Below are 72,089 nucleotides of genomic sequence, written 5' to 3' on the forward strand. Positions count from 1 at the left end.
GTGCGCCCCTTGTGGGCCGGCGCACCCCTCCGCTCCCGTGCGCCCCTAGTGGGCTGGCCCATGAGCAGGGCTGAACGCCTCAGTTTTTCTAATTTGTTTTTTACTATTTTTCTTTCCGTTTTTTAAACATAATTCACAATTTAAAAAAGTTCAAAATTTCAACAAAAAGTGAATTTTGTAAAAACATGTTCGTGATTTCAAAATAATGAACATTTTTTTAATTTTAATGAAATTTTCTTTATTTCGACAAACAAAATTATATGAGCATTTTCTTTAATAATGATGAACAGTTTTTTTATATTTGATGAACAAAATTTGAATATGATGAACATTTTTAAACTTGATGAACAAAATTTGTATTCAAGAATACTTTTTTCAAAAAAACGGAGGAACAAAATTTGAATTTGATGAATAAATTTTGACATCGACAAACAAATTTTCAATTTGGTGAACAATTTTTGAAACTAATGATGAACAAATTTTGAATTTGGTGAACAATTTTGAAATTGATGAACAAATTTTGAATTTGATGAACATTTTTGAACTAGATGAACAAATTTAGAATTTTCATGAACATTTTTTCAATCCGATGAACAAAAAAGGAATTTTATGAACATTTTTTGAACCTTTGGGCATTTTTACACACTGACGAACATTTTTTGAATTTGATAAAAAAAATGTTCACGAATTTGGAAAGAAAAAAAAGAAATTTTGAATTTGGTGAAGAAATTTTTAAAATGATGATCAACAATTTTCGAATTTGGTGAACAATTTTTTAAATTGATGGAAATTTTTTTGAACTTGATGAACATTTTTGAATTTGATGAAATTTTTTTGAATTTTGATGAATATTTTTCAATCCGATGAACAAAAAAGGAATTTTATGAATCGTTGAGCATTTTTACACATTGACGAACTTTTTTGAATTTGGTACAAAAAATGTTCATGAATATTGAAAGAAAAGAAAAAGAAAAAAAAAGAAAAAGAAAAAGAAAAAGGGAAACAAAAAAGAAAAAAAAGAAAAAGAAAAAGAAAAGGAGAACTAAAGAAAAAATGAAAAGAAAATAAACAGGATATGGACCGGCCCATAGGAACGCCCAGCGCACCAGGTCGCTCGGCGGCGCCCTATGCGCCATATAGGAACCCGGATGCTGGATGGGACAAATTTGGTGCTTTGTCATTTTTGAAACTTCAGCACGATCTAACCCCACATGTAAAAAAATTGGGAATTTGACCTTTTCTCTACCCCCGTAGTCCTTGGCGGTAGTGTATAACATGCTACCGCCAAAGTCTTCGATGGTAGCATTTAACTGCGCCGCCACGCCGCTGATATGCTACCGCCAAGGTTTTGGGGGGTAGGACATAATACCCTACTGCCAGAATCGTAGACGGTAGGTTCTTCACTGCGCCGCATAAACCGGAGTAGCCTACCTCCCTGCGTTGCACTGCCTCAGACATCGCAAAACATCAACCTAATCATGTGCCAGATTCCATGGCACAAATATATTATACTACCCATTTCTCATTATAGTCTTTCTCGTTCCTTTAGGTATCTTTCTCTGCTGCTCTAGGCCCATTGTCGTAGGCCTCTAGCTGGAACAGAGAGATAGAGCTAGCGCATGCAGCTAGCTGCAGAAGTAGGCGCATGGGGATGGGGGCATGGATCACTGTGGCAATTTTGGTCAGCAGGTTCAACATTGTATTCCTCCTGCTCATTATACCATGCATGTCTGCAGCCACAAAATTACAAAATACAAAGGGTGGCTACTGAATGAGCGGCGACGACGCGAGGAACGACAGGGGCTCTCCATTTAAGAATGGCGTTTCTTTGCTTCCAATGTGGGTGATATAGTTGTTCTGGTACTCGCAGGCAGGAGGAGCGAAACACGCACCCCTAAGTCGTGGGGTATATGGCGGATCCACTTTAGGCGGCTGCGGGGTGCAGACCTTGGCGCGGGGGGGGGCGAAGGATACTTTCTTGATCTATAGGGAGCGAAGGATTCTTTTTTTTAGAGTTTGGGGATTGGGGTTCGGTATGGATGGCCGAGAGACGAGTGAAACGATAGGTTTGTTGGGTCGGTGATCCAAAATATTCGTGCCCGGTTGTTCTCCTTCTCTCCTACATAACGGCCCATCAAGGGCCCAGCTCGCTTGCTTATCCTTCCCTAAAAAAAGTAAGCGTGTACGTGCAACTCGAGAGCGGACATCCTGGATGGGACAAATTTGGTGCTTTGATCATTTTTCGAAACTTCAACACGATCTAACCTCACATGTTAATTTTTTTGGGGACTTTAACCTTTTCTCTACCGCCGTAGTCCTTGGCGATAGGGTATAACATGCTACCGCCAAAGTTTTCGATTGTACCATTTAACTGTGCGCCACCCCGTTGTAACGCAAAAAATATGCTACCGCCAATAGGACATTATAACCTACCACCAGAATCGTAGCCAGTAGGTTCTGCACTGCGCCGCAGAAAACGGAGTAGCCTGCCTCCCTGCACTGCACTGCCTCAGACATCACAAAACATCAACCTAATCATGCGCCAGATTCCATGGCACAAATATACTGTACTACCCATTTCTCATTCTACTCTTTCTCATTCCTCTAGGTCTCTTTCTCTGCCGCTCTAGGCCCATTGTCGTAGGCCTCCAGCTGAGAGCTCGCGCATGCAGCTAGCTACAGAAGTAGGCGCATGGGGATGGGGGCATGGATCACTGTGGCAACTTTGGTTAGCAGGTTCAGCATTGTACTCCTCCTGCTCATTATACCATGCATGTCTGCGCCCACATAATTACAAATTACAAAGGGTGGCTATTGAATGAGCGGTGACGACACGACGAATGGCAGGGGATCTCCATTTAAGAATGGTGTTTATTTGCTCCCAATGTGGGTGCTATAGTTGTTGCGGTACTCGTAGGCAGGAGGAGCGAAGCACGCAACGCTGGGCTGTGGGGTATATGGCGGATCCACTGTAGGCGGCTGCGGGGTGCGAAATTGAAGCCATCATCATCACCAACGATCCTCTCATCGAGGGGGGGGGGGGGTCAATCTTCATCAACATCTTCACCAGCACAATCTCCTCTCAAACCCTAGTTCATCCCTTGTATTCAATCTTTGTCCCAGAACCTCAGATTGGTACCTGTGGGTTGCTAGTAGTGTTGATTACTCCTTGTAATTGATGCTAGTTGGTTTATTTGATGGAAGATCATATGTTCAGATCCTTAATAATATTTATTATCCATCTGATCTTGAACATGAACATGCTTTGTGAGTAGTTACGTTTGTTCCTGGGGACATGGGAGAAGTCTTGTTATAAGTAACTGATGTCTAATACACAACCTTGTTCGTGTAGATGTTGTAGGGCCTCCAAGTGCAGAGGTTTGTAGGACAGTAGCAAATTTCCCTCAAGTGGATGACCTAAGGTTTATCAATCCGTAGGAGGCGTAGGATGAAGATGGTCTCTCTCAAGCAACCATGCAACCAAATAACAAAGAGTCTCTTGTGTCCCCAACACACCAAATACAATGGTAAATTGTATAGATGCACTAGTTCGGGGAAGAGATGGTGATACAAGTGGTATATGGATAGTAGATAATAGTTTTTGTAATCTGAAATTATAAAAACAGCAAGATAACTAATGATAGAAGTGAGTGTAAACGGTATTGCAATGCGTTGAAACAAGGCCTAGGGTTCATACTTTCACCAGTGCAAGTCCTCTCAACAATAATAACATAATTGGATCACATGACTATCCCTCAATATGCAACAAAGAGTCACTCCAAAGTCACTAATAGCGGAGAACAAATGAAGAGATTATGGTAGGGTACGAAACCACCTCAAAGTTATTCTTTCCAACCAATCTGTTGGGCTATTCCTATAAGTGTCACAAACAGCCCTAGAGTTCGTACTAGAATAACACCTTAAGACACAAACCAACCAAAACCCTAATGTCACCTAGATACTCCAATGTCACCTCAAGTATCCGTGGGTATGATTATACGATATGCATCACACAATCTTAGATTCATCTATTCAACCAACACATAGAACCTCAAAGAGTGCCCCAAAGTTTCTACCGGAGAATCATGACAAAAACGTGTGCCAACCCCTATGCATAAGTTCATGGGGGAACCCACAAGTTGGTCACCAAAACACACATCAAGTGAATCACGTGATATCCCATTGTCACCACAGATACGCACGGCAAGACATACATCAAGTGTTCTCAAATCTTTAAAGACTCAATCTAATAAGATAACTTCAAAGGGGAAACTCAATCCATTACAAGAGAGTAGAGGGGGAGGAGAAACATAAGATCCAACTATAATAGCAAAGCTCGCGATACATCAAGATCGTGCCAAATCAAGAACACGAGAGAGAGAGAGAGAGATCAAACACATAGCTACTGGTACATACCCTCAGCCCTGAGGGTGAACTACTCCCTCCTCGTCATGGAGAGCGCCGGGATGATGAAGATGGCCACCGGAGAGGGATTCCCCCCTCCGACAGGGTGCCGGAACGGGTCTAGATTGGTTTTCGGTGGCTACGAAGGCTTCTGGCGGCGGAACTCCCGATATATTGTGCTCCCCGATCGTTTTAGGGTATATGGAGATATATAGGCGGAAGAAGTACGTCAGGGGAGCCACGAGGGGCCCACGAGGGTGGAGGGCGCCCCCCTACCTCGTGGCTTCCTCGAAGCTTCCTTGACGTGGAGTCCAAGTCTCCCGGGTTGCTTTCCTTCCAAAAATAAGTTCCGTGAAGTTTCAGGTCAATTGGACTCCGTTTGATTTTCCTTTTCTGCGATACTCTAAAACAAAGAAAAAACAGAAACTCGCACCGGCACTGGGCTCTGGGTTAATAGGTTAGTCCCAAAAATAATATAAAAGTGTATAATAAAGCCCATGAACATCCAAACAGAAGATAATATAGCATGAGCAATCAAAAATTATGATACGTTGGAGACGTATCAGCACCCCCAAGCTTAATTCCTGCTCGTCCTCGAGTAGGTAAATGATAAAAACAGAATTTTTGATGCGGAGTGCTACTTGGCATAATTTCAATGTAATTCTTCTTAATTGTGGCATGAATATTTAGATCTGAAAGATTCAAGATAAAAGTTCATATTGACATAAAAATAATAATACTTCAAGCATACTAACTAAGCAATCATGTCTTCTCAAAATAACATGGCTAAAGAAAGTTCATCCCTACAAAATCATATAGTTTAGTCATGCTCCATTTTCGTCACACAAGAATGCTCTCATCATGCACAACCCCGATGACTAGCCAAGCAATTGTTTCATACTTTAGTAATCTCAAACATATAAACTTTCACGCAATACATGAGCGCGAGCCATGGATATAGCACTATGGGTGGAACAGAATATGATGATGGGGGTTATGTGGAGAAGACAAAAAGGAGAAAGTCTCACATCAACAAGGCTAATCAATGAGCTATGGAGATGCCCATCGATTGATGTTAATGCGAGGAGTAGGGATTGCCATGCAACGGATGCACTAGAGCTATAAATGTATGAAAGCTCAACAAAAGAAACTAAGTGGGTGTGCATCCAACTTGCTTGGTCACGAAGACCTAGGGCACTTGAGGAGGCCCATTGTTGGAATATACAAGCCAAGTTCTATAATGAAAAAATTCCCACTAGTATATGAAAGTGACAAAACAAGAGACTCTCTATCATGAAGATTACGGTGCTACTTTGAAGCACAAGTGTGGCAAAGGATAGTAACATTGTCCCTTCTCTCTTTTTCTCTCATTTTTTGGGCCTTCTCTTTTTTATGGCCTTTCTCTCTTTTTTTATTCCTCACTTGGGACAATGCTCTAGAAAATGATGATTGAGGGAGTCCTGGATTAGGGGGTCTCCGGACAGCCGGACTATATCCTTTGGCTGGACTGTTAGACTATAAAGATACAAGATTGAAGACTTTGTCTCGTGTCCGGATGGGACTCTCCTTGGCGTGGAAGGAAAGCTTGGCAATATGGATATGTATATCTCCTCCTTTGTAACCGACCTTGTGTAACCCTAGCCCTTTCCGGTGTCTATATAAACCGGAGGGTTTTAGTCTGTAGGACAACATACACTCATACCATAGGTTAACTTCTAGGGTTTAGCCTCTCCGATCTCGTGGTAGATCAACTCTTGTAATACTCATATCATCAAGAATAAATCAAGCAGGACGTAGGGTTTTACCTCCATCAAGAGGGCCTGAACCTGGGTAAAACATCGTGTCCCCTGCCTCCTGTTACCATCGGCCTTAGACGCACAGTTCGGGACCCCCTACCCGAGATCCGCTGGTTTTGACACTGACATTGGTGCTTTCATTGAGAGTTCCTCTGTGTCGTCGCCGTTAGGCTTGATGGCTCCTACGATCATCAATAGCGATGCGGTCCAGGGTGAGACTTTTCTCCCCGGACAGATCTTTGTGTTCGGTGGCTTCGCACTGTGGGCTAACTCGCTTGGCCATCTGGAGAAGATCGAAAGTTACGCCCCTGGCCACCAGGTCAGGTTTGGAAGCTTAAACTACACGACCGACATCCGCGGAGACTTGATCTTCGATGGATTCGAGCCCCTGCCTTGTGCGCCGCGTGGTCACGATGAGTACGATTTAGCTCTATCATCGGACCGTATTCAGGAGATCGCACCGGCAACCGCTCCGAGCCTCAATTCGGAGCCAGTTGCGCCATCCATGGATGGGTGGATGGACCACGTCACAGAGGCCGTACCCTCAGCGGCGATCGAGCCGAATATCGACCTTACCCTTCATGAGAGCCGTGTTGCCAAACTGCCGGATCCTTCTCCGGCCACGGACTCCGAACCGCCTGCGCCCGTGCCTGTCGAATCCGACTGGGCGCCGATCATGGAGTTCACCTCTGCGGATATCTTTCAGCACTCGCCCTTCGGCGACATACTGAACTCATTAAGGTCTCTCTCCTTGTCAGGAGGATCCTGGCCAAACTACGTCTGACAGGATTGGGATGCGGATGACGAAGAAATGCGCCGCCCACCCACCACCCACTTAGTAGCCACTGTCGATGACTTAACCGACACGCTCGACTTCGACTCTGAAGACATCGACAGTATGGACAATGATGCAGGAGTCGAAGAGAAACCACTGCCCACAGGGCACTGGACGCCCACTTCATCACATGACATATACATGGTGGACACACCCAAAGAAAATAACGACGAGGAACGGAAGGACGTACCGACGGGTGGTTCCCTCGAGTAGCAGTCAAAGCGGCGGCGTAAACGCTGCCCCAAATCCCGCCCCGATAGAAATAATGATCACACAGACCCAGCGTTAGAGCAGGGTGAACCATTGCCCGACCAGGGTAACACGGAAAATCAAGCCGAACAACCCAACCCCGTCGAAGATAACAGTCCGGACGACATCACACCGGACAGCCGCCAGGAGCAACATAATGCCCACCAAAGGCTTGTTGCCACGGCGAGGAATCTGAAAAAATAGAAGCAAAGGCTCAAGGCTGCACAAGACACACTCAAAATAAAGTGGAGTGAAGTACTCAACACAGCAGCGAAGTACGGCAGTAATCGCCACACCAAGAGCTACCCGAAGCGGAAGTTGCTACTTGAATTCGATGAGGAGGCCTTAGATCCCCCGCAACCAAAAATTAAAATGGCCATCCGGCCAGATAGACGACCTCACGGCTAACATAAAGCGGCGAACAACGACGCACATAAGCCAATGCGCGACCCACGCGAGGGCTCACATCAAAAGGACCACGCAAGCGCGCTCCAGCATACGGTGCAATACAACAAACATCCGAACACCACGGTACACCCAGATACAGGGGTGCCGCACACCCCCTATGTTTCACCGATGAGGTGCTAGACCATGAATTTCCAGAGGGATTCAAACCGGTAAACATAGAGGCATACGACGGAACAACAGACCCTGGGGTCTGGATTGAGGACTATATCCTCCATGTCCATATGGCTCGAGGGGATTATCTCCACGGCATCAAGTACTTACCCCTCAAGCTCAAAGGGCCAGCTCGGCACTGGCTTAAAAGCCTCCCCGAAAGCTCCATTGGAAGCTGGGAAGAGCTCGAAGACGCCTTTCGGGCAAATTTTCAAGGGACATATGTCCGACCACTGGATGCAGACGATCTAAGTCATATAACTCAACAGCCCGGAGAGTCAGCCCGAAAGCTCTGGAACAGGTTTCTTACTAAAAAGAACCAAATAGTCGATTGTCTGAATGCCGAGGACTTGGCAGCCTTTAAACACAGCGTCCGAGACGAATGGCTTGCCAGACACCTCGGCCAAGAAAAGCCGAGAACAATGGCAGCATTAACAAGCCTCATGACCCGCTTTTGCGCGGGCGAGGACACCCGATGCAGCACTAGTGACCCAAGTACATCTGAAGTTAGAGATGGAAACGGGAAATCACGACGCAGCAAAAATAATAAGCGCCGAAATAAAGAAGACAACCCGAAGAGCACGGCGGTAAACGCCGGGTTTAGAAGCTCTCGGCCAGGTCAGCAAAAGCCGCCCTCTAAAGGCGCCAGAGATGAACTGTCCAGCTTAAACAAAATTCTGGACCAAATATGTCAGACCCATAGCACCCCCGATAAACCTGCAAATCATACCCAAAGAGAATGTTGGGTCTTCAAGCAGTCCGGCAAGGTCAACGCCGAACGTAAGGGGCAGGATACACCAAGCGAAGACGAGGATGAGCCTCGCAAGCAAAACACTAGGGAACAAAAGAAATTTCCACCAGAAGTCAAAACAGTAAACGTGTTACACGTGTATTGTTGTGTTTCGTAGTAATTTCAAAAAATTACCTACGCACACACAAGATCATGTGATGCATAGCAACGAGATGGGAGAGTGTTGTCTACGTACCCACGCAGACCGACTGCGGAAGCATTGACGCAACATAGAGGAAGTAGTCGTACATCTTCACGATCCAACCGATCAAGCACCGAAACTACGGCACCTCCGAGTTCGAGCACACGTTCAGCTCGATGACGATCCCCGGACTCCGATCCAGCAAAGTGTCGGGGAAGAGTTCCGTCAGCACGACGGCGTGGTGACGATCTTGGTGTACTACAGCAGCAGGGCTTCGCCTAAACTCCGCTACAGTATTATCGAGGACTATGGTGGCTGGGGGCACCGCACACGGCTAAGGAATAGATCACGTGGATCAACTTGTGTGTTCTAGGGTGCCTCTACCTCAGTATATAAAGGACCAAAGGGGGGAGGCTGGCCGGCCACAAGGGGTGCGCCAAGAGAGTCCTACTCCCTCTGGGAGTAGGATCCCCCCCCCCAATCCTAGTTGGAATAGGATTCGCGGAGGGGGAAAAGAGAGAGAGGGGGCCGGCCACCTCTCCTAGTCCTAATAGGACTAGGGGAAGGGGGAGGCACGCAGCCCATGTAGGGCCGCCTCTTCTCTTTTCCACTAAGGCCCATCATGGCCCATTTAGCTCCCGGGGGGTTCCGGTAACCGTCCCGATACTCCGGTAAAATCCCGATTTCACCCGGAACACTTCCAATATCCAAACATAGGCTTCCAATATATCAATCTTTATGTCTCGACCATTTCGAGACTCGTCGTCATGTCCGTGATCACATCCGGGACTCCGAACAACCTTCGATACATCAAAATGCATAAAGTCATAATATAACTATCATCGTAACCTTAAGCGTGCGGACCCTACGGGTTCGAGAACAATGTAGACATGACCGAGACATGTCTCCGGTCAATAACCAATAGCGGGACCTGGATGCCCATATTGGCTCCTACATATTCTATGAAGATCTTTATCGATCAGACCGCATAACAACATACGTTGTTCCCTTTGTCATCGGTATGTTACTTGCCCGAGATTCGATCGTCGGTATCCAATACCTAGTTCAATCTCGTTACCGGCAAGTCTCTTTACTCATTCTGTAATACATCATCCCGCAACTAACTCATTAGTTGCAATGCTTGCAAGGCTTATGTGATGTGCATTACTGAGAGGGCCCAGAGATACCTCTCCGACAATCGGAGTGACAAAACCTAATCTCGAAATACGCCAACCCAACATCTACCTTTGGAGACACCTGTAATGCTCCTTTATAATCACCCAGTTACATTGTGACGTTTGGTAGCACCCAAAGTGTTCCTCCGGCAAACGGGGGTTGCATAATCTCATAGTTATAGGAACATGTATAAGTTATGAAGAAAGCAATAACAACATACTAAACGATCGGGTGCTAAGCTAATGGAATGGGTCATGTCAATCAGATCATTCAACTAATGATGTGACCTCATTAATCAAATAACAACTCATTGTTCATGGTTAGGAAACATAACCATATTTGATTAACGAGCGAGTCAAGTAGAGGCATACTAGTGACACTTTGTTTGTCTATGTATTCACACATGTATTATGTTTCCGGTTAATACAATTCTAGCATGAATAATAAACATTTGTCATGATTATAAGGAAATAAATAATAACTTTATTATTGCCTCTAGGGCATATTTCCTTCAGTCTCCCACTTGCACTAGAGTCAATAATCTAGATTACACTATAATGATTCTAACACCCATGGAGCCTTGGTGCTGATCATGTTTTGCTCGTGGAAGAGGCTTAGTCAATGGGTCTGCAACATTCAGATCTGTATGTATCTTGCAAATCTCTATGTCTCCCACCTGGACTAGATCCCGGATGGAATTGAAGCGTCTCTTGATGTGCTTGGTTCTCTTGTGAAATCTGGATTCCTTTGCCAAGGCAATTGCACCAGTATTGTCACAAAAGATTTTCATTGGACCCGATGCACTAGGTATGACACCTAGATCGGATATGAACTCCTTCATCCAGACTCCTTCATTTGCTGCTTCCGAAGCAGCTATGTACTCCGCTTCACATGTAGATCCCACTACGACGCTTTGTTTAGAACTGCACCAACTGACAGCTCCACCGTTTAATGTAAACACGTATCCAGTTTGCGATTTAGAATCGTCCGGATCAGTGTCAAAGCTTGCATCAATGTAACCTTTTACGACGAGCTCTTTGTCACCTCCATATACGAGAAGCATATCCTTAGTTCTTTTCAGGTATTTCAGGATGTTCTTGACCGCTGTCCAGTGATCCACTCCTGGATCACTTTGGTACCTCCCTGCTAGACTTATAGCAAGGCACACATCAGGTCTGGTACACAGCATTGCATACATGATAGATCCTATTGCTGATGCATAGGGAACATCTTTCATATTCTCTCTATCTTCTGCAGTGGTCGGGCATTGAGTCTTACTCAATTTCACACCTTGTAACACAGGCAAGAATCCTTTCTTTGCTTGATCCATTTTGAACTTCTTCAAAATTTTGTCAAGGTATGTTGCTTGTGAAAGTCCAATTAAGCGTCTTGATCTATCTCTATAGATCTTTATGCCTAATATGTAAGCAGCTTCACCAAGGTCTTTCATTGAAAAACTCTTATTCAAGTATCCCTTTATGCTATCCAGAAATTCTATATTATTTCCAATTAACAATGTGTCATCCACATATAATATCAGAAATGCTAGAGAGCTCCCACTCACTTTCTTGTAAATACAGGCTTCTCCGAAAGTCTGTATAAAACCAAATACTTTGATCACACTATCAAAACGTTTATTCCAACTCCGAGAGGCTTGCACCAGTCCATAAATGGATCGCTGGAGCTTGCACACTTTGTTAGCTCCCTTTGGATCGACAAAACCTTCTGGTTGCATCATATACAACTCTTCTTCCAGAAATCCATTCAGGAATGCAGTTTTTACATCCATCTACCAAATTTCATAATCATAAAATGCGACAATTGCTAACATGATTCAGACAGACTTAAGCATCGCTACGGGTGAGAAGGTCTCATCGTAGTCAATCCCTTGAACTTGCCGAAAACCTTTTGCGACAAGTCGAGCTTTGTAGACAGTAACATTACCGTCAGCGTCAGTCTTCTTCTTGAAGATCCATTTATTCTCAATTGCTTGCCGATCATCGGGCAAGTCAACCAAAGTCCATACTTTGTTCTCATACATGGATCCCATCTCAGATTTCATGGCTTCAAGCCACTTTGCGGAATCTGGGATCACCATCGCTTCTTCATAGTTCGTAGGTTCATCATGATCTAATAACATGACTTCCAGAACAGGATTACCGTACCACTCTGGTGCGGATCTTACTCTGGTTGATCTACGAGGTTCAGTAGTATCTTGTTCTGAAGTTTCATGATCATCATCATTAGCTTCCTCACTGACTGGTGTAGGTGTCGCAGAAACAGTTTTCTGTAATGTACTACTTTCCAATAAGGGAGCAGGTACAGTTACCTCGTCAAGTTCTACTTTCCTCCCACTCACTTCTTTCGAGAGAAACTCCTTCTCTAGAAAGTTCCCGAATTTAGCAACAAAAGTCTTGCCTTCGGATCTGTGATAGAAGGTGTATCCAATAGTTTCCTTTGGATATCCTATGAAGACACATTTCTCCGATTTGGGTTCGAGCTTATCAGGTTGAAGTTTTTTCACATAAGCATCGCAGCCCCAAACTTTCAGAAATGACAACTTTGGTTTCTTGCCAAACCACAGTTCATAAGGCGTCGTCTCAACGGATTTTGATGGTGCCCTATTTAACGTGAATGTGGCCGTCTCTAGAGCGTATCCCCAAAACGATAGTGGTAAATCAGTAAGAGACATCATAGATCGCACCATATCTAGTAAAGTACGATTACGACGTTCGGACACACCATTACGCTGTGGTGTTCCGGGTGGCGTGAGTTGCGAAACTATTCCACAATTTTTCAAATGTACACCAAACTCGTAACTCAAATATTCTCCTCCATGATCAGATCGTAGAAACTTTATTTTCTTGTTACGATGATTTTCAACTTCACTCTAAAATTCCTTGAACCTTTCAAATGTTTTAGACTTATGTTTCATTAAGTAGATATACCCATATCTGCTTAAATCATCTGTGAAGGTGAGAAAATAACGATATCCGCCACGAGCCTCAATATTCATCGGACCACATACATCTGTATGTATGATTTCCAACAAATCTGTTGCTCTCTCCATAGTACCGGAGAACGGTGTTTTGGTCATCTTGCCCATGAGGCACGGTTCGCAAGTACCAAGTGATTCATAATCAAGTGGTTCCAAAAGTCCATCAGAATGGAGTTTCTTCATGCGCTTTACACCGATATGACCTAAACGGCGGTGCCACAAATAAGTTGCACTCTCATTATCAACTCTGCATCTTTTGGCTTCAACATTATGAATATGTGTGTTACTACTATCGAGATTCAACAAGAATAGACCACTCTTCAAGGGTGCATGACCATAAAAGATGTTACTCATATAAATAGAACAACCATTATTCTCTGATTTAAATGAATAACCGTCTTGCATCAAACAAGATCCATATATAATGTTCATGCTTAACGCTGGCACCAAATAACAATTATTTAGGTCTAATACTAATCCTGAAGGTAGATGTAGAGGTAGCGTGCCGACTGCGATCACATCGACTTTGGAACCGTTTCCCACGCGCATTGTCACCTCGTCCTTAACCAATCTTCGCTTGATCCGTAGTCCCTGTTTCGAGTTGCAAATATTAGCAATAGAACCAGTATCAAATACCCAGGTGCTACTGCGAGCTTTAGTAAGGTACACATCAATAACATGTATACCACATATACCTTTGTTCACCTTGCCTTCCTTCTTATCCGCCAAATACTTGGGGCAGTTCCGCTTCCAGTGACTAGTCTGCTTGCAATAGAAGCACTCAGTTTCAGGCTTAGGTCCAGGTTTGGGTTTCTTCTCTTGAGTAGCAACTTGTTTGCTGTTCTTCTTGAAGTTCCCCTTCTTCTTCCCTTTGCCCTTTTTCTTGAAACTAGTGGTCTTGCTGACCATCAACACTTGATGCTCCTTCTTGATTTCTACCTCCGCAGCTTTCAGCATCGCGAAGAGCTCGGGAATAGTCTTGTTCATCCCTTGCATATTATAGTTCATCACGAAGCTGTTGTAGCTTGGTGGCAGTGATTGAAGAATTCTGTCAATGACGCTATCATCTGGAAGATTAACTCCCAATTGAATCAAGTGATTATTATACCCAGACATTTTGAGTATATGCTCACTGACAGAACTGTTCTCCTCCATCTTGCAGCTATAGAACTTATTGGAGACTTCATATCTCTCAATCCGGGCATTTGCTTGAAATATTAACTTCAACTCCTGAAACATCTCATATGCTCCATGACGTTCAAAACATCGTTGAAGTCCCGATTCTAAGCCGTAAAGCATGGCACACTGAACTATCGAGTAGTCATCAGCTTTGCTCTGCGAGATGTTCATAACATCTGGCGTTGCTCCTGCAGCAGGCCTGGCACCCAGCGGTGCTTCTAGGACGTAATTCTTCTGTGCAGCAATGAGGATAATCCTCAAGTTACAGACCCAGTCCGTGTAATTGCTACCATCATCTTTCAACTTTGCTTTCTCAAGGAACGCATTAAAATTCAACGGAACAACAGCACGAGCCATCTATCTACAATCAAACATAAACAAGCAAGATACTAATCAGGTACTAAGTTTCATGATAAATTTAAGTTCAGTTAATCAAGTTTAAAGGACTCCCACTTAGATAGACATCCCTCTAATCCTCTAAGTGATTACGTGATCCAAATCAACTAAACCATAACCGATCATCACGTGAGATGGAGTAGTTTTCAATGGTGAACATCGCTATGTTGATCATATCTACTATATGATTCACGCTCGACCTTTCGGTCTCTGTGTTCCGAGGCCATATCTGTATATGCTTGGCTCGTCAAGTATAACCTGAGTATTCCGCGTGTGCAACTGTTTTGCACCCGTTGTATTTGAACGTAGAACCTATCACACCCGATCATCACGTGGTGTCTCAGCACGAAGAACTTTCGCAACGGTGCATACTCAGGGAGAACACTTCTTGATAATTTAGTGAGAGATCATCTTATAATGCTACCGTCAATCAAAGCAAGATAAGATGCATAAAAGGATAAACATCACATGCAATCAATATAAGTGATATGATATGGCCATCATCATCTTGTGCTTGTGATCTCCATCTCCGAAGCACCGTCGTGATCACCATCGTCACCGGCGTGACACCTTGACCTCCATCGTAGCATCGTTGTCGTCTTGCCAAGCTTATGCTTCCACGACTATCACTACCGCTTAGTAATAAAGTAAAGCATTACATCACGATTTCATTGCATACAATAAAGCGATAACCATATGGCTCCTGCCAGTTGCCGATAACTCGGTTACAAAACATGATCATCTCATACAATAAAATTCAGCATCATGTCTTGACCATATCACATCACAACATGCCCTGCAAAAACAAGTTAGACGTCCTCTACTTTGTTGTTGCAAGTTTTACGTGGCTGCTACGGGCTTAAGCAAGAACCAATCTCACCTACGCATCAAAACCACAACGATAGTTTGTCAAATAGACTCTGTTTTAACCTTCGCAAGGACCGGGCATAGCCATACTTGGTTCAACTAAAGTTGGAGAGACAGTCGCCCGCAAGCCACCTATGTGCAAAGCACGTCGGGGGAACCGGTCTCGCGTAAGCGTACGCGTAATGTTGGTCCAGGTCGTCTCGTCCAACAATGCCGCCAAACCAAAGTATGACATGCTGGTAGGCAGTATGACTTATATCGCCCACAACTCACTTGTGTTCTACTCGTGCATATAACATCAACATAAATAACCTAGGCTCGGATGCCACTGTTGGGTTTCGTAGTAATTTCAAAAAAATTCCTACGCACACGCAAGATCATGTGATGCATAGCAACGAGATGGGAGAGTGTTGTCTACGTACCCACGCAGACCGACTGCGGAAGCGTTGACGCAACGTAGAGGAAGTAGTCGTACGTCTTCACGATCCAACCGATCAAGCACCGAAACTACGGCACCTCCGAGTTCGAGCACACGTTCAGCTCGATGACGATCCCCGGACTCCGATCCAGCAAAGTGTCGGGGAAGAGTTCCGTCAGCACGACGGCGTGGTGACGATCTTGATGTACTACAGCAGCAGGGCTTCGCCTAAACTCCGCTACAGTATTATCGAGGACTATGGTGGCTGGGGGCACCGCACACGGCTAAGGAATAGATCACGTGGATCAACTTGTGTGTTCTAGGGTGCCTCTACCTCAGTATATAAAGGACCAAAGGGGGGAGGCTGGCCGGCCACAAGGGGTGCGCCAGGAGAGTCCTACTCCCTCTGGGAGTAGGATTCCCCCCCCCCCAATCCTAGTTGGAATAGGATTCACGGAGGGGGAAAAGAGAGAGAGGGGGCTGGCCACCTCTCCTAGTCCTAATAGGACTAGGGGAAGGGGGAGGCGCGCAACCCATGTAGGGCTGCCTCTTCTCTTTTCCACTAAGGCCCATCATGGCCCATTTAGCTCCCGGGGGGTTCCGGTAACCTTCCCGGTACTCCGGTAAAATCCCGATTTCACCCGGAACACTTCCGATATCCAAACATAGGCTTCCAATATATCAATCTTTATGTCTCGACCATTTCGAGACTCCTCGTCATGTCCGTGATCACATCCGGGACTCCGAACAACCTTCGGTACATCAAAATGCATAAACTCATAATATAACTGTCATCGTAACCTTAAGCGTGCGGACCCTACGGGTTCGAGAACAATGTAGACATGACCGAGACATGTCTCCGGTCAATAACCAATAGCGGGACCTGGATGCCCATATTGGCTCCTACATATTCTACAAAGATCTTTATCGGTCAGACCGCATAACAACATACGTTGTTCCCTTTGTCATCGGTATGTTACATGCCCGAGATTCGATCGTCGGTATCCAATACCTAGTTCAATCTCGTTACCGGCAAGTCTCTTTACTCGTTCTGTAATACATCATCCCGCAACTAACTCATTAGTTGCAATGCTTGCAAGGCTTATGTGATGTGCATTACCGAGAGGGCCCAGAGATACCTCTCCGACAATCGGAGTGACAAAACCTAATCTCGAAATACGCCAACCCAACATCTACCTTTGGAGACACCTGTAATGCTCCTCTATAATCACCCAGTTACGTTGTGACGTTTGGTAGCACCCAAAGTGTTCCTCCGGCAAACGGGGGTTGCATAATCTCATAGTTATAGGAACATGTATAAGTTATGAAGAAAGCAATAGCAACATACTAAACGATCGGGTGCTAAGCTAATGGAATGGGTCATGTCAATCAGATCATTCAACTAATGATGTGACCTCGTTAATCAAATAACAACTCATTGTTCATGGTTAGGAAACATAACCATCTTTGTTTAACGAGCTAGTCAAGTAGAGGCATACTAGTGACACTTTGTTTGTCTATGTATTCACACATGTATTATGTTTCCGGTTAATACAATTCTAGCATGAATAATAAACATTTATCATGATTATAAGGAAATAAATAATAACTTTATTATTGCCTCTAGGGCATATTTCCTTCATGTATAACGCCCTCGATGCGGCTATAGCTCCCATGTGTCGAGGCACGACTTAGAGACATAACCGCATTGAAAGCAATGTCGCAAGTTAGGCAATCATTACAACATCCCATGTAATATATGATAAAAGGGGGAGATACATAGTTGGCTTACACTCGCCACGTCACATCAAAGTACATAAATAAGATCCATCATACAAACACTCATGGCCCGACTATGGCGCCAAAATAGAAGAAAACCCAACATGCGACAAGGCCCCGAATCAAACCCCAACTAGGCACCACTACTGATCATCAGGAAAAGACACGTAGTAACGCTGAGAGTCCTCGTCGAACTCCCACTTGAGCTCGTACTCGTCACCTGGAGCAGAATCACCTGGACCTGCATCTAGAGTTATAGTATCTGTGAGCCACAGGGACTCAGCAATCTCGCACCCTCGCGATCAAGACTATTTAAGCTTATAGGAAGGATAAGGCACATGTATGTGGAGCTGTGGCAAGCGACTAACATTTATGGTGGCTAACTTATACGCAAAAGAGAGCGAGAAGAGGAGGCAAAGCACGAGCGAGAATCTAAAGGAACAACCTGCGCAAGCATTACTCCAACACCGTGTCCACTTCCCGGACTCCGCCGAGAAGAGGCCATCACGGTAACACACTTGGTTGATTCATTTTAATTTAATTAAGGTTCAAGTTATCTACAACCGGACATTAACAAATTCCCATCTGCCCATAACCGTGGGCACGGCTTTCGAAAGTTCAATCCCTGCAGGGGAGTCCCAACTTAGCCCATGACAAGCCCTCACGGTCAACGAAGGAATAGACCTCCTCCCAAGACGTTCCGATCAGACTCGGTATCTCGGTAACTCAAGACACTTCGACAGGTTAAAACAAGACCAGCAACACCGCCCGACTATGCCGACAAATCCCGATAGGAGCTGCACATATCTCTTTCTCAGGGCACACTCAGATGAGACTAGCTACGAGTAAAACCAACCCTCAAGTTTCCCCGAGGTGGCCCCGCAGGCAGCTCAGTTCGGACCAACACTCAGAGGGAGCACTGGCCCATGGGGGGCTAAAATAAGATGACCCTTGAGTCTGCAGAACCCAAGGGAAAGAAAAGGCTAGGTGGCAAATGGTAAAACCAAGGTTGGGCATTGCTGGACAAGCTTTAATCAAGGCGAAATATCAAGGGGTTCCCATTATAACCCAACCGCGTAAGGAACGCAAAATCCGGGAACATAACACCGATATGACGGAAACTAGGGCGGCAAGAGTGGAACAAAACACTAGGCGAGAGGCCGAGCCTTCCACCCTTTACCAAGTATATAGATGCACTAAGATAACATAGCAATATAATGATATCCCAACAAGTAAATAAAAGATGTTCCAACAAGGAACAGCCTCCAATCTTCACCTGCAACTAGCAACGCTATAAGAGGGGCTGAGCAAAGCGGTAACATAGCCAATCAACGGTTTGCTAGGACATGGTTGGTTAGATGTTGACATGGCAATTTGGGAGGCTGACAAGCAAAAGGTAGGCATCATAGCATTGGCATAGCAAGAGCGAGCAAACTAGCATAGCAAAGATAGTAGTGATTTCGAGGGTATGATCATCTTGCCTGCACAGTTGTCAGAGTTGACTGGATCCTCACAAGCAAACTCAACGGGCTCCTCGGTAGCAAACTCGTCTCCCGGCTCTACCCAAACAAGACAAACAAGCAACAAGGATACAATCAACCACGTGCAAGAATCAAGCGACATGATGAAATGATGATATGATATGCGGGATGCGATGCGGGATGCAAAATGCAAGATATGACAGGAGATGCATGAACCTGGCCTCAACTTGGAATTCCAAGGGTGCCACTGGAAAGATGAGATGAAATCGCTTGAAAACGATATAAAGATCATCGGAATCGGAGCTATGGTTTGGAAATGGCAAGCGTTTTAAGAATGACACGGGTCTGCGATTTACAGCAAGTAGGCATCTAAATGCAATGAAATGAACATGCTACAGCCACCAAACATGACAACAAAACACATGGCAGGGATGCACACAAGATGCTTAACAAAAGACTAGCACTGAGCTACGGCCAATTCATCCATTATGAGGTTCAAACAAGCATGGCAAAAACGCAAATGCAAAACATATTCCAGACTTAGTGAAATTAACACTTGTCTGAAATTTCAGATCACGAAGCCCTCTTCGGAGCAGCAAAACAACATGATACATGACCTGATTAAGACAAGTAAGAACATGGCATGGAGCTACTCAACAAGCTTAACAAAAGACCCAAAATGACCTGAGGCCAAAAGGGTTCACAAAATATACTAACGGGCACACGAACATAGCGTGAAAACTGAGACATGTTAAAATATAACTCACGAGGGCATGTAAACGAGCTCGATGCACTCACCACGGTGCAAGTCATGGCAATACAAGCATACATCCATAAAGAAGGCACAAAATGCTAGCTAGACATGGCAAGAACAATGGCATAGCATGCACGGATCAACTACAATAGCATCGGCAAAATCGCAAACGAGTTGACGATCTGCCCAGATTCACCACGAAGCAAAAGTAGAGCTCGATTGACTCAAGCTAGGGTGCTCCATAATTGCAAACAAAGACATGGATGGATAGAGCATAACATGATTAACAAAAACTCCTTTACTGATCATCCTCAAAAGAGGCACGGATCACTAGGAAACAAACTGAACATATGGCATCCTGAACTAAATAATCCCAGACTTAGTGAAAATAACTAAGTCTCTGAAAACAGATCTCCCGGGTGCCTCACTTTGCAAGCTTGCACAAGTCACGACACACATCCTAAAAATGCATGGGTTGCACCTCTGGAAAGAAGACAAAATCCTTAACAAAACATATGAAGGACTCACAGGCATATCATGCACACATAAATCATGGAAAAAATGACAAAAGTCTAAGATGAACTAGCAGATCTGACAATTAACTCAAGAAGCCTCCTTCTAACAGCATTTTGGGCATCAAGATGAACTCAAATGAAAATGACGCAATGGAATGAATTGATGTACTCGTCGAGAAAAACATTTCGATATACTATATGTCCAAATCGGAGCTACGGATGCAAAGTTACGGGGCCTCGAACAGGAGCATATGAAGTGAAATTCCTGGGACTTAGCAAAAAAAAATTCAACCTCTCGGATCAGATCTAGGGTTTCGCACGGAAACCGAGGCGCGGCGGCACTGTAGCTGCTCGAGGTTCGCCGGAAGAAAAAAAAGGGCGTGGCGGCCGGAGCTCTCGCTGGAGAGGCCGCCGGCGACGAGGAGGCGGGGCGGCGGCCGCGGGGCGCGGGGCGGCGCGCGGTGGCGATGGGCGGCGCGGGAGGCGGCGGGCGGCGCGTGGCGAGGCGGCGGCGGCCGGCCGGTGCGGCGGGATGCGGCGAGCGGCGGCTGGAGGCGGCGGGCGGCGCGCGGTGGCGCTGGGCGGCACGGGAGGCGGCAGCTGCGGGCCGGGGAGGCAGGCGGCGGCGGAGGCCTTCGGGCCGCGGGGGCCTTCCCCGGGCCGTGCGGGCTTCGGCGGTGGGAGGCGGCGCCTGCCACGTGGCAGCTCGGGAGAGGGCGGCGGCGGTGTCCGGCCGGGTCGGACAATGTCCGGCGCGGCGCGGGGCGATTTTAGGGTTTCATGGGGGAGGAGAGATCCGAAATTCGGGGGGGGGGGGTCTATTTATAGGCATAAGTGGAGCTAGGAGAGTCCAAATGAGGTGCGATTTTCGGCCACGCGATCGTGATCAAATGCTCTAGGACATGGAGCAGAGTTTGGTGGGTTTTGGGACAAATTGGAGGGGTGTTGGGCTGCAACACACACGAGGCCTTTTCGGTCCCTCGGTTAACCATTGGAGTATCAAACGAAGTCCAAATGATACGAAACTTGACAGGCGGTCTACCGGTAGTAAACCAAGGCCGCTTGGCAAGTCTCGGTCCAATCCGGAAATGTTTAATTCCCACACACGAAAGAAAGCTAGAAATGACCACCGGAGGAGAACGAAGCGCCGGAATGCAAAACGGACAACGGGGAAAATGCTCGAATGCATGAGACGAACATGTATGCAAATGCAATGCACATGATGACATGATATGAGATGCATGAAAACGAAACAACACACGGAGACAAAGACCCGAACCCGAGAAATAAATATAACTTAACGCCGGAAATGGCAAGAGTTGGAGTACAAATTGGGAAAGTTACATCCGGGGTGTTACAATGTGATAAATGGGAGAACCAAAGCGGCACTCCCAGTCAAACATGCCCAAGGGCCTATCACCGCGGAGTTCTGCCACTGGCCGTCTCAACCGATCACCTTCGACCATCAGGATTACTCAGCAAGTATCCGGAACGCAGGGTGGGCTGCCTTGGTATTAGATCCAATAATTGATGGATACCACTTCCCACGAGTCCTGATGGACGGCGGCAACAGCTTAAACCTGATATATCAGGACACAATCCGCAAAATGGGGATAGACCCAACGAAAATTTGCCACAATAATACTACCTTTAGAGGAATAACGCCAGGCCCAGGGGCTCATTGCATGGGCTCCCTGCTACTAGAGGTTATATTCGGCTTCCCTGATAACTTACGTAGCAAAAATTTAACCTTCCACATTGCTCCGTTCCAAAGTGGCTATCAAGCACTACTTGGAGGCGAAGCTTTCACTCGCTTTAATGCAATACCGCATTACGCTTCCCTCACACTTAAGATGCCCGGTCCACGTGGCATCATTACAGTAAATGGAAATATTGAGCGATCCCTGCGTGCCGAAGAGAGTGCGGCTGCCTTGGCAGCCGCACACTAAAACGGCCTCACCAACTAAAGCATTCGATAGGCCATCAAGACCACGGACACGGTTAGACGAGTCTGGCACAGCTATATGAAATTCATACAGGTTTGATGGCCACACCCCTATTACAAACACAAGGGGCTCAATGCACGCAGACAAGTGGCAATTTTTACTCATCTTGAACTGTAGATGGTTTCTTTAAACCCACCTTTTTGCACGACAACTTTTCACCTAAGTTCCTCTCTTTTACAGATGACAATCGTGCTACACCCGTCCAGGATACGGCACAACGGAGACACAGGCGCAGACGTGCAGCGGGGACCCGTTCCAAGGATTCTCTTTAGATTAAGACCCTGCGTCAACCTTTTTTAATGTCTCTTGTTGATACACATCCCTCGGATTCTCAGTACAATTGAGAAGGATGCTGACGTCTTGGCATGTGGCCACGTCAGAACAATGCACGTACCTGGACACTAGGGGCTTCTTACAAAGGGCACTATTTAGGCCCGGTTTACACCATAAAGACCGAATACCTTAGGGAGTGTTCGGCGTCGCGAGTTTGGCCTTATATGCATCAACTCTGAATCATGTCTTGGGTCAAATGTTGGGTTTGCCCGGCTCCTGTGTTTTGCTGCCTTACATTCCGCTCTATCGGCTAAGGCGGCACCAGGAGAACTACTGCGATTGTGCCCTAGTTCATCCGGACGAGCACCTCAGTAGAGAAAGCCGAAAACTGACTGCCATAATATAGCGCGAGACTGGTCAACCACTCGATGACCTATCGGAATCCTAGAATTCCTCCGCCTTAACGAAGGGCCATTTCTCGGCCGGGCATGTACGCACCCCGAACTCGGGTGAGTGCGGCACCATCAGGGGCTATATAGTAGCCCCACTGTCAAACTCCTATGGCTAAGTGAAAGTGTTAAAGCATTATAGTCTGGTTGTCTAGTTCACTACGCTCTCACCTCCTTAGTAGGACCAAGACGTTGGATTAAGTGTGAATACACGTCTTCTGCGAACACCCCCACATTATATGCATGGGGGCTGAAGCCGACGACTGCAATCTTTCAGGTTATATACATGTATACATAAAACGGTCACACAGGAGACATCACAATACTTTCGGGCAAAAGTATAAATACAGCCTTGATAAAACTAATAAAACATTGTTTCCCCAAGTCTTCCCAAAGGTTCTACTTGGCACAAACACTAATTAAAAGCATAAAACCATATCTAAACAGAGTCTAGACGAATTATTTATTACTAAACAGGAACAAAAAGTAAGGAACAAAAATAAAATTGGGTTGCCTCCCAACAAGCGCTATCGTTTAACGCCCCTAGCTAGGCATGATGATTTCAATGATGCTCACATAAAGGATAAGAATTGAAACATAAAGAGAGCATCAAGAAGAATATTACTAGCACATTTAAGTCTAACCCACTTCCTATGCATAGGGATTTTGTGAGCAAACAACTTGTCAGAACAAGAATCAACTTGCATAGGAAGGTAAAGCAAACATAACTTCATAACTTTAAGCACATAGAGAGGAAACTTAATATTATTGCAATTCCTACAAGCATATATTCCTCCCTCATAATAATTTTCAGTAGCATCATGAATGAATTCAACAATATAACCAGCACCTAAAGCATTATTTTCATGATCTACAAGCATAGAAAATTTACTACTCTCCACATAAGCAAGATTCTTCTCATTCATAATAGTGGGAGCAAACTCAACAAAATAACAATCATGTGAGGCATAATCCAATTGAAAATTAAAATCATGATGACAAGTTTCATGGATATCATTATTATTTATAGCATACAAGTCATCACAATAATCATCATAGATAGCAACTTTGTTCTCATAATCAATTGGAACCTCTTCCGAAATAGTGGAATCATCACAAAATAAAGTCATGACCTCTCCAAATCCACTTTCATCAATATAATTATCATAAATAGGAGGCATGCTTTCATCATAATAAATTTGCTCATCAAAACTTGGGGGACAAAAAATATCATCTTCATCGCATTGATGCGCGGCACCGCACCAAGGAACTGCTGCACTAAGCTGAAATAGTTGTTCAGCTTCAGTTTTTCCGGCCACAGATGATCTATGACGGACCTCATGGCAAGTCCGGACAATCTATTGAGTTCGGCCCATTCGGCAAGCTGGTCAGTTAGTGGAAGAGGATGCTCTGGAACGTTAAACTGCAACCAGAATAGCTTGTCCACTTCACGATCTGTTTGATCTCGGAAGTATTCGGTCGCATCAACAGCATTCGCCGTCAAATCCAGATATGCATCTGCCGAACTCCACAGCCGATCCAGAGGGGTGTACCGCGGATCCCCAAACTTCCTCCGCAGCAAAAAAGGCTTCCCAGCCACAATATCACTGGCTTCACGAAGCTCCTCCTTCTTCGCTCTCATGGCAGAGCGGGTGTCTTTGGTCGCTATCGTGGCCTTTTCGAGGTCTGTCGCCTTCGTTCGGTTTTCTTCTTCAAGGACCTGACAATGGTCGGCAGTATCTTTTAACGCTATTGTGATCTTGGCCATTTTCTCTTTGCTCTCGCAATGCGCGGCCTTCTCGGCTCTTAACTCTTCGGCCACCTTCAAAGTAGCCGCATTACTACTCCTTGCTTGTTCTTTGGCTCGGGCAAGTTCCGCCCGAAGGGTCTCCACAGTGGCAGCTCCATCTGTAGTCACAACATATTAAAGATACTGGCATCACGTTGCTCTTACTATGTGACATTCACCAGAAAATATCACTTACCCTGTGCCTCATCAAGCCGCTTGTTAATAAGCTCGATGTCGGCATCCGCCACATCCAGTTGCCGCTTTAGTTCGGCAAACTCATGAGTCCGGCTAGCCACCGGAGCTTCCACCACCTGCACATAAAGGCGGTATGGTTATTACCTAGGACTACGATCCTCTATTTTCCACCGTTCCCGGTGACAACCAGAGTCTCAGGGGCTACTATCTACACCGGGCACACCTAAAAATGTGCGGTACCATCACAAAGGTATATCATTTTACGTACCTCAAAGCCCGTTAGTAGACTCATAAAGGCGTCACGCAACCCGCTTTCGGCGGACGAAATCCTTTCCATCACTGTACCCATTAACGTACGGTGTTCTTCCGAGATGGTCGCTCGCTTCAGCCGATCCCTCAGTGCGTCCGACCGCATACCAGACGGCGCCGGACTCTTTTGTCTGCCCTCTTCAAGAGCCGGATGCTGGGGACTTCGGGTGACTATGGGATTATCTTCTGGCCTCACCGAATCCAGAGAGGCCCTCCATGACGATACTTCAAGGTTGCCCGCTTCTTGAGCGGGGGAGTCCGGGGGAGGCATTTCGCTTTCCATCATCTCCGGAAGAAGGTCCCCTGAAGACGAGCTCTGTTGAGAAGGGCTAAGATCCGAACTGCAAGATAAACGCTTCGGTTATTTTCCTCGGAAGTAAGGTAGAATATCTCTACTATTAAGTAAATTTTGATCACTTACGACCCGTTAGAGGTCTGATCCCCATACAAACTTTGTGCGGCAAAAGCACCCTTCGAGACGGGATCCTCTGGTGGGGTTTTCTTCTCCCGTTTGGAAACCTTGGTTTCCGGATCATCAGAGGTAGTCCTCTTCCTCCCCCGGGGCGAAGGAATGTCAGACTCCTTCTCTTGGCTATCCTCCCTCATGGAGGCGCTCGTTCCCTCGGTTGGAACAGATAGCTGTGGAGGCCCGCTTTGGCCCTCTTTATTCCCCCTTCATCTCCCTTCGCGGGCACCAGGCAAGGTGCTGGCTTGAGCATCTTTTCTAGCACCGGATTGTCCAAGCCTTCGGGAAGGGGATCCGAACACCGGATCATCTTCGCCTTTGCTATCCAGTCCTGGTCAAAGAGCGATCCTTTAGAATGATGTCCTGATAAAAGAAAGACAGTGTGTTCGGCTAGAGGGTTACTTACTTGGGCCGCGGTGCGGTTGCTGCTCAGGCCCACGTCCTCGGAGGTGTCCGGACACTCTATCTGGGGTCCGAAGAATGACTTGTACATCTCCTTGTGCGCCAGGCCGAGGAAATTCTGAATAGCGCGCGGTCCTTCTGGGCTGAATTCCCATAAACGGAGGGGCTGGCATTTGCAAGGCTGGACTTGACGAACCAGCATGACTTGCACTACCATAACCAAACTAAAATCTCCCTCGAAGAGATCCCGGATGCGGCTCTGCAGTATGGGCACGTCATTGGCTGGACCCCAGCTCAGCCCCCTGCTGATCCATGACATCAGTTGTGGTGGAGGGCCCGAGCGAAAGGCGGGGGGAGCTACCCACTTGGCACTTCTGGGAGCGGTGATGTAGAACCACTCCCTTTGCCATAATCCGGACACCTCTGGAAAGGAACCTTTTGGCCACAGAGCTCCAGCAATCTTGCTTATTAATGCACCTCCGCACGCTGCATACTGCCCCTCGACCGTCTTCGGCTTCACATCAAAGGTCTTGAGCCACAGGCCGAAGTGAGGGGTAATGCGGAGGAAGGCCTCACATACGACAATAAATGCCGAGATGTGGAGAAAGGAATCCGGGGCTAGATCGTGGAAATCAAGCCCGTAATAGAACATCAAACCCCTTACGAAGGGATCCAGAGTGAGGCCTAGTCCTCGGAGGAAGTGGGAGATGAACACGACGTCTCCGTTGGGTTCGGGAGTAGGGACGACCTGCCCTCGGGCGGGCAGCCGATGCGAGACTTCGGCGGTCAAGTATCTTGCCTCCCTCAACTTCTTGATATCCTCTTCCGTGACGGAGGACGGCATCCACCAGCCCTGGAGGCCGGATCTGGACATGATTGAAGGTTCGAAGCACCTGACCTGGGCTTTGGGTGTTAGAACTCAAGGCGGGGGAAGGATTTGATTGAGCACGGGAGGAAAAAAGTAAAAACCTTGACCCTTTATAAAGGGGGTGAATATCAAGTGTCCTCCTCGTGGCCATTTGGGACTTGCCTAAAATCTAGGAGTCCTAGGCGCGGTTGGGTTACCCACGCCCGTATTGATGAGAATCCCGTAATAAGGGGGACATGATCTTTGCTTTGACAAGACGTGTCAAAAAACTGCCTCACGTTATGTGCGGGGCTAGTTAAAGGAAACGGTTTGAATAATCACCGGGCCATGGCATAATGTCATGTTGCCAAAACATGTCAGCAGATTAGATTTGTGGAAATATTATTCTCTCTACGGTGGTATGTGGAACTTATTTTGCAGGGTCAGACACTATCCTTGTATTCAAATTTTTCCATGGTGTATTCGGAGGAGGAACCCACCTTGCAATGCCGAAGACAATACTGCGCGCCGGACTCATCGTCATTGAAGCCTAGTTCAGGGGCTACTGAGGGAGTCCTGGATTAGGGGGTCTCCGGACAGCTGGACTATATCCTTTGGCCAGACTGTTAGACTATGAAGATACAAGATTGAAGACTTCGTCTCGTGTCCGGATGGGACTCTACTTGGCGTGGAAGGCAAGCTAGGCAATACGGATATGTATATCTCCTGCTTTGTAACCGACCTTGTGTAACCCTAGCCCTTTCCGGTGTCTATATAAACCGGAGGGTTTTAGTCCGTAGGACAACATACACTCATACCATAGGCTAGCTTCTAGGGTTTAGCCTCTCCAATCTCGTGGTAGATTAACTCTTGTAATACTCATATCATCAAGAATAAATCAAGCAGGATGTAGGGTTTTACCTCCATCAAGAGGGCCTAAACCTGGGTAAAACATCGTGTCCCTTGCCTCCTGTTACCATCGGCCTTAGACGCACAGTTCGGGACCCCCTACCCGAGATCCGCCGGTTTTGACACCGACAATGATCATCACACTTCTATTTTTTTACAACTTAATGATTACAACTCGTTACTAGAACAAAGTATGACTCTATATGAATGCCTCCGGCGGTGTACCGGGATATGCAATGGACCACGAGTGACATGTATGAAAGAATTATGAAAGGTGGCTTTGCCACAAATACTATGTCAACTACATGATCATGCTAAGCAATATGACAATGATGATGCGTGTCATAATAAACGAAACGATGGAAAGTTGCATGACAATATATCTCGGAATGGCTATGGAAATGCCATAATAGGTAGGTATGGTGGCTGTTTTGAGGAAGATATAAGGAGGTTTATGTGTGAAAGAGCATATCATATCACAGGGTTTGGATGCACTAGCGAAGTTTGCACCAACTCTCAATGTGAGAAAGGGCAATGCACGGCACCGAAGAGGCTAGCAATGATGGAAGGGTGAGAGTGCGTATAATCCATGGACTCAACATTAGTCATAAAGAACTCACATACTTATTGCAAAAATCTACAAGTCATCAAAAACCTCGGCACTACGCGCATGCTCCTAGGGGGATAGATTGGTAGGAAAAGACCATCGCTCGTCCCCGACCGCCACTCATAAGGAAGACAATCAAATAACACCTCATGTTTCAAATTTGTTACATAATGTTTACCATACATGCATGCTACGGGACTTGCAAACTTCAACACAAGCACTTCTCAAATTCACAACTACTCAACTAGCACGACTTTGATATTATTACCTCCATATCTCAAAACAATCATCAAGCATCAAACTTCTCTTAGTATTCAAAAGACTCATAAGAAAGTTTTTACTAATCTTGAATACCTAGCATATTAGGATTATTTAATAAAATTACCATGCTATTTAAGCCTCTCAAAATAATCTAAGTGAAGCATGAGAGTTCATCTATTTCTTCAAAATAAAACTACCACCATGCTCTAAAAGATATAAGTGAAGTACTAGAGCAAACAACAAACTACTCCGAAAGATATAAGTGAAGATCAATGAGTAGTTGAATAATTATGCAACTATGTGAAGACTCTCTAACATTTAAGAACTTCATATCTTGGTATTTTATTCAAACAGCAAGCAAAACAAAAGAAAATAAAATGACGCTCCAAGCAAAACACATATCATGTGGCGAATAAAAATATAGCTCCAAGTAAAGTTACCGATGAACGAAGATGAAAGAGGGGATGCCTTCCGGGGCATCCCCAAGCTTAGGCTCTTGGTTGTCCTTGAATATTACCTTGGGGTGCCTTGTGCATCCCCAATCTTAGACTCTTTCCACTCCTTATTCCATAGTCCATCGAATCTTTACCCGGAACTTGAAAACTTCACAACACAAAACTTAACAGAAAACTCGTGAGCTCCGTTAGCGAAAGAAAACAAAACACCACTTCAAGGTACTGTAATGAACTCATTCTTTATTTATATTGGTGTTAAAACTACTGTATTCCAACTTCTCTATGGTTTATAAACTATTTTACTAGCCATAGATTCATCAAAATAAGCAAACAACACACAAAAAAAACAGAATCTGTCAAAAACAGAACAGACTGTAGTAATCTGTAACTAACGCAAACTTCTGGAACCCCAAAAATTCTAAAATAAATTTCTGGATGTGAGGAATTTATCTATTAATCATCTGCAAAAAGAATTAACTAAATATAACTCTCCAAATAAAAATGGCAGCAATTCTCGTGAGCGCTAAAGTTTCTGTTTTTTACCGCATGATCAACAAGACTTTCCCCAAGTCTTCCCAAAGGTTCTACTTGGCACAAACACTAATTAAAAGCATAAAACCATATCTAAACAGAGTCTAGACGAATTATTTATTACTAAACAGGAACAAAAAGTAAGGAACAAAAATAAAATTGGGTTGCCTCCCAACAAGCGCTATCGTTTAACGCCCCTAGCTAGGCATGATGATTTCAATGATGCTCACATAAAGGATAAGAATTGAAACATAAAGAGAGCATCAAGAAGAATATTACTAGCACATTTAAGTCTAACCCACTTCCTATGCATAGGGATTTTGTGAGCAAACAACTTGTCAGAACAAGAATCAACTTGCATAGGAAGGTAAAGCAAACATAACTTCATAACTTTAAGCACATAGAGAGGAAACTTAATATTATTGCAATTCCTACAAGCATATATTCCTCCCTCATAATAATTTTCAGTAGCATCATGAATGAATTCAACAATATAACTAGCACCTAAAGCATTCTTTTCATGATCTACAAGCATAGAAAATTTACTACTCTCCACATAAGCAAATTCTTCTCATTCATAATAGTGGGAGCAAACTCAACAAAATAATTATCATGTGAGGCATAATCCAATTGAAAATTAAAATCATGATGACAAGTTTCATGGATATCATTATTCTTTATAGCATACAAGTCATCACAATAATCATCATAGATAGCAACTTTGTTCTCATAATCAATTGGAACCTCTTCCGAAATAGTGGATTCATCACAAAATAAAGTCATGACCTCTCCAAATCCACTTTCATCAATATAATTATCATAAATAGGAGGCATGCTTTCATCATAATAAATTTGCTCATCAAAACTTGGGGGACAAAAAATTTCATCTTCATCAAACATAGCTTCCCCAAGCTTGTGGCTTTGCATATCATTAGCATCATGGATATTCAAGGAATTCATACTAACAACATTGCAATCATGCTCATCATTCAAATATTCAGTGCCAAACAATTTAATGCATTCTTCTTCTAACACTTCGGCACAATTTTCCTTTCCATCATACTCACGAAAGATATTAAAAAGATGAAGCGTATGAGGCAAACTCAATTCCATATTTTTAATTTTCTTTTATAAACTAAACTAGTGTTAAAACAAGAAACAAAAAGATTCGATTGCAAGATCTAAGGATATACCTTCAAGCACTCACCTCCCCGGCAACGGCCCCAGAAAAGAGCTTGATGTCTATTACACAACCTTCTTCTTCTAGACGTTGTTGGGACTCCAAGTGCAGAGGTTTATAGGACAGTAGCAAATTTCCCTCAAGTGGATGACCTAAGGTTTATCAATCCGTAGGAGGAGTAGGATGAAGATGGTCTCTCTCAAGCAACCCTACAACCAAATAACAAAGAGTCTCTTGTGTCCCCAACACACCCAATACAATGGTAAATTGTATAGGTGCACTAGTTCGGCGAAGAGATGGTGATACACGTGGTATATGGATAGTAGATAATAGTTTTTGTAATCTGAAATTATAAAAACAGCAAGGTAACTAATGATAAAAGTGAGCGTAAACGGTATTGCAATGTGTTGAAACAAGGCCTAGGGTTCATACTTTCACTAGTGCAAGTCCTCTCAACAATAGTAACATAATTGGATCACATAACTATCCCTCAACATGCAACAAAGAGTCACTCCAAAGTCACTAATAGCGGAGAACAAACGAAGAGATTATGGTAGGGTACGAAACCACCTCAAAGTTATTCTTTCCAATCAATCTGTTGGGCTATTCCTATAAGTGTCACAAACAGCCCTAGAGTTCGTACTAGAATAACACCTTAAGACACAAATCAACCAAAACCCTAATGTCACCTAGATACTCCAATGTCACCTCAAGTATCCGTGGGTATGATTATACGATATGCATCACAAGATCTCAGATTCATCTATTCAACCAATACATAGAACCTCAAAGAGTTCCCCAAAGTTTCTATCGGAGAATCACGACAAAAACGTGTGCCAACCCCTATGCATAAGTTCATGGGGGAACCCGCAAGTTGGTCACCAAAACATACATCAAGTGAATCACGTGATATCCCATTGTCACCACAGATACGCACGGCAAGACATACATCAAGTGTTCTCAAATCTTTAAAGACTCAATCCGACAAGATAACTTCAAAGGGGAAAATCAATCCATTACAAGAGAGTAGAGGGGGAGGAGAAACATAAGATCCAACTATAATAGCAAAGCTCGCGATACATCAAGATCGTGCCAAATCAAGAACACGAGAGAGAGAGAGAGAGAGATCAAACACATAGCTACTGGTACATACCCTCATCCCCGAGGGTGAACTACTCCCTCCTTGTCATGGAGAGCGCCGGGATGATGAAGATGGCCACCGAAGAGGGATTCCCCCCTCCGACAGGGTGCCGGAACGGGTCTAGATTGGTTTTCGGTGGCTACGGAGGCTTCTGGCGGCGGAACTCCCGATCTATTGTGCTCCCCGATCGTTTTAGGGTATATGGAGATATATAGGCGGAAGAAGTACGTCAGGGGAGCCACGAGGGGCCCACAAGGGTGGAGGGCGCGCCCCCTACCTTGTGGCTTCCTCGAAGCTTCCTTGATGTGGACTCCAAGTCTCTCGGGTTGCTTTCCTTCTAAAAATAAGTTCCGTGAAATTTCAGGTCAATTGGACTCCGTTTGATTTTCCTTTTCTGCGATACTCTAAAACAAAGAAAAAAACAGAAACTGGCACTGGGCTCTGGGTTAATAGGTTAGTCCCAAAAATAATAAAAAAGTGTATAATAAAGCCCATAAACATCCAAAACAGAAGATAATATAGCATGGAGCGATCAAAAATTATAGATACGTTGGAGACGTATCAGTAACCATGTGAATTTGGTATTCGTTTGATATTTTGATGATATGTATGTTGTCTTTCCTCTAGAGGTGTTATGTGAATGTCGACTACATGACACTTCACCATGATTTGGGCCTAGGGGAAAGCATTGGGAAGTAATAAGTAGATGATGGATTGCTAGAGTGGCAGAAGCTTAAACTATAGTTTATGCGTTGCTTCGTAAGGGCTGATTTGGATCCACATATTTCGTGTTATGGTTAGATTTATCTTAATTCTTTTTTTGTAGTTGCGGATGCTTGTAAGAGGTATTAATAATAAGTGGGAGGCTTGTCCAAGTAAGGACAACACCCAAGCACCGGTCCACCCACATATCAAACTATTAAAGTAACGAACGCGAATCATATGAGCATGATGAAAACTAGCCTGACAATAATTCCCATGTGTCCTCGGGAGTGCTTTGCTTTATATAAGAGTTCGTCCAGCATTGATACAATGAGCTGCTATACAAACAGTTTTTAACCCCTTTTCAGGACGACATTCTGGACTATCGCCAAGTGAGTGTGTGCGATAGTGGGGGTCCTTCCCACACTACCCAAAAACCGTCGAGGATAGGCCCTCCGGTCACACACGCTGGGCAAAATGAGATCGTGTGCGACGTGCGAGCGATCAAATACAATTATACAGGCCCAATCGGTTCTGGTTGTAAGTACATCCCACACAGTAAGTGCGAGACAAATGCTTCCTTTTGTATGTACATTCCACACAGTCATTCCAAAGAATACGTTTCCGTTCTTATGTACATCCCACACAGTCAATCCAAGTAGTACGTTTCCGTTCATATGTACATCCCATACAGTCAGCCGAGGGAAAACATTTTCGTTCGTATATACATCCCACACAGTTTTATGTATAGCCTCGTGTGTGATAGGTGTAACGATCACACACGCTCTGCCTCGGTTAACCGTTTGCTTTTATTCAACTACATCACACATGATTTGATGAAAAAAAACTGTATGGCATTGGGCTATCTATCACAACTGCTTTTTCTGCTAGAACCGTTTGCAAAGTTTCATGACCCATTTAGCAGGTTTATTAGTTTACAATTAATAACTTTAGTATTACGTAAATTCACATTTAATATCAAATAGCGGTTTGTCAATTTCATATCAGGCACAAATATATTTTAACATCACAATATGATAGCTACCTGAAAACAGCACAGTACAACATATAGCTAGTTCATCTTCATAAGAATAATATTAGAACAATATATTCATTTCCCTAGTCGAGATCAGCCAGGCTCGTCTTTTCCACCTCTGCTTTCAGTTCAGTAAGAACCTATTTTGCACTGACCAGCTGGGAAAGTGCCTCCTCCTTCGCCAACACCATCTTAGCAAAGTCTAATTTAAAAAATCTAAGCTCGTTCTCCATCTTCCTCTTTTTTCTCGCATCTTCAAATATTCTTCAGCGTTGACAACAGTTTCTCTAAGCCTATCTCTGTTCTCTTCCTCATATATGCTTCAGAGCTTTGCTAGGCACATTTTCAAAGACTGTGGCAACTCTTGATCAACCCAATCCAGGTAAGAACACTTCCGTTCATCCTATAATATTTAAAACTAGATCAATAATAATTGTAGGGGAAATGGGTTTCTAGCAACATAGAAAATCACCAAATACATATTTTGAAAAACTGAAGAAATAGGTTAATTATGACATATCTTCTCAAAAATATCAATGTGCAAATGAATTCATTGCTACTGAGAAAGAGAATGGAGATAGGCTTAGATAAAATGTTGTCGACGCTGAAGAATATTTAAAGATATGAGAAAAAAGGAAGATGGAGAATGAACTCGGATTTTTTAAATTAGACTTTGCTAAAATGGTGGTGGTGAAGGAGCAGACACTTTCCTAGTTGGCCGGTGCAAAATAGGTTCTTACTAAACTAAAAGCAGAGGTGAAAAGGATGAACTTGGCTGATCATGCATCAGTCGATTAGGGAAATGAATATATTGTTCTAATATTGTGCTTATGAAGGTGAACTAACTATATGTTGCATTGTGTTGTTTTCACGTAGCTATCATACTGTGATGTTAAAATATATTTATGTGCTTGATATGAAATTGGCAAACAACTGTTCGATATGAAATATGAATTTGCCTAATACTGGAATTATTAATAGTAAACTAATAAACCTACTAAATGGGTCATGAAACTTTACGGAAGGTTCTAGTAGTAAAAGCATGTGTGATAGACAGCCGAATGTCATACGGTTTTCTTTATTGGATCATGTGTGATATACTTGATAATGCAAACAGTTAACAGAGGCAGAGCGGGTGCGATCGTTACACCTATCACACACGAGGCTATATAGAAAACTATGTGTGATGTATTCCCTCTGTAAAGAAATATAAGAGCATTTAGATCACTAAAGTAGTGATCTAAATGCTTATTTCTTTATGGAGGGAGTGGATAGGAATGAAACCGTTTGTCTAGGATTCATTGTGTGGGATATGCAGACAAACAGAAACGTTTGTGGATTCGCTATGTGGGATGTACATACGAACGAGAACGTTTGTGTGGGATTTACTTATGAACGGAAACGTTTGTCTGGGATTCACCATGTGGGATGTACTTACGAAGGGAAATAATTGGGCCTGTATAATTGTATGTGATGGCTCCCCAATCACACATGATCTCATTTTGCCGAGCGTGTGTGACCGGAGGACCTATTCCCAACGGTTTATGGTTTGTGTGAGAAGGACCCCCTTATCGCACACACAGGCAAGGCGACGGTTTAAAACTCCGTTGCGGAAAGGGGTCAAAACTATTTGTATAGAAGGTCATTGTACCAGTGGAGGATTTATGCTTACAACGATATATTTGTGTCAGGACTAGATATGAACTTAATCTGTGCTCTAGAAGTCACCCATCAAGATGTACTTGTTATGTATTGAGGTAGGGGACATGTTCAAATTACATCTTGTTCGACACACGTCCTGCATCAAGAGTCAGTTGTCCAACCGAAGGCCCTATCCATCGCGTGGGGCTGCCTTGATAATTAAGAATGCAATAATCAGAGAAAAGCATTGGGCGTTTAATGATTACACCTCTTCACTACAAAAAATGCACATATGTGATATTATGGCCTGAACAAAAACTTTTTCTGTCATGGATGTGACACTTCCATGATGATAATTATGATAAAAGCATGAATCCATAGATGTGGTGGGCTCCTACTTCTAGGATAAAAAATTATGACATAATATTGTCTTTTCGTCCTGGGCGGGTTAGAGGTGCACTTGCAAGATATTCTTTGGGCCGTCCATGACGTAAAAAATCATGGTAGAAGTGAGGACGAGGAATTTTTTAAAGATTTCCACATACATGGCGGGCAATCGGTGGGCGGTCGGGCCCGAGCGATGCAGTGGTTTGCGCATTTCTCTCATACATGTGCGTGTGTGAGCCCTTCGCAAACTAAACCCAATTGAGTTGTTCGCTTACTGAACCTGAGCAGTCGATCCCTCGCACTAAACTGAACCTGAGCAATCCCTCGCTTACTAAACACGAGCAATCGTTCTCTCGCACTACTATTGAACCCGAGCAATTCCTTCGCTGCTAACTAAACCTGAGCAATCCTTTCACAGCTAACTGAACTTGAGAAATTCCTTCTCTGCTTACTAAAACCGATCAATGTGAGTGAGACTTGTGCACGTACGTAGTTTGCTGGCCCGATCGATGCGTTGCATCGAACCCCCGTGGGAGACGTGAGTAGACCTAGCCAGTTGGTTGCCTCTCGATGAACAGTCCCTGTTGCCACTGCGCGCGATACGTAGATTGAGTCGAGACCAACAGTCAGTTGCATCGATCGAGCCCCTTGGGCGAGACATGATGAGTTGAACTAGGCGGTTGGGTTGTTGTGGATGAACAGTCCTGGTTGCTGTCGCCCGCACGTATGCCCCACCCCAGCCGCTGGGGATTAGATGAACAAACCCCCTCGCCCGACCGTGTAGGTGGTTGGCACTGGATGAACATGACCCTGATCGATCGAGGAGGCCGTGCCGTGGTACGCCCTGAAGGAAATATGCCCTAGAGGCAATAATAAAGTTGTTATTTATATTTCCTTATATCATGATAAATGTTTATTATTCATGCTAGAATTGTATTAACCGGAAACTTAGTACATGTGTGAATACATAGACAAACAGAGTGTCACTAGTTTGCCTCTACTTGACTAGCTCATTGAATCAATGGTTATGTTTCCTAACCATAGACATGAGTAGTTATTTTATTAACGAGATCACATCATTAGAGAATGATGTGATTGTCTTGACCCATCCATTAGCTTAGCACAATGATCGTTTAGTTTGTTTCTATTGATTTCTCCATAACTTATACATGTTCCTATGACTATGAGATCATGCAACTCCCGAATACCGGAGGAACACTTTGTGTGCTACCAAACATCACAACGTAACTGGGTGATTATAAAGGTGCTCTATAGGTGTCTCTGATGGTGTTTGTTGAGTTGGCATAGATCGAGATTAGGATTTGTTACTCTGATTGTCGGAGAGGTATCTCTGGGCCCTCTCGGTAATGTACATCACTATAAGCCTTGCAAGCAATGTAGCTAATGAGTTAGTTACGGAATGTAGCATTACAGAACGAGTAAAGAGACTAGCCGGTAACGAGATTGAACTAGGTATTGAGATACCCACGATCAAACCTCAGGCAAGTAACATACCAATGACAAAGGGAATAACGTATATCGTTATGTGGTTTGACCGATAAAGATCTTCATAGAATATGTAGGAACCAATATGAGCATCCAGGTTCTGCTATTGGTTATTGGCCGGAGACGTGTCTCGGTCATGTCGACATAGTTCTCGAACCCATAGGGTCCGCACGCTTAACATTCTATGACGATCGATATTATGATTTTATGTGTTTTGATGTACCGAAGATAGTTTGGAGTCCCGGATGTGATCACGGACATGACGAGGAGTCTCAAAATGGTCGAGACATAAAGATTGATATATTGGACAACTATATTCGGACACCAGATGAGTTCCGGGGGTCACCGGATATTTATCGGAGTGCCGGGGGGTTATCGGAACCCCCGGGGGAACTAATGGGCCTACAAGGGCCTTGTGTGAGAGAGAAGAGGGGGCCTAGGGCTAGCCCCCCCCCTTGGGAGTCCAAATTGGACAAGGAGGGGGGGGGGGCGGCACCCCCTCTTTCCTCCCTCTATCATCTCCTTCCTTCCCCCTTCCCCCTTCCTAGTTGGACTAGGAAAAGGGGAGTCCTACTCCTACTAGGAGGAGGACTCCCCGTCTCCTTGGCCCGCCCCTAGGTCGGCCGGCCTCCCCCCTTGCTCCTTTATATATGGGGGCAGGGGGACACCCTATAACACGATCATTGATCTCTTAGCCGTGTGCGGTGCCCCCCTCCAGCATAATCCACCTCGGTCATATCGTAGGGGTGCTTAGGCGAAGCCCTGTTCCGGTAGCATCATCATCACCATCATCACGCCATCGTGTTGACGAAGCTCTCCCTCAATACTCTACTAGATCGTGAGTTTGTGGGACGTCACCGAGCCGAATGTGTGGAGATCGTGGAGGTGCCGTACCTTCGGTGCTAGGATCGGTCGATCGTGAAGACATACAACTACATCAACCGTGTTGTCATAACACTTTCGCTTACGGTCTACGAGGGTATGTGGACAACACTCTTCCCTCTCGTTGCTATGCATCACCATGATCTTGCATGTGCGTAGGAATTTTTTTGAAATTACTGCGTTCCCCAACAGTGGTATCAGAGCCAGGTTTATGCGTAGATGTTATATGCACGAGTAGAACACAAAGGAGTTGTGGACGTGGGTATATACATATTGCTTCTCGTTAGTAGTTGATTCTAGATTCAACGGCATTGTTGGATGAAGTGGCCCAGACCGACATTACGCATACGCTTACGTGAGACTAGTTCTACCGACGTGCTTCACACACAAGTGGCTAGTGGGTGTCTGTTTCTCCAGCTTTAGTTGAATTGGATTCAATGAACAATGTTCTTTCTGAATCAAAAAGCAATCACTATACCGCGTTGTGGTTTTTGATGCGTAGGTAAGAACGGTTCTTGCTGAGCCCGTAGCAGCCACGTAAAACTTGCAACAACAAAGTAAATGACGTCTAACTTGTTTTTGTAGGGCATGTTGTGATGTGATATGGTCAAGACATGATGCTAATTTTATTGTATGAGATGATCATGTTTTGTAACATAGTTATCGACAACTGGCAGGAGCCATATGGTTCTGGCTTTATTGTATGAAATGCAATCGCCATGTAATTGCTTTACTTTATCACTAAGCGGTAGTGATAGTCGTAGAAGCAATAGTTGGTGAGACGACAACGATGCTTCGATGGAGATCAAGGTGTCATGCCGGTGACGATGGTTATCATGACGGTGCTTTGGAGATGGAGATCAAAGGCAAAAGATGATGATGGCCATATCATATCACTTATATTGATTGCATGTGATGTTTATCCTTTATGCATCTTATTTTTCTTAGTTCAACGATAGCATTATAAGATGATCTCTCACTAAATTTCAATGTATAAGTGTTCTCCCTGAGTATGCACCATTGCTATAGTTCGTCGTGCCGAGACACCACGTGATGATCGGGTGTGATAAGCTCTACGTTCACATACAATGGGTGCAAGCTAGTTTTGCACACGCAGAATACTCGGGTTAAACTTGATGAGCCTAGCATATGCAGATATGGCCTCAGAACACTGAGACCAAAAGGTCGAGCGTGAATCATATAGTAGATATGATCAACATGGTGATGTTCACCATTGAAAACTACTCCATCTCACGTGATGATCGGACATGGTTTAGTTGATATGGATCACGTGATCACTTAGCTGATTAGGGAGATGTCTGTCTAAGTGGGAGTTCTTAAGTTATTTGATTAATTGAACTTTAATTTATCATGAACTTAGTACCTGATAGTATTTTGCATGTCTATGTTGTTGTAGATAGATGGCCCATGCCGTTGTTCCGCTGAATTTTAATGCGTTCCTAGAGAAAGCTAAGTTGAAAGATGATGGTAGCAACTACACGGACTAGGTCCGTAACTTGAGGATTATCCTCATACTGCACAGAAGAATTACGTCCTGGAAGCACCGCTAGCTGACAAACCCGCTGCAGGAGCAACGCCAGATGTTGTGAACACCTGGTAGAGCACAGCATATGACTACTCAATAGTTCAGTGTGCCATGCTTTACGGCTTAGAACTGGGACTTCAACGATGTTTTGAACGTCATGGAGCATATTATATGTTCCAGGAGTTGAAGTTAATCATGCAAATGCCCGGATTGAGAGATATGAAGTCTCCAATAAGTTTTATAGCTGTAAGATGGAGGAGAATAGTTCTGTTAGTGAACATATACTCAGAATGTCTGGGTACCACAACCACTTTACTCAAGTGAAGAAACCCAAGTCTGGACCTAAGCCTGAGACTGAGTGCTTCTACTCCAAAGGAACTGGTCATTGGAAGCGGAACTGCCCCAAGTATTTGGCGTCGAAGAAGGATGGCAAAGTGAAAGGTATATTTGATATGCATGTTATTGATGTGTACCTTACTAATGCTCGCAGTAGTGCCTGGGTATTTGATACTGGTTCAGTTGCTAACATTTGCAACTCGAAACAGGGGCTACAGATTAAGCGAAGATTGGCTAAGGATGAGGTGATGATGCGCGTGGGAAATGGTTCCAAAGTCGATGTGATCGCTGTCGACACGCTACCTCTACATCTACCTTCGAGATCAGTTTTAGACCTAAATAATTGTTATTTGGTGCTAGCGTTAAGCATGAACATTACATTTGGATCTTGTTTGATGCAAGACGGTTATTCATTTAAATCAGAAAATAATGGTTGTTCTATTTATATGAGTAATATATTTTATGGTCATGCACCCTTGATGAGTGGTCTATTTTTACTAAATCTTGATAGTAGTGATACACATGTTCATAGTATTGAAGCCAAAAGATGTAGAGTTGATAATGATAGTGCAACTTATTTGTGGCACTGTCGTTTAGGTCATATTGGTGTAAAGCGCATGAAGAAACTCCATTCTGATGGACTTGTGGAATCACTTGATTATGAATCACTTGGTACTTGCGAACCATGCCTCATGGGCAAGATGACTGAAACTCCCTTCTCCAGAACAATGGAGCGAGCAACAGAGTTATTGGAAATCATACATACTGATGTATGTGGTCCAATGAACATTGAAGCTCGCGGCGGATATCATTATTTTCTCACCTTCACGGTTGAGCATATATGGGTATATCTACTTAATGAAACATAAGTCTGAAACATTTGAAAAGTTAAAAGAATTTTAGAGTGAAATGGAAAATCATCGTAACTTGTGGAGGTGAATATTTTAGTTATGAGCTTGGACTTCGTTTGAAACAATGTAGAATAGTTTCGCAACTCATGCCACCTGGAACACCACAACATAATGGTTGTCCGAACGTCGTAACCACACTTTATTAAATATGGTGTGATCTATGTCTCTCACCGATTTACCACTATCATTTTGGGTTTATGCTTTAGAGACGGCTGCATTCACGTTAAATAGGGCACCATCTAAATCCATTGAGACGACACCTTATGAACTGTGGTTTGGCAAGAAACCCAGGTTGTCGTTTCTTAAAGTTTGGGGCTGCGATGCTTATGTGAAAAAAGCTTCAACCTGATAAGCTCGAACCCAAATCGGAGAAATGTGTCTTCATAGGATACCCAAAGGAGACTGTTGGGTACACCTTCTAGCACAGATCCGAAGGCAAGATATTCGTTGCTAAGAACGGATCCTTTCTAGAGAAGGAGTTTCTCTCGAAAGAAGTGAGTGGGAGGAAAGTAGAACTTGACGAGGTAATTGTACCTTCTCCCTTATTGGAAAGTAGTTCATCACTGAAATCAGTTCTAGTGATTCCTACACCAGTAAGTGAGGAAGCTAATGATGATGATCATGAAACTTCTGATCAAGTTACTACCGAACATCGTAGGTCAACCAGAGTAAGATCCGCACTAGAGTGGTATGATAATCCAATTCTGGAAGTCATGTTACTTGACCATGATGAACCTACGAACTATGAGGAAGCGATGATGAGCCTAGATTCCGCAAAATGGCTTGAGGCCATGAAATCTGAGATGGGATCCATGTATGAAAACAAAGTATGGACTTTGGTTGACTTGCCCGATGATCGGAAGACCATAGAGAATAAATGGATCTTCAAGAAGAAGACTGACGCTGACGGTAATATTACTGTCTACAAAGCTCGACTTGTTGCAAAAGGTTTTTGATAAGTTCAAGGAGTTGACGACGATGAGACCTCCTCACCCGTAGCGATGCTTAAGTCTGTCCGAATCATGTTAGCAATTGCCGCATTTTATGAAATTTGGCAAATGGATGTAAAAACTGCATTCCTTAATGGATATCTTAAAGAAGAGTTATATATGATGCACCAGAAGGTTTTGTCGAACCAAAAGGTGCTAACAAAGTGTGCATGCTCCAGCGATCCATTTATGGACTGGTGCAAGCCTCTCGGAGTTGGAATATACGCTTTGATAGTGTGATCAAAGCATATGGTTTTATAAAGACTTTTGGAGAAGCCTGTATTTACAAGAAAGTGAGTGGGAGCTCCGTAGCATTTCTGATATTATATGTAGATGACATATTGTTGATCGGAAATGATACTGAATTTCTAAATAGCATAAAAGGATACTTGAATAAAAAAAATTCAATGAAAGACCTCGATGAAGCTGCTTATATATTGGGCATCAAGATCTATAGAGATAGATCAAGACGCTTAATTGGACTTTCACAAAGCACATACCTTGGTAAAGTTTTGAAAAGTTCAAAATGGATCAGGCAAAGAAAGGGTTCTTGCCTGTATTACAAGGTGTGAAGTTGAGTCAGACTCAATGCCCGACCACTGCAGAAGATAGAGAGAAAATGAAATGTGTTCACTATGCTTCAGCCATAGGCTCTATCATGTATGCAATGCTGTGTACCAGACCTGATGTGTGCCTTGCTACCAGTTTAGTAGGGAGGTACCAAAGTAATCCAGGAGTGGATCACTGGACAGTGGTCAAGAATATCCTGAAATACCTGGAAAGTACTAAGGATATGTTTCTCGTATATGGAGGTGACAAAGAGCTCGTCATAAATGGTTACGTCGATGCAAGCTTTGACACTGATCTGGATGACTCCAAGTCACAAACCGGATACGTGTTTTTATTAAATGGTGGAGCTGTCAGTTGGTGCAGTTCCAAGCAGAGCGTCGTGGCGGGATCTACGTGTGAAGCGGAATACATAGCTGCTTCAGAAGCAGCAAATGAAGGAGTCTGGATGAAGGAGTTCATATCCGATCTAGGTGTCATACCTAGTGCATCGGGTCCAATGAAAATCTTTTGTGACAATACTGGTGCAATTGCCTTGGCAAAGGAATCCAGATTTAGCAAAAAAACCAAGCACATCAAGAGACACTTCAATTCCATCCGCGATCAAGTCAAGGAGGGAGACATAGAGATTTGCAAGATACATACGGATCTAAATGTTGTAGACCCATTGACTAAGCCTCTCTCACGAGCAAAACATGATCCGCACCAAGACTCCATGGGTGTTAGAATCGTTACAATGTAACCTAGATTATTGACTCTAGTGCATGTGGGAGACTGAAGGAAATATGCCCTAGAGGCAATAATAAAGTTGTTATTTATATTTCCTTACATCATGATAAATGTTTATTATTCATGCTAGAATTTTATTAACCAGAAATTTTGTACATGTGTGAATACATAGACAAACAAAGTGTCTCTAGTTTGCCTCTACTTGACTAGCTCGTTGAATCAATGATGGTTATGTTTACTAACCATAGACATGAGTTGTCATTTGATTAACGAGATCACATAATTAGAGAATGATGTGATTGACTTGACCCATCCGTTAGCTTAGCACGATGATCGTTTAGTTTGTTGCTATTGCTTTCTCCATAACTTATACATGTTCCTATGACTATGAGATCATGCAACTCCCGAATACTGGAGGAACACTTTGTGTGCTACCAAACGTCACAATGTAACTGGGTGATTATAAAGGTGCTCTACAGGTGTCTCCGATGGTGTTTGTTGAGTTGGCATAGATCGAGATTAGGATTTTTCACTCTGATTGTCGGAGAGGTATCTCTAGGCCCTCTCAGTAATGCACATCACTTAAGCCTTGCAAGCAATGCAAATAATGAGTTAGGTGCGAGATGATGTATTACGGAACGAGTAAAGAGACTTGCCGATAACGAGATTGAACTAGGTATTGAGATACCTACGATCAAACCTCGGGCAAGTAACATACCGATGACAAAGGGAACAACGTATATCGTTATGCGGTTTGGCCGATAAAGATCTTCGTAGAATATGTAGGAACCAATATGAGCATCCAGGTTCTGCTATTGGTTGTTGACTGGAGACGTGTCTCGGTCATGTCTACATAGTTCTCGAACCCGTAGGGTCCGCACGCTTAACGTTCGGTGATGATCGGTATTATGAGTTTATGTGTTTTGATGTACCAAAGATAGTTCGGAGTCCCGGATGTGATCACGGACATGACGAGGAGTCTCTAAATGGTCGAGACATAAAGATTGATATATTGGACGACTATATTCGGACACCGGATGAGTTCCGGGGGTCACCGGATATTTATCGGAGTGCCGGGGGGTTATCGAAACCCCCGGGGGAACTAATGGGCCTACATGGGCCTTGAGAGAGAGAGAAGAGGGGGCCTAGGGCTGGCCGCCCCCCCTTGGGAGTCCGAATTGGACAAGGAGGGGGGCGGCGGCCCCTCTTTCCTCCCTCTCTCCTCTCCTTCCTTTCCCCTCCCCCCTTCCTAGTTGGACTAGGAAAAGGAGAGTCCTACTCCTACTAGGAGGAGGACTCCCCCTCTCCTTGGCGCGCCCCTAGGCCGGCCGGCCTCCCCCGTTGCTCCTTTATATACGGGGGCAGGGGGCACCCTAGACCACACAAGTTGATCATTGATCTCTTAGCCGTGTGCGGTGCCCCCCTCCACCATAATCCACCTCGGTCATATCGTAGGGGTGCTTAGGCGAAGCCCTGTTCCGGTAGCATCATCATCACCGTCATCATGCCGTCGTGCTGATGAAGCTCTCCCTCAATACTCTACTAGATCGTGAGTTTGTTGGACGTCACCGAGCCGAACGTGTGCAGATCACGGAGGTGCCGTACCTTCGGTGCTAGGATCGGTCGATCGTGAAGACGTACGACTACATCAACTGTGTTGTCATAGTGCTTCCACTTACGGTCTACGAGGGTACGTGGACAACACTCTTCCCTCTCGTTGCTATGCATCACCATGATCTTGCGTGTGCGTAGGAAATTTTTTAAATTACTGCGTTCCCCAACACGTCCCATGGTGGTTGGCTCAGGGCGATTGGCAAGGTGATGGATGTGGATGCTTGGGCTCGATCTGGGCCCTAACAGGCTTGCTGTTGCTACCTCTTGAGCATGCGTTGGTTTTCCCTTAAAGAGGAAAGGGTGATGCAACAAAGTAGCGTAAGTATTTCCCTCAGTTTTTGAGAACCAAGGTATCAATCTAGTAGGAGACAACGCACAAGTCGCCTAGTACTCGAACAAACAATCAAGAGCCTCGCAACCAACGCAATAAAGGGGTTGTCAATTCCTTCATGGTCACTTACAAAAGTGAGATCTGATAGAGATAGTAAGATAAATATTTTCTGGTATTTTCTTGTATAGACTGGAAAGTAAAGATTGCAAAATAGTAAACGAGATGCGATAATAAAAGAGATGCAATATAATAAGAAAGAGACACGTGGGCCATAGGTTTCACTAGTGGCTTCTCTCATGATAGCATGTATTACGGTGGATGAACAATTTACTGCCGAGCAATTGATAGAAAAGTGCATAGTTATGAAGACATCTAAGGCAATGATCACGAATATAGGCATCATGTCCGTGTCAAGTAGACCAAAATGATTCTGCATCTACTACCATTACTCCACACATCGACCGCTATCCAGCATGCATCTAGAGTATTAAGTTCATAAGAACAGAGTAACGCATTAGGCAAGATGACATGATGTAGAGGGATAAACTCAATCAATATGATATAAACCCCATCTTTTTATCCTCGATGGCAACAATACAATACATGCCTTGTTGCCCCTACTGTCACTGGGAAAGGACACCGCAAGATTGAACCCAAAGCTAAACACTTCTCCCATTGCAAGAAAGATCAATCTAGTAGGCCAAGCTAAACCAATAATTCGAAGAGACTTGCAAAGATATCAAATCATGCATATAAGAATTCACAGAAGAACCAAATAATATTCATAGATAATCAAGTTCATAAACCCACAATTCATCAGATCTCGTAAACACACCGCAAAAGAGTATTACATCGAATAGATCTCCAAGAACATCGAGCAAAACTTTGTATTGAAGATCAAAGAGAGAGAAGAAGCCATCTTGCTAATAACTATGAACCCGAAGGTCTATGGTAAACTACTCACGCTTCATCGGAGAGGCTATGGTGTTGATGTAGAAGCCCTCCGTGATCGATTCCCCCTCCGGCAGATCACCGGAAAAGGCCCCAAGATGGGATCTCATGGGTACAGAAGGTTGCGGCGGTGGAAAAGTGGTTTCGTGGCTCTCCCTGGTGTTTCTAGCGTATAAGGGTATATATAGGAGAAAGAAGTATGTCGGTGGAGCTCCGTGGGGCCCACACGGGTGGGGGGCATGCCTACCCTCCATGGGTGCGCCCTCCTGCCTCATGGCCGCCTCACGGAGTTCCAGACTTCAACTCCAAGTCTTCTGTTTGCTTTCGGTCCAAGAAAGATCATCGCAAAGGTTTCATTCCGTTTGGTATTCCTTTTCCGCGAAACACTAAAATAGGCAAAAAAAACAGAAACTGGCACTGGGCCTCTGGTTAATGGGAAAGTTATGGCTAAGGTCGAGCGCACTGCACCCCTATATCCAAACCGTTCACATGCTCTGAGATTCGTGCTTGGTGCTGTCCTATTCGGAGCCATGCAGCCTATTAGCACGGGCGTACAATGTTTTAGCATGGCATTGCAGCCTAGGCTTGTAGTAGTAGGGAATATGCGCTATAGAGTAGTAGATGTAACATGTTGCACGCATAGTGCACCTGTAGGCTTGTCGGCTCGCATCCAGCCATTTGCCAGAAGAATCAGGCATGCACTACATTAATATTCATTACTAGTTACATTTTTCTTTTATCATTGCTTCTATCATGGTGTGTTGTCTGACAATTCAATTTTGCTGATAACATAGGCCCAGGCAGTGAGCTCGTTCGACTAGGTCCAAACTTCCAATATTTAAGCAATCTTGGATGTTGCTCAGCATAAAAAACGTGAAGCATGATATTGATGATTTAAAAATGGACAGGATAAATAGTAAAGTACCAAACAAATAATTGATGGTGGACATGAATAATTGATTGTGTTTGGAGGAGCAGCCGTGCACTAAGCATCTACAACAGGTTGACTAGTCTTTGACTAGGGCTGGTTCCGCATGCATTGATCAGAGTCACGAGCGACATAGACATGACATTATGTCAGGATTAGGAATCTTGTGGTGAGCAGTACCCTACGAAATGTCAGACGTAGCTTATGGTCACTCTCTAATCCATCTGCAATGTCCTGTGCTAGGAACATATCTCGAGGCGAATGCATGACACAAATAGTAGGTGCAGTGCACCCTGCCTTAGAAAAACTGCTCTCCTGGTTAATAGGTTAGTCCCAAAAATAATATAAAAGAGCATATTAAAGCCCATTAAACATCCAAAATAGATAATATAATAGCATGGAACAATAAAAAATTTATAGATAAGTTGGAGACGTATCAAGCATCCTCAAGCTTAATTCCTGCTCGTCCTCGAGTAGGTAAATGATAAAAACAAAAAATTCGATGTGGAATGCTACCTAACATATTTACCAATGTAATTTTCTTTATTGTGGCATGAATGTTCAGATCCGAAAGATTCAAGACGGAAGTTTAATATTGGGATAAAAATAATAATACTTCAAGCATACTAACAAGGTAATTATGTTCTCTCAAAATAACATGGCCAAAGAAAGTTCATGCCTACAAAATCATATAGTTTGGTAATGCTCCATCTTTGTCACAAAAAATACTCAAATCATGCACAACCCCAATGATAAGCCAAGCAATTGTTTCATACTTTAGTACTCTCAAACCTTTTCAAATTTCACGCAATACATGAGCGCGAGCCATGGACATAACACTATAGGTGGAATAGAGTGGTGGTTGTGAAGAAGACAAAAAGGAGGAAGATGGTATCACATCAACTAGGCGTATCAATGGGCTAATGAGATGCCCATCAATAGATGTCAATGTGAGTGAGTAGGGATTTCCATGCAACAGATGCACTAGAGCTATAAATGTATGAAAGCTCAACAAAAGAAACTAAGTGGGTGTGCATCCAACTTGCTTGCTCACGAAGACCTAGGGCATTTGAGGAATCCCATCATTGGAATATACAAGCCAAGTTCTATAATGAAAATTTCCCACTAGTATATGAAAGTGACAAAATAAGAGACTCTCTATCATGAAGATCATGGTGCTACTTTGAAGCACAAGTGTGGAAAAAGGATAGTAGCATTGTCCCTTCTCTCTTTTTCTCTCATTGTTTTTTCCTCTTTTTTGGGCCTTATCTTTTTTTGGCCTTTCTCTTTTTTTCCTCACATGGGGCAATGCTCTAATAATGATGATCATCACACTTCTATTTATTTACAACTCAAAGATTACAACTCGATACTTAGAACAAAAATATGACTCTATATGCGTGCCTTCGACGGTGTACCGGGATGTGCAATGAATCAAGAGTGACATGTATGGAAAAATTATGAACGGTGGCTTTGCCACAAATATGATGTCAACTACATGATCATGCAAGGCAATATGACAATGATGGATCGTGTCATAATAAACGGAATGGTGGAAAGTTGCATGACAATATATCTCAGAATGGCTATGGAAATGCCATAATAGGTAGGTATGGTGACAGTTTTGAGGAAGGTAAATGGTGGGTTTATGGTACCGGCGAAAGTTGCGTGGTACTAGAGAGGCTAGCAATGGTGGAAGGGTGAAAGTGCGTATAATCCATGGACTCAACATTAGCCATAAAGTACTCACATACTGATACGTCTCCAACGTATCTATAGTTTTTGATTGTTCCATGCTATATTGTATCCTGTTTTGGACATTATTGGGCTTTATTATACACTTTTATATTATTTTTGGGACTAACCTATTAACCGGAGGCCCAACCCAGAATTGCTATTTTTTTTGCCTATTTTAGGGTTTCATAGAAAAAGAATATCAAACGGACTCCAAACGGAATGAAACCTTCGGGAACATGATTTTCGGAACGAACATGATCCAGAGGACTTGGACCCTACATCAAGCAATCAACGAGGAAGGCATGAGGTAGGGGCACGCCTACCCCCAGGTGCGCCCTCCACCCTAGTGGGGCCCATGTTGCTCCACTGACGTACTTCTTCCTCCTATATACATACGTACCCCCAAACTACCAGACACAGAGCCAAAATCCTAATTCCACCGCCGTAACTTTCTGTATCCATGTGATCCCATCTTGGGGCCTTTTCTGGAGCTCCGCCGGAGGGGGCATCGATCACGGAGGGCTTCTACATCAACACCATAGCCTCTCTGATGAAGTGTGAGTAGTTTACTTCAGACCTACGGGTCCATAATTATTAGCTAGATGGCTTCTTCTCTCTTTTTGGATCTCAATACAAAGTTCTCCCCCTCTCTTGTGGAGATCTATTTGATGTAATCTTCTTTTGCGGTGTGTTTGTTGAGATTGATGAATTGTGGGTTATGATCAAGTTTATCTATGAACAATATTTGAATCTTCTCTGAATTCTTTTATGTATGATTGGTTATCTTTGCAAGTCTCTTCGAATTATCAGTTTGGTTTGACCTACTAGATTGATCTTTCTTGCAATGTGAGAAGTGCTTAGCTTTGGGTTCAATCTTGCGGTGTCCTTTCCCTATGATAGTAGGGGCAGCAAGGCACGTATTGTATTGTTTCTATCGAGGATAACAAGATGGGGTTTATATCATATTGCATGATTTTATCCCTCTACATCATGTCATCTTGCTTAAAGCGTTACTCTATTCTCTTGAACTTAATACTCTAGATGCATGCTGGATAGCAATCGATGTGTGGAATAATAGTAGTAGATGCAGGCAGGAGTTGGTCTACTTGTCTCGGACCTGATGCCTATATACATGATCATACCTAGATATTCTCATAACTATGCTCAATTCTGTCAATTGCTCAACAGTAATTTGTTCACCCACCGTAATAATTATGCTCTCGAGAGAAGCCTCTAGTGAAACCTATGGCCCCGGGTCTATCTTCCATCATATTAATCTTCCAATACTTAGTTATTTCCTTTGCTATTTATTTTACTTGCGTCTTTGTCATAAAAATACCAAAAATATTATCTTATCATATCTATCAGATCTCACTCTCGTAGGTGACTATGAAGGGATTGACAACCCCTTTATCGCGTTGGTTGCGAGGAGTTTATTTGTTTGTTTAGGTGCGAGGGACTCGTGCGTGGCCTCCTAATGGATTGATACCTTGGTTCTCAAAAACTGAGGGAAATACTTATGCTGCTCTGCTGCATCACCCTTTCCTCTTCAAGGGAAAACCAACGTAGTGCTCAAGAGGTAGCAAGAAGGATTTCTGGCGCCGTTGCCGGGGAGTCTACGCAAAAGTCAAATACCAAGTACCCATCACAAACCCTTATCTCCCGCATTACATTATTTGCCATTTGCCTCTCGTTTTCCTCTCCCCACTTCACCCTTGCCATTTTATTCGCCCTCTCTCTCTCCATCCTCCCTCTCTTTCTCTATTTGCCTCTTTTTGCCCGTCTCTTGTTTGCTTGTGTGTCGGATTGCTTGCTTGTCACGATGGCTCAAGGTAATACAAAATTGTGTGACTTTACCAATACCAACAACAATGATTTTATTAGTACTTCGATTGCTCCTCTTACCGATGCTGAATCTTGTGAAATTAATGCTGCTTTGCTGAATCTTGTCATGAAAGATCCGTTTTCCGGCCTTCCTAGTGAAGATGCCGCTACCAATCTAAACAACTTTGTTGATCTGTGTGATATGCAAGAGAAGAAAGATGTGGATAGTGATATTGTTAAATTGAAGCTATTCCCTTTTTCGCTTAGAGATCGTGCTAAAGCTTGGTTTTCGTCTTTGCCTAAAAATAGTATTGATTCATGGAATAAGTGCAAAGATGCTTTTATCTCTAAGTATTTTCCTCCCGCTAAGATCATCTCTCTTAGAAATGATATCATGAATTTTAAGTAACTTGATCATGAACATGTTGCACAAGCTTGGGAGAGGATGAAATTAATGATACGTAATTGCCCTACACATGGTTTGAATCTGTGGATGATTATACAAATTTTTTATGCCGGATTGAATTTTGCTTCTAGAAATATTTTAGATTCGGCCGTGGGAGGCACTTTTATGGAAATCACTTTAGGAGAAGATACTAAACTCCTAGATAATATTATGGTTAATTATTCTCAATGGCACACTGAAAGATCTACTAATAAGAAAGTGCATGCGATAGAAGAAATTAATGTTTTGAGTGGAAAGATGGATGAAATTATGAAATTATTTGCTAATAAAAGTGTTTCTTCTGATCCTAATGATATGCCTTTGTCTACTTTGATTGAGAATAATAATGAATCTTTGGGTGTAAATTTTGTTGGTAGGAAGAATTTTGGTAACAACGCGTATAGAGGAAACTTTAATCCTAGGCCGTATCCTAGTAATTCCTCTAATAATTATGGTAATTCCTACAACAATTCTTATGGAGATTTTAATAAGATACCCTCTGATTTTGAATCTAATATTAAAGAATTTATTACCTCGCAAAAGAATTTCAATGCTTTGATTGAAGAAAAATTGCTTAAGATTGATGAGTTGGCTAGGAACGTTGATAGAATTTATCTTGATGTTGATTCTTTGAAACTTAGATCTATTCCTCCTAAGCATGATTTCAATGAGTCTCTCAAATCTATGAGAATTTCCATTGATGAGTGCAAAGAAAGAACCGCTAGGATGCGTGCTAAGAAAGATTGCTTTATAAAAGCGTGTTCTTCTAGTTCCCATGATAATAAAGATGAAGATCTAAAAGTTATTGATGTGTCCCCTATTAAATCTTTGTTTTGCAATATGAATCTTGATAATGATGGGATTGAATATGATCCACCTTTACCTAGAAGGCGTTCCTAAATTTCGGAGTCTTTAGATCTTGATGCTAAAATTGTTAAAAGTGGGATTGAAGAAGTCACAACTTTAAATATAGATGAACCCACTATTTTGGATTTCAAGGAATTTAATTATGATAATTGCTCTTTGATAGATTGTATTTCCTTGTTGCAATCTGTGCTAAATTCTCCTTATGCTTATAATCAAATTAAAGCCTTTACCCAACATATCGTTGATGCTTTGATGCAATCTTATGAAGAAAAACTTGAGTTGTAAGTTTCTATCCCTAGAAAACTTTATGATGGGTGGGAACCTACTATTAAAATTAAGATTAAAGATCATGAGTGATATGCATTGTGTGATTTGGGTGCTAGTGTTTGCACGATCCCAAAAACTTTGTGTGATTTTCTAGGATTCCGTGATTTTGATGATTGCTCTTTAAACTTGCACCTTGTGGATTCCTCTATTAAGAAACCTATGGGAAGAATCAATGATGTATTGTTGCAAATAGGAATTATGTGCCCGTAGATTTTATTGTTCTTGACATAGATTGCAATCCTTCATGTCCTATTATTCTTGGTAGACCTTTCCTTAGAACGATTGGTGCAATTATTGATATGAAGAAAGGGAATATTAGATTCCAATTTCCGTTAAGGAAAAGCATGGAACACTTTCCTAGAAAGAAAATTAAATTACCTTATGAATCTATTATGAGAGCCACTTATGGATTGCCTTCCAAAGATGGCAACACCTAGATCTATCCTTGCTTTTATGCCTAGCTAGGGGCGTTAAACGATAGCGCTTGTTGGGAGGCAATCCAATTTTATTTTTATTCCTTGCTTTTTTATCCTGTTTAGTAATAAATAAATTATATAGCCTCTATTTTGGTTGTGTTTTTGTGTTTAATTAGTGTTTGTGCCAAGTAGAACTGTCGGGAAGACTTGGGGAAAGTCTTTTTAATCTTGCTGTAAAAAAACAGAAACTTTAGCGCTCACGAGAACTGCTGCCATTTTTATTTGGAAAGTGATATTTAGTTAATTCTTTTTGAAGATGATTAATAGATAAATTTCTCACGTCTGGCAATTTATTTTAGAATTTTTGGGGTTCCATAACTTGCGTTAGCTGCAGACTACTACAGACTGTTCTGTTTTTGACAGATTCTGTTTTCCGTGTGTTGTTTGCTTATTTTGATGAATCTATGGATAGTAAAATAGTTTATAAACCATAGAGAAGTTGGAATATAGTCGGTTTAACACCAATATAATTAAAGAATGGGTTCATTACAGTACCTTGAAGTGGTGTTTTGTTTTCTTTCGCTAACGGAGCTCACGAGATTTTATACTTTAAGTTTTGTGTTGTGAAGTTTTCAATTTTTGGGTAAAGATTTGATGGATTATGGAACAAGGAGTGGCAAGAGCCTAAGCTTGGGTATGCCCATGGAACCCCCAAGATAATCTAAGGACACCTAAAAGCCAAAGCTTGGGGATGCCCCGGAAGGCATCCCCTCTTTCGTCAACTTCTATCAGTAACTTTACTTGGAGCTATATTTTTATTTACCACATGATATATATTTTGCTTGGAGAGTCTTGTATTATTTGAGTCTTTATTTGTTAGTTTTACACAATCATCTTTGCTGCACACACCTTTTTGAGAGAGACACATGATTCGGAAATTGATAGAATACTCTATGTGCTTCACTTATATCTTTTGAGTTATATAGTTTTTGCTCTAGTACTTCACTTATATATTTTAGAGCACGATGGTGGATTTGTTTTACAGAAACTTTTGTTCTCTCATGCTTCACTTAGATTATTTTGAGATTCCTACAAAACAGAATGGTAATTTGCTTTAATTATTTTAGGCATTCAAGATTATTATTTTTCTTATGAGTGTGTTGAATACTATGAGAAGTTTGAAACTTGATAATTGTTTTGAGATATGGAGATGGTGATATTAGAGTCGTGCTAGTTGAGTAGTTGTGAATTTGAAAAATGCTTGTGTTGAAGTTTGTGATTCCCGTAGCATGCACGTATGGTGAACCGTTATGTTAAGAAGTTGGAGCATGATGTATTTATTGATTGTCCTCCTTATGAGTGGCGGTCGGGGACGAGCGATGGTATTTTCCTACCAATCTATCCCCTAGGAGCATGCGCGTAGTACTTTGCTTCGATAACTAATAGATTTTTGCAATAAGTATGTGAGTTCTTTATGACTAATGTTGAGTCATGGATTATACGCACTCTCACCCTTCCACCACTGCTAGCCTCTCTAATACCGCGCACCTTTTGCCGGTATCATACACCCACTATCGGTGTCAAAACCGGCGGATCTCGGGTAGGGGGTCTCGAACTGTGCGTCTAGGCCGGATGGTAACAGGAGGCAAGGGACATGAAGTTTTACCCAGGTTCAGGCCCTCTTGATGGAGGTAAAACCCTACGTCCTGCTTGATTAATATTGATGATATGGGTAGTACAAGAGTAGATCTACCATGAGATCGGGGAAGCTAAACCCTAGAAGCTAGCCTATGGTATGATTGTTGTTCTCTATGTTGTCCTACGGACTAAAACCCTCCGGTTTATATAGACACCGGAGAGGGTTAGGGTTACATAGAGTCGGTTACAATGGTAGGAGATCTACATATCCGTATCACCAAGCTTGCCTTCCACGCCAAGGAAAGTCCCTTCCGGACACGGGATGAAGTCTTCAATCTTGTATCTTCATAGTCCAGGAGTCCGGTTGAAGGTATAGTCCGGCCATCCGGACACCCCCTAATCCAGGACTCCCTCAGTAGCCCCTGAACTAGGCTTCAATGACGACGAGTCCAGCGTGCAGTTTGTCTTCGGCATTGCAAGGCGGGTTCCTCCTCCAAGTACTTCATAGAAGATTTTGAACACAAAGATAGTGTCCGGTTCTGCAAAATAAGTTTCCACATATTGCCATAGGGAGAATAATATTTACACCAATCTAATCTGCTGACGTATTCCGTAGTGTGACATCGCACCACGGCCAAGCCTTTATTCGAATCATTTTAGTGTCCCACCTCAGCGTGTCATGCAGGGCGGTTTCCTTGGCACGTCTCATCGAAGCAGAGATCGTGTCCCCTTATTCCGGGATTCTCATCAATACGGGCGTGGGTAACCCAACTGTGCCATTGATTACGACGCTTGGAGATAAGCGAGTTTTACCAGGCTGGTGGGGACACGTAGTTGCGTCCACCCATATAAGGGGATAAGGATCGACCTTTTCACCTACACCTTCTTCCTCCTTTGCCTATCCATTTTCGTGCACTCGAGCTCCAGTGCCCAAGTCCGCACTCCACACCTCAACCTTCTCCAGCCATGTCCGGAGCGGGAGGTAAGTGGATGGTCTCCTCCGTCACGGAGGGACACATCAAAAAACTGAGGAAGGCTGGATACTTGTCTAACGACATCGCGTACCGGCTTCCCGAAGAGGGGCAGCTCCTCCCCACCCCAAGGCCCCATGAGAGGGTAGTGTTCCTTCCCCACTTCCTCCGCGGACTAGGCTTTCCTATCCACCCATTCGTCCGGGGACTCATGTTCTACTACGGCCTGGATTTCCATGATCTGGCCCCGAACTTCATCCTCAACATCTCGGCGTTTATCGTCGTGTGCGAGGCTTTCCTCCGCATCCGCCCCCATTTCGGCCTATGGCTCAAGACTTTCAATGTCAAGCCGAAGGTGGTGCACGGCAACCAGGAGGAGTGCGGAGGCGCCATGGTGGGCAAGATGCCCAACATCTTATGGCTCGAGGGCTCCTTTGTGGAGACCCTGAAGGGGTGGCAATCGGGGTGGTTTTACATCACCGAGCCACGCGACCCTGAGTGGGTCGCAGCCCCCGAGTTCCGGTCCGGACCCCCAACGCGGCTCACGTCCTGGAAAGAGATGAGCCTGTCGTGGGGCAGCAAAGGAGAGGTGACTGGACTGCAAACATGCATCCAAACCCTGGTGAACAAGCAGCTCAAGCTTGTCAACGTAGTCCAGGTTATGCCCATCCGCCGGATCCTCCCTGTGTCAACAACGGGCCTTCAATCTGTGGGAGTTCAACCCGGCGCAGCACCAAACTCTGAGCAGGCTCTTCAACACGATGTACGAAGATGCCTGGAAGGTGCTTTTCAAGGGCGCCGAGGCTCCCGCATCCGCTATTGAGGATCGCGGATTCAGCACGCAGCGTCACGCTAGCGCGGTAAGTTGTTTGTACCTTTTACAGGGTATTAGTTTTTCATAGTTTAACTCTATGCGGGATCTAAGCTCCCTCACCTTTGACAGGATTGGCAGGCGAAGTCCGGACAGATCGACTGTCTGGCTCCTTTGCCCGAAGACCCAGCCGATGCCCGCTTGGCGAAGCTGCTGGTTCCGGCACCCAATTTGGTGCCGGAGAAGAAGGCCACGAAGAAGGCCAGGGGGACTCGAAAAAGTTCCCGGCGCCAGGAGTTGTCGGGTTCATCATCCGACGGCTCCAAGGCGCATTCCTCCCGTGAAGACGAGGAGGAGGAAGAAGAGACCTCTCCCCCTCCAGCGGGGGAGAGAAGAAAAGGAAGGCCGCCCTCACTGGGGAGGCCGAAGGGTCCAAGAAGGGGAAAACCCTTCCTCCGGACTACTCCACCAACGCCGACGACGACGGAGAGGAGTGGCCGCTCAGGGCCAAGCCCCTGGCGAAATCGTAAGTATCCGGATACCAGAGTAATTCATAGTATTCCTTTATTGCACAGCTTTCCCTTATGTCGAATATGATTATGCAGCCCACCCAAAGACCGGCTCGACGCGTCGTCGAGCGGTTCACTGGACTCGTCGGATGTGAATTCGCTTCCGACGGCTACCTCCCCCCGCCCTACGGACGACGCCGAAGTGTTGTCCCAACAGGTTCCAAGCCAGGAGGAGGTGGTCCTGGAGGCGCCGCAAGGCGACCTCCCGGACTCCAGGAGTAAAGGGGATAAAACCCCCCAGGGCTCCAAGTCCGGCTCTAGGCCGGACACCACTCCGGAACCTTCAAAGGTTCCAGAGTCCGGCGGGCGACCTCCTTCCAAGAGGAGCAAGCCCACCGTGCCGGTGACCCCCGCCCGACCGGAGGTGGCGGACAATCTGTTGGAGGTGCTCAAAGGCGCCTCCATCGACGAGGAGCACCGCTCCATTATGAGTGCGGTGGTCCAGAAGGTTCAGTCCGCCAAGAGCGGACTGACTGAAGCTTGTGCTAGCCTTTTAACAGGCTTTGAGGTAAGTAAAGAATGTGTAAATAATATTACCACATAGACAGTAGCCCCTGATGCTCTGTTTGGCGTTCGGGAAGAAAAGCCAAATAGAGGATCAAATAAAATTCGCAGGAGTCTAACAAAAAGGAGTCAATATGCGTATGCAGGCTTCTTTGCTGGCGTCCGCCGCACTAACTGCAGAAGTGGACACGCTAAAGCAGAACCTCGAGTCCAAGCAAGAGCTTGGGCGTGCCAAGAAGCAGCTCGAGGACAAGGAATGTAAGAAATACCTTGTTTAAATATATATATAAAAAGTGCAATTGCAAAAAATGACAGGATTATCGTGGCTATTGTAGGGGCCACGTCTAAGGTGGCGACCCTTAAGCAAGCGTTGTTCGAGGCCGAGAAGAGGGCGGCCACGGAGCGCACCGAGCGGGAGAAGTATGAGGCCCAGGTTGGCAAGGTACGGCAAGAGCTCCAGGCTCTCATGAATAAACATGAGAGTTTGGAGCTTGACTCAAAGACGCGAGCGTCTGAGCTCACGGTGGCTATTGAAAATGCCAAGTCTGCCAAGGCTGAATCCCAGAAGACCCTCCAGGAGTTGGATGTGGTGAAAAAGATAGCGGCGGGTAAGGCATTCTTTATGCAAAGCAAACACATAAACGTGAGTTACTTGTTACTTACCCGAATCCGGAGCTCTCCAGGAGCATTCGTAGATCTTCCCCATAGCGTGTCTGATGCCACCGCATTCTATCGAGACGAGGAGGGAAGCTCGACAGAGAAGGTGTTCTGGTCTCAGTATGCTGAGGCCGGACACCCCGTGCCCCTGAGCGACCAGCTGAAGCAACTGGTCGAGCTCCACAAGGCGGCCGAACAGGCCATGAAGGGCCTCATAGTTCGGCTGTGGCCTGGAGAGGCTCTGCCTGGGAGCTATTTCGGGCTGGTGCGGCGGCTGGTGGGGGCCTGTCCAAGGCTCGAAGTCATCAAGCGCTCCGTCTGCATTGAAGGTGCCCGTAGGGCCCTTGCCCGTGCTAAGGTGCACTGGGGTAAGCTGGATGCTGAGAAGCTTGTGAAGGACGGGCCACCGCCGGGGAAAGAGCATCGCAAGCCCGAGAATTATTATAAGGATGTTCTGAAGGGTGCCCGCCTTATGGCGGATGAATGTTCCAGGGATGTAATTTTTGAGTAAAACTCGCTCGTTTTGTCCTGTGCGCTGAAAACTTGTTCATATGCGCTAAGCAATGCTGTTGGAATTTAAAATATTACCTTCTGTGCGGCTGTTTATCAATTCTGAGAGATGGCGAGTCGTCGGCTTCTGCCCCCGTGCCGCTAGTGCTGGGGTGTTCGGGGATAAACCTGAGCGCTCTTTTTCCCATGTTTGGGTCCTTCGAGGGAGGCGCTCAGCACAACGAACAAGGCAATCGGACTATAATGCGTGAACACTCTCACTTAGCCATAGAATTCTATAATTTTAAATTTCGGCGAAGCCCCTGGTATTCGGAAGACCGAGTTCGGGGCGCTATCCACGCCTTGGCCGGACAGAGCCGACTCCTCGCTCTAAGCGGCATAAGTCTTTAGGGACTCGAAAAACCTCTCGAACAGCGACCAGCTCTCGCTTCATCATGACAGTCAGTTTTAGCTTTCTCTACTGAGGTGCTCGACCCAGCTCAACTGGGGCACAATCGCAGTAGTTCTCCTAGTGCTACCTTAGCCGACATAGCGGAACGTAAGGCACCAAAACATAGGAGCCGGGCAAACCCAACTATTGACCCAAGACATGATTCGGAGCCGATGCATATAATGCTATAAGTTCGGGGTGCCGCACTTGTTAAAGTGTTCGGACTTCTCACACCATATTGAGGGGTACTAAAGCCCCTGGCGTATTTTGGCCGTACCAAAGTGTACGGGTGCAACATGTCGTTAAGGAACATATATTTGTAAAAAAAGAGTAATGCAAAAATAGACAAAAGCTATGCATTGTTTATTAAAAAGGGCTGCGATCAAAGCAGAACGATACAAATAATGCGATAAGCAAAAGGTTGGACTATTTAACATGTCCGTTCCAGGGGCAGGCTGCGGAATGGTATGCGAAACAGGTATACTGCTCGTGATAGAGACCACCTGGGAGTTCCGTAATGCGGCATGGCTTGTCTGCTTCCCTGGTTCTTGCATCGTTTGTGCGGCAATTGAACTGCCGAACAGGCCTTCCGAAGAATGGAGTCCTGAAAGTAAGAGAAAATTAAAAAATCGGCAGCCCCTGGTGCGGTTTAAGCCGTGTTTCGGGCGTGCCGTGATGGTGCCCCTCCCCCTGTACCCATGGTATTTCTAGAGCGTAGTTATGTACGCGAAGCACTGGTGTCGCATTTTTGCGAGGGCTGGGGTTGGGGCCGCATTGCTACGCCTGCTTGGAACGTGCCAGGCGGTCTTGTTGTAGGTTACTCCGGGCGCGCTTGACGGTGTCCGGACGTTTAATGGCCGGACTGGAGAACTGCCTGGAGAGGCTGCTTTGTACTTCCGCTGCAAGGGCCGCCGTGTGCTCCTCCGTTCGGAGGGAGCGTTCGGTGTTTCCATTGACCGTAATTACTCCTCGAGGGCCTGGCATCTTGAGCTTAAGGTATGCGTAGTGCAGTACCGCATTGAACTTGGCGAATGTGGTTCGCCCGAGCAGTGCGTGATAGCCACTACGGAATGGGACTATGTCGAAGATTAACTCCTCGCTTCGGAAATTATCCGGAGATCTGAAGACCACTTCAAGTGTGACTGAGCCTGTACAGTTGGCCTCTACACCTGGTATTACGCCTTTAAAGGTCGTTTTGGTGGGCTTAATCCTCGAGGGATCTATGCCCATTTTCTGCACTGTATCCTGGTAAAGCAGGTTCAGGCTGCTGCCGCCGTCCATAAGGACTCTAGTGAGATGAAATCCGTCAATAATTGGGTCTATAACCAATGCGGCGAATCTGCCATGATGGGTGCTAGTGGGATGGTCCCTTCGATCAAAGGTGATTGGGTAGGAGGACCATGGGTTGAACTTTGGGGCGACTGGCTCTAACGCGTATACGTCCCTTAACGCGCGCTTCCGCTCCCTCTTGGGGATGTGGGTTGCGTATATCATGTTCACCGTCCGCACTTGTGGGGGAAAACCCTTCTGTCCACTGTTGTTCGGTGGCCGGGGCTCTTCGTCGTCATCGCAATGCAGCCCCTTGTCTTTATTTTTGGCATTTAACTTGCCTGCCTGCTTGAACACCCAACAATCCCTGTTGGCGTGATTGGCTGGCTTTTCGGGGGTGCCATGTATCTGGCACAATCGGTCGAGTATTCGGTCCAAACTGGACGGCCCCCTAGGATTTCTTTTGAATGGCTTTTTCCGCTGACCGGATTTATAGCCTCTGAATCCGGCATTAACTGTCGTATCCTCAGCATTGTCGCTGTTAATGCGGCGCTTCTGCTTGTTGCGGCGCGACCTGCCACTACTATCCCTGGTATCCGAATTACCCGGGTTCTTGGTCATATTGTTGCTATGAGCAAGCCAGTTGTCTCTCCCGCGCAAAAGCGGGTTATGAGTGTCATGAGTGCTGCCATAGATTTCGTCTTTTCCTGTCCAAGGTGCCGGGCAAGCCACTCGTCACGGATATTGTGCTTGAAGGCTGCTAGGGCCTCTGCGTCCGGACAGTCGACTATTTGATTTTTCTTTGTTAGGAACCGTGTCCAGAATTGCCTGGCCGATTCCTCTGGCTGCTGAATTATGTGGCTTAGGTCATTGGCGTCTGGTGGTCGCACATAAGTGCCCTGGAAATTATCGAGGAATGCGGCTTCCAGGTCCTCCCAACAACTGATTGATCCTGCTGGCAAGCTGTTAAGCCAATGCCGAGCTGGTCCTTTAAGCTTGAGTGGGAGGTATTTGATGGCATGGAGATCATCGCCGCGGGCCATGTGGATATGAAGGAGATAATCCTCGATCCATACCGCAGGATCTGTTGTGCCATCATATGATTCGATGTTTACGGCTTTGAAACCCTCGGGATTTGATGACCCATTACTTTGTCTGTGAAGCATAGTGGGTGTGCGGCGCCTCTGTACTGGGCTATATCACGACGTAGCTCCAATGAGCTTTGTCTACTGTATTTGGCCCTACCGGATTTGTGTCCGGCGTGACGGTTATAGTCTCGAGTCGTGGGGCGCCCACGCGATCCTTAGATCGATCTTGTTTTCCTTGCCTTGTCCTCCAACATATCTCTTGGAGGGGCGTTCGAGTTTATGCTCTTCGGCCGCAAGGACTTCAGTCCATCTATCGACTAGCAAATCTTGATCAGCTCTAAGCTGTTGCTGTTTTTTCTTGAGGCTTCTTGCCGTGGCCATAAGCTTGCGTTGAAAACGCTCTTGCTCGACGAGATCCTCTGGCACGACGAATTTGTCGTCGTCGAGGCTTGCCTCGTCTTCGGAGGGAGGCATATAATTATCGTCCTCGACCTCTCTGTCTGCCGCTCTCTCATGAGGGATGGCTTCTCCATCCTCATGTGCTGAATCTTGCTGGAGGGGGTTTTCTTCGGCACTCTCCGGGGTATTATTATCTCCCATGCTGGAATCACCGTATTTGCTTTGGCGGGATTTTGAGCGGCGCCGTTGACACCGGCGCTTAGGCTGTTTCTTGGAGGGGTCATCCTCCGCTGTTCCATCTCCATCTCCTTCTTTTGGGGTGTCCACCATGTATATGTCATATGACGAGGTGGCTTTCCAGGGCACAATAGGCGCTGGTTCTTCATCGTCTCCTGCATCGGCGTCCATACCGTCGATGTCTTCGGAGTGGAAGTCAAGCATTTCGGTTAAATCGTCGACAGTGGCTACAAAGTGGGTGGTGGATGGGCTTTGAATTTCTTCATCGTCCGTATCCCAACCTTGCTGACCCTAGTCCGGCCAGGGCTCTCCTGATAAAGAGAGAGATTGTAATGTCTTCAGAATATCACTGAAAGGCGAGTGCTGAAAGATGTTCGCGGCAATAAACTCCATGATCGGCGCCCAATCGGATTCGATCGGCAGGGGCGCGGAGGGTTTGGAGTCCGAAGAGGACTCCGGCTCCTTGGAGTCACGAGTCTCGCGGAGTGCGGGGCTGGTGTTCGGCTCGATCGCCGTTGGGATCGCAGCCCCCGAGGCGGCATCCAACCACCCATCCTCGATCGGCGTAGTTGGCTCCGAATTAAGGGTCGAAGCCGATGCAGGTGCGGCCTCCAGGGTACTGTTCGCTGGCAGAGCTAGATCATGCTCGTCGTGACAGTGCGGCGCACTCGGCAGTGGCTCGAATCCATCGAAGATCAAGTCCCCGCGGATGTCAGCCGTGTAGTTTAAACTTCCAAATCTGACCTGACGGCCAGGGGCATAGCTTTCGGTCTGCTCCAGATGGCCAAGTGAATTGGCCCGCAATGCGAAGCCGCCGAAGACGAAGATCTATCCAGGGAGGAAGGTCTCACCCTGGACTGCATCGCTATTGATGATCGTAGGAGCCATCAAGCCTAACGGCGAGGACACAGAGGAACTCTCAATGAAAGCACCAATGTCGGTGTCAAAACCGGCGGATCTCGGGTAGGGGGTCCCGAACTGTGCGTCTAGGCCAGATGGTAACAGGAGGCAAGGGACACGAAGTTTTACCCAGGTTCGGGCCCTCTTGATGGAGGTAAAACCCTACGTCCTGCTTGATTAATATTGATGATATGGGTAGTACAAGAGTAGATCTACCACGAGATCGGGGAGGCTAAACCCTAGAAGCTAGCCTATGGTATGATTGTTGTTCTCTATGTTGTCCTACGGACTAAAACCCTCCAGTGGAGAGGGTTAGGGTTACATAGAGTCGGTTACAACGGTAGGAGATCTACATATCTGTATCGCCAAGCTTGCCTTCCACGCCAAGGAAAGTCCCTTCCGGACATGGGACGAAGTCTTCAATCTTGTATCTTCATAGTCCAGGAGTCCGGCTGAAGGTATAGTCCGGCCATCCGGACACCCCCTAATCCAGGACTCCCTCACCCACCATATACCTTCCTCAAAACAGCCACCATACCTACCAATCATGGCATTTCCATAGCCATTCCGAGATATATTGCCATGCAACTTTCCACCATTTTGTTTATGATGACACGCTCCATCATTGTCATATTGCTTTGCATGATCATGTAGTTGACATTTTAGTTGTGGCAAAGCCACCGTTCATAATTCTTTCATATAAGTCACTCATGCATCATTGCTATCCCGGTACACCGCCGGAGGCATTCATATAGTCATACTTTGTTCTAGTATCGAGTTGTAATCATTGAGTTGTAAATAAATAGAAGTGTGATGATCATCATTCATAGAGTATTGTCCCCCCAAAAATAGAAAAGCCAAATAAGAAGGGGCAATACTACTATCCTTTTCCACACTTGTGCTTCAAAGTAGCACCATGATCTTCATGATAGAGAGTCTCCTATGCTATCACTTTCATATACTAGTGGGAATTTTTCATTATAGAACTTGGCTTGTATATTCCAACGATGGGCTTCCTCAAAATGCCCTAGGTCTTCGTGAGCAAGCAAGTTGGATGCACACCCACTTAGTTCTTTTTGTTGAGCTTTCATATACTTATAGCTCTAGTGCATCTGTTGCATGGCAATCCCTACTCACTCACATTGATATCTATTAATGGGCATCTCCATATCCCGTTGATACGCCTAGTTGATGTGAGACTATCTTCTCCCTTTTTGTCTTGTCCACAACCACCATTCTATTCCACCTATAGTGCTATGTCCATGGCTCACACTCATGTATTGCGTGAAGATTGAAAAAGTTTGAGAACATTAAAAGTATGAAACAATTGCTTGGCTTGTCATTGGGGTTGTGCATGATTTAAATACTTTGTGTGGTGAAGATGGAGCATAGCCAGACTATATGATTTTGTAGGGGTAACTTTCTTTGGCCATGTTATTTTGAAGAGACATAATTCCTTAGTTAGTATGCTTGAAGTATTATTATTTCTATGTCAATATTGAAATTTTGTCTTCAATCTTTCGGATCTGAATATTCATACCGCAATTAAGAAGAATTACATTGAAATTATGCCAAGTAGCATTCCACATCAAAAATTCTGTTTTTATCATTTACCTACTCGAGGACGAGCAACAATTAAGCTTGGGGATGCTTGATACGTCTCCAACGTCTCCAACGTATCTATAATTTTTTATTGTTCCATGCTATATTATATCCTGTTTTGGACATTATTGGGCTTTATTATACACTTTTATATTATTTTTGGGACTAACCTATTAACCGGAGGCCCAGCCCAGAATTGCTGTTTTTTTTCCTATTTTAGGGTTTCACAGAAAAAGAATATCAAACGGAGTCCAAACGGAATGAAACCTTCGGGAACATGATTTTCGGAACGAACATGATCCGGAGGACTTGGACCCTACGTCAAGCAATCAACGAGAAAGGCACGAGGTAGGGGGGCGTGCCTACCCCCAAGCGCGCCCTCCACCCTCGTGGGGCCCATGTTGCTCCACCGACGTACTTCTTCCTCCTATATATACCTATGTACCCCCAAACTACCAGACACAAAGCCAAAACCCTAATTCCACCACCGTAACTTTCTGTATCCACGAGATCTCATCTTGGGGCCTTTTTCCGGAGCTCCACGGAGGGGGCATCGATCATGGAGGGCTTCTACATCAAAACCATAGCCTCTCTGATGAAGTGTGAGTAGTTTACTTCAGACCTACGGGTCCATAGTTATTAGCTAGATGGCTTCTTCTCTCTCTTTGGATCTCAATACAAAGTTCTCCCCCTCTCTTGTGGAGATCTATTCAATGTAATCTTCTTTTTTGTGTGTTTGTTGAGATCGATGAATTGTGGGTTTATGATCAAGTTTATCTATGAACAATATTTGAATCTTCTCTGAATTCTTTTATATATGATTGGTTATCTTTGCAAGTCTCTTCGAATTATTAGTTTGGTTTGGCCTACTAGATTGATCTTTCTTGCAATGGGAGAAGTGCTTAGCTTTGGGTTCAATCTTGCGGTGTCCTTTCCCAGTGACAGTAGGGGAAGCAAGACACGTATTGTATTGTTGCCATCAAGGATAACAAGATGGGGTTTATATCATATTGCATGAGTTTATCCCTCTACAGCATGTCATCTTGCTTAAAGTATTACTATGTTCTCTTGAACTTAATACTCTAGATGCATGCTGGATAGCGGTCGATGTGTGGAGTCGGTCTACTTGTCTCGGACGTGATGCCTATATACATGATCATACCTAGATATTCTCATAACGATGCTCAATTCTGTCAATTGCTCAACAGTAATTTGTTCACCCACCGTAATAATTATGCTCTCGAGAGAAGCCTCTAGTGAAACCTATGGCCCCCGGGTCTATCTTCCATCATATTAATCTTCCAATACTTAGTTATTTCCTTTGCCATTTATTTTACTTGCATCTTTATCATAAAAATACCAAAAATATTATCTTATCATATCTATTAGATCTCACTCTTGTAGGTGACCGTGAAGGGATTGACAACCCCTTTATCGCGTTGGTTGCGAGGAGTTTGTTTGTTTGTGTAGGTGCGAGGGACTCGTGCGTGGCCTCCTACTGGATTGATACCTTGGTTCTCAAAAACTGAGGGAAATACTTACGCTGCTCTGCTACATCACCCTTTCCTCTTCAAGGGAAAACCAACGCGGTGCTCAAGAGGTAGCACATACTTATTGCAAAAATCTACAAGTCATCAAAAACCAAGCACTACGTGCATGCTCCTAGGGGGATAGATTGGTAGGAAAAGACCATCGCTCGTCCCCGACTGCCACTCATAAGGAAAACAATCAAAGAAATACCTCATGCTTCAAATTTGTTACACAACGGTTACCATACGTGAATGCTACGGGACTTGCAAACCTCAACACAAGTATTTCTCAAACTCACAATTAATTCACTGGCATGACTCTAATATCACCATCCTCATGTCTCAAAACAATCATCAAGTATCAAACTTCTCATAGCATTCAATGCACTTCATATGAAAGTTTTTATTATACCCATCTTGAATGCCCACCATATTAGGACTAATTTTATAACCAAAGCAAATTGCCATGCTGTTCTAAAAGACTCTCAAAATAATATAAGTGAAGCATGAGAGATCAGTAATTTCTATAACATAAAACCACCACCGTGCTTAAAAAAGATATAAGTGAAGCACTAGAGCAAAATTGTATAGCTCAAAAGATATAAGTGAAGCACATATAGTATTCTAATAAATTCCGGTTCATGTGTGTCTCTCCCAAAAAGGTGTGTACAACAAGGATGATTGTGGTAAACTAAAAAGCAAAGACTCCACCTCTCCTCCTCCTCCCTCGCCGCCGCCCAAGGGCACGGCCAGGCGAAGCCTTGCCGTCGCCAGCGGCGTTGGGGACTCGTGGTCCTCCCGCTCGTGTGGGGCTGGCACGGGCCGGAGCGTGGCGCCGGGCTGGATGCCACGACGGGTGGTGGCGGCGCTTTGGCGATTCCATTTCCCCCGCGGCAGGCGGCTTCGCGTTCTGGTACGTTGTGGTTGCCAGGGATGGCGGCGGCATGACCAGATGGGGTCGCGTCAGCACGGCCAGATCTGGGGCCAGGCATGGGCCTTGGTCGCTGGATTGCCATCGGCACGGTGGCGGGTGCGACTCGTCGGCAGCTGGGCGGATACACCGAGATTCTACCCTTGTCTGGTCCTTGACAGCGCGGGCAACTCCAGGGGAAACCCTAGATCTCCTTGGGATCAAGCGATGGCGGTGCTTTTGCATCATAGTCCCTCTTCAAGGCATCGTTTTGGAGTTTACTACGGTTGAAGGGACCAGCGACGTTGGCGGCGCACGTCTAGTGGAGCAACTTCTTCCCTTCAAGCATCTCCACCGGCGCGGGACGGTTGGATTGCGAGGAGCCGCTAGGTTTGTGTGGGGTCCGGCGGCGCGGCGCCTAGACTTCCCTTGTCGACACTGCGCGTGATGCGGCGGCGGCGTCAAGATCCCATCGCGCGGTGTGGTGATGGCTACGCGGCAGGAGGTTGCGGGTGCCGCCAGGTTCATACCGGATCTCGATCTGATGCTGGACACGATCGGCCAGCGCGGGGTGGTGGTCTTCGCCGCTGGCTGCTCAGATCATCTGATTCGACTGTAACACCCCGAGACCGTTGCCCCAGGTGTCTTCCAGTTATTCGTCGGCGTTGCCATGTCATTTGCTTGCGTGTTGCATTTCATCATGTCATCATGTGCATAGCATCATCATCTTTTTCAAAACTTGCATTCGTCCGGGTTCTTCGAGTTCTCTCCGTTGTCCGTTCTGAGCCCAACCACACTTGCACTCGCCCGCGGCATGTCCGAGATAGTATTTTATAAGTGGCCGGAAAATGTTCTCGGAATGGGTTGAAAGTTGGCATGCAGTGCTGTTTTGCTGTCAGTAGACCGCCTGCCAAGTTTCATCGCATTCGGAGTCTGTTTGACGCCCCAACGGATAAATATAGCGGCAATAGTAGCCGGTCTAGCGTCGGACGTTTTCGGTCTCCGGAAACTGTTGCCGAGTCTCTCTCTCTCTCTTCTCTCCCGCAGCCCTCGGCCTTCTACACAGTCACAATCATCCCACCTAGGCCTACCTACCCCCCTCTCGATTGGATCCATCGGTCGTGATCAGAGGCTCCGAAACCCATCCTAACCCCCCTTGCCTCCGTGGCCTTTTGTCGGAATCCCTCTTTGCACAATGCATCAAAACCCTTCGCAACCATGTCCGAAACTTCCCCGAACCTGAATCCGCACGGTCATGACCAGTGGGTCCGGAACAATTCCGAGTTATCCTAAACATCATCCGTTCTTTGTTTGGACCACCCGAAGCCGTTCGATCAAAATCTAGAGGCTCTAATCCCCTCTCTTTTTAGCCACCTACTATATATAGTGGGCAACCCCTAACAAATCAGACCAAAACCCTAAATTTTAGGGAGATGTCCCATCCATCCTTCTCTGCCACCGCCACTCTGAATCAACATTGGGATCCATCCCGTATCCTCCCCTGTCCAATGGATCCGCTGGCAGCCCCCCCACGCTCGATCTCTCCCGCAGCCAGCCAGCGCCCGATCCAGGATGGATCAAGGCCACGGTCTCGTCCGCCTATGCCTCCTCTGCTGCCGAGCATGAACCGCCTTCGTCCCCTCGCACCTCGTCCCTGCTCGTCTTCCTCTCGGTTGAATCGAGCAAGAGCTCGCGCCCGAGGCCTCCCGTTCCCGAGCCAGCAAGCCACCGGAGAGCTCCGCCCCTGCCGTCTTCTTCTCCTCCACCGGACCTTCCTTCCGTCGAGTGCCACCGGCGACCAAACCAGGCCAGTGTAGCCACTCCCCTGACCGTCTCTTTTTCCCTCTCTGTCACTAATCTCTCTGCTCCCTCTCTGCCGCCATGGACAGGGCTTCGACGCCGCCGCTGCCGTGTTTGCCTCCCTCCACCTCACCAGGTCCGCAGGAGCCAAGCTCTTCGACGACTTCCTCCAGGTCTGGCCGGACTCCTCCAGCCACGACCTTTCCCAACCCGGATCCTGTGCTAGCGCCGTCCATACGTGCCTCCTCCTCCGCTTCGTCCAGGAGATGAGGGACGCGCCTCGTCCCGCTCCTGCGCGTTGGCCACCACGAGCCGCCGTGTCGCCCCTCCGCGACAAGCTCCACCGGCCAAGATGCGCCGTCGCCTGCCGCAGTCCCTCGCCTCGCCGCCCGTTTGCCCCACTCGCTGGAGTTCTGCTCCCAGGCGCTGCGCCCCTTCTTCCTCTGCGCTGAAGACGAGCGAGCCGTGCCCGCATCGACTCCCTCCGTTTTGGACCGAGCGGCCTCGCCACTCGCGTGGGCTGCACTCTTCCTGCAAGGCCCATGGCCCAATGTGAGCGGCCGCCCCTCTAAGCACTTTGGCCCGGCTAGTTTCGGCCCGCATCATTTTTTTTCCAGTTCTGAACGTTTTAGTATTTATCCGGAGACTGCAGTTTTACAGAAAACCCCCCAAGCTTCATGCATTTAATAACTTCACAATCATGCATCGGATCTAAATAAATTATATATGAAACTTGCTTAGATTTTCATCTAGTTTAATAATATGTCACTTTCACCCATGTTCAAAATTTTTAAAATGTTGTTTGATTAATTTTTGCTCTATGTCATGTTAAAATGCTTTAATTCATAACTATTTAACCGTAGCTCCAAACCTAACAAACTTTATATGTAAATGGGGTAGAATTTTGCCTAGTTTAACATGGTGGAATCACTTTGCATGTTTAACAACTCTAAAATTATGTTCAGGGCAGAGCAGTACCAAACCTAATATATGCATATGAGGAGTTTCCGGAATTGTTGTTCGTTGCTTCCGGCCTCATTTAAACTTGACTAGATAGGTAGTTTTTCTTTGCTTCAGCCTCTTGCCATGTTTGACAACATTTAATATTGTTGGGTACATAAACAAGATCGAAACTAAATAACTTGAATGTGGTGTTTCGTCAATATGCAACTCGTTGCATATTGAGCTCCACTTAATTTGTAGGATTATTTTGTGCATTTTGCCATGCCATGTTTCATTAAACCAGACATGCATCATACTCGATTGTGCATCATGCCATGTTTATGTGGTGGTTGTTTTACTATGATTGTTTGCTTCTTTCTGGTGTTGCTTCTTCGGGTTGGTTCCGATTACATCGCGTTTGTGAGGAACCGTTCGACTACGTCCGTTTGTCTTCTTTATGGACTCGTTCTTCTTCCTTGCAGGATTTCAGGCAAGATGACCATACCCTCGAAATCACTTCTATCTTTGCTTGCTAGATGCTTGCTCTTTTGCTATGCCTATGCTGCGATACTTACCACTTGCTTGTCATGCCTCCCATATTGTTGAACCAAGCCTCTAACCCACCTTGTCCTAGCAAACCGTTGTTTGGCTATGTTACCGCTTTGCTCAGCCCCTCTTATAGCTTTGTTAGTTGCAGGTGAAAATTGAAGTTTGTTCCTTGTTGGAACATGGAGATGTTGTTCCTTGTTGGAACATGTTTACTTGTTGGGATATCACAATATCTCTTATTTAATTAATGCATCTATATACTTGGTAAAGGGTGGAAGGCTCGGCCTTATGCCTGGTGTTTTGTTCCACTCTTGCCACCCTAGTTTCCGTCATATCGGTGTTATGTTCCTGGATTTTGCGTTCCTTACGCGGTTGGGTAATAATGGGAACCCCTTGACAGTTCGCCTTGAATAAAACTCCTCCGGCAATACCCAACATTGGTTTTACCATTCGCCACCTAGCCTTTTTCTTTCCCTTGGGTTCTGCAGACTCAAGGGTCATCATTATTTTAACCCCCCCGGGCTAGTGCTCCTCTGAGTGTTGGTCCAAACTAGAGTCCTGTGCAGCGCCCCCTCGGGGAAACTCGAGGTTTGGTTTTAGTTGTATGGAGAGCTCATCTGAGTGTGCCCTGAGAACGAGATATGTGCAGCTCCTATCAGGATTTGTCGGCACATTCGGGCGGTGTTGCTGGATTTGTTTTACCATTGTCGAAATGTCTTGTAACCGGGATTCCGAGTGTGATCGGGTCTTCCCGCTAGAAGGAATATCCTTCGTTGACCGTGAGAGCTTGTGATGGGCTAAGTTGGGACACCCCTGCAGGGATTTGAACTTTCGAAAGCCGTGCCCATGGTTATGGGCAGATGGGAATTTGTTAATGTCCGGTTGTAGAAAACCTTAAGTTGACCGTAATTAAAATGCATCAACCGCGTGTGTAACCATGATGGTCTCTTTCCGGCGGAGTCCGGGAAGTGAACACGGTGTTGGAGTTATGCTTAACGTAGGTTGCTCTAGGATCACTTCTTGATCATAGTTTCTCGATCGTGCTTTGCCTTCTCTTCTCGCTCTCATTTGCGTATGTTAGCCACCATATATGCTAGTCGCTTGCTGCAGCTCCACCTCATACTTTTGCCTTACCCATAAGCTTAAATAGTCTTGATCGCGAGGGTGTGAGATTGCTGAGTCCCCGTGACTCACAGATACTTCCAAAACCAGTTTGCAGGTGCCGTTGAACCGAGCAGGTGACGCAACCAAGCTCAAGGAGGAGCTCGATGAAGATCTTGCCCTTTGTGTTGTTTCGTTCAAGTTGATCATTAGTGGAGCCCAATTGGGGTTGATTGGGGACCTTGTCGCTTTTGGGGTTCTTCTTTTATTTTGGTTCCATAGTCGGACCTTGATTGTATTTGGATGTTGTAATGCTTTATTCATGTAATTGCGTGAAGTGGCGATTGTAATCCAACTATGTATCTTTTCCCCTATTGTATTACATGGGTTGTTTGCGAAGATTACCTCACTTGCGACATTGCTTTCAATGCGGTTATGCCTCTAAGTCGTGCTTCGACACGTGGGAGATATAGCCACATCGAGGGCGTTACAAGTTGGTAATCAGAGCCTTCCCCGACCTTAGGAGCCCCCTTGCTTGATCGTATTTAGCAGCCGTTGTTGAGTCTAGAAAAATGTTTTGAGTCATTTAGGAATTATATATTGGAGAGTTTAGGAATTCTGTTTACTCCCCAGTCCCTTCATCGCTCTGGTAAGGCATCCTGACGTAGAGTTTTGACTCTTCTCTTCTCAAATTTCACTAAAAAAAATTTAGGATCACGCGGGTATCTTGGAATCGTTCCGATGGTTTTGTGACGAGAACATTGTTCTTGGTGCCTCCTGTCAT

The sequence above is a fragment of the Triticum aestivum genome, chromosome 2A (assembly GCF_018294505.1).
Source record: "Triticum aestivum cultivar Chinese Spring chromosome 2A, IWGSC CS RefSeq v2.1, whole genome shotgun sequence".
Classification (NCBI taxonomy): Eukaryota; Viridiplantae; Streptophyta; class Magnoliopsida; order Poales; family Poaceae; genus Triticum; species Triticum aestivum.